Source organism: Pongo abelii, chromosome 7 (assembly GCF_028885655.2).
Source record: "Pongo abelii isolate AG06213 chromosome 7, NHGRI_mPonAbe1-v2.0_pri, whole genome shotgun sequence".
In the NCBI taxonomy this organism is placed as follows: Eukaryota; Metazoa; Chordata; class Mammalia; order Primates; family Hominidae; genus Pongo; species Pongo abelii.
The window spans coordinates 29,461,420-29,529,562 of record NC_071992.2 but is presented as its reverse complement, the minus strand read 5'-3'; the positions used below and the strand labels follow the sequence as shown (position 1 = coordinate 29,529,562).

General features: G+C 46.0%; 1 protein-coding gene, 1 long non-coding RNA gene and 1 other non-coding gene across 4 annotated transcripts in view; 1 reads left to right on the top strand and 2 right to left on the bottom strand.

The window, feature by feature from the left end:
• The window catches only part of LOC134761845 (uncharacterized), a 12,321-nt gene extending 11,919 nt beyond the window's left edge, over positions 1–402 (top strand). Inside the window, exon 4 of the long non-coding RNA XR_010140999.1 lies at positions 1–402. This exon is cut by the window's left edge and continues 277 nt beyond it. This is a non-coding gene — a long non-coding RNA (uncharacterized LOC134761845).
• Positions 403–9,137: 8,735 nt separating this feature from the next.
• LOC112134759 (U6 spliceosomal RNA) lies at positions 9,138–9,241 on the bottom strand. Its single transcript, XR_002916117.1, has one exon. It is a non-coding gene; the product is annotated as a U6 spliceosomal RNA (small nuclear RNA).
• Positions 9,242–16,121: 6,880 nt separating this feature from the next.
• Positions 16,122–54,944, bottom strand: SCARA3 (scavenger receptor class A member 3). Of its 2 annotated transcripts, none has more exons than XM_002818936.6 (6): positions 54,606–54,944; positions 39,052–39,150; positions 37,224–37,343; positions 31,983–32,081; positions 29,327–30,370; positions 16,122–18,123 (listed from the first exon to the last, which is right to left on the bottom strand). In XM_002818936.6, the coding sequence occupies exons 1-6, from the start codon at positions 54,610–54,612 to the stop codon at positions 17,672–17,674; spliced, it is 1,821 nt and encodes a 606-aa protein (XP_002818982.3). In that variant the 5' UTR covers positions 54,613–54,944; the 3' UTR covers positions 16,122–17,671. The 2 variants fall into 2 exon arrangements, with proteins under 2 accessions (XP_002818982.3, XP_024107195.1); XM_024251427.3 differs by having other exon boundaries at positions 16,122–16,848.
• Between the last annotated feature and the right edge of the window lie 13,199 nt (positions 54,945–68,143).

The following is a 68,143-nucleotide window of genomic DNA, read 5'->3' as shown; positions in this document are numbered from 1 at the left end:
TCTAAGGAGGTGCCTTGGGGGCTGCTACAGAGAGCCTCTTTAAACACAGAGCTCCCCAGCCCCTTCTTATAAAACACTGTGAACTATATCATACTTTTAGAAAAGAACAAAAACATACGCATATATGTACAGTTGAAAAATAATTATAAAACCAATACCTGTGTAACTTTCACCCAGGTCAAGAAGTAAAATATTGTCAGAACCATAAAAGCCCCCTGTGTGGCCCTCCCTAATCTACTTTAGATGTTTAAAGTTGCAGCTAAGAGCTCCCTTCCTAAGCAAGTCTGAAAAATGCTGGGTTAAGGGATTCCTTCCTGAATGCCCCTATAGCCATATTCACTATTGAATTTTGTATGTTCCTGTTTTCTCTCCAGGTCTCAGAGGCTCTGAAACCTTGCTCTCTCCCTACCCCTGACCTCTACCTCCCAGGCTCAAGCAATCCTCTCACCTCAGCCTCCCGAGTAGCTGGGACTATAGGCACTTGCCACCATGCCTAGCTAACTTTTTTATTGTTTGTAGAGACAGAATCTCACTATGTTGCCCAGGCTGGTCTTGAACTCCTGCACTCAAGCAATCCTCCTACCTCAGCCTCCCAAAGTACTGGGATTACAGGTGTGAATCACTGCACCTGGCAGTTTTTTTTTTTTTTTTTTTGCCAATATCAAGGACTTCCAGTTTTTTTTCTTTATATTTATCTGTTGCTTTGTATTCACTTTCGCCCTCCTTCCCCATCATAAGTCGTCACTGACCATCTATCATGAATACAACAAATCATTCCCTCCTGAAGATGGAATAATTGTGGAGTACAAACCATACACAGGCCACTAATTACAGGGACAGACTGGTTACAGAATCCTGTTCTGTTTATCATTTTTCATTATACTCGAAATACAGGAGACATTCAATAAATGTTTTTGAATAGTTGAAAGTTTCTTGGAACAGCTCCTACTATTCTGGTCCAGAATGTTCTTCCTCTTGGTTACTAAAGAAGCCGTCAGATTCCTAGTTCTTCCTTGCTTTTCATTTTCTTTTTTGAGGTGGAGTTTCACTCTTGTCGCTCAGGCTAGAGTGCAGTGGTGCGATCTCAGCTCACTGCAACCTCCGCCTCCCGGGTTCAAGCAATTCTCCCACCTCAGCCTCCTGAGTAGCTGGGATTACAGGTGCCTGCCACCACAACCAGCTAATTTTTGTATTTTTAGTAGAAACGGGTTTCACCATGTTAGCCAGGCTGGTCTCGAACTCCTGACCTCAGGAGATCCACCTGCCTGGGCCCCCCAAAGTGCTGGGATTAGAGGCGTTGGCCACTGTGCCTGGCCTGCTTTTTTTTTTTTTTTCTAAGTTAAGCACCCTCTACCCATCTTGGGCCAGACACCAGAGAGTCAGTCCCTCTGTACCTTTTACCATTTAGGTTTCTTTATTGAAATTTATAAGACCTCCAGTTCAGTGTTGAATAAGTGGTAAATGCAGGCAGACTTTTGTCTTGTTCTTGATTCTAAAGACAACGCATTCTCTTCCTGCCTTCCTTCCTCCCGTTTTCTCTCTGCCTTTCTCTCTGTCTTTCTCACTCTCATTTTCTCTCTCTCTCTCCTACCTCTCTTTCTTATTCTCTATTTTTATCATTCCCTCTACCCAGGGTCTTTTATGAATGAATATCCTGCAAGATTGAGGAAGGAGACTGGTTAGAGCAGGGGAAGTGTGGCTGTATTCAGAAACTCTAATATTGGCATCAGACTCTGTGTCTCTACTTTCTGATGGTGGCTTCTTTCTGAGGTAGGGTCTTCTCTCCTATTCAGACAAATGGCCACAACAACTCCAGGCTTTCAATCTTCTAAATTAGCAACCCAGAGAAGACAAAGTACCTCTTTTCTAATACTTCCAGCAAAATTCTGGGAGTGGACACTCTTTGGCTAATTGGTTCAGCCTAGGTAAAATGCCTGTTCCTGCAATCAAGGTGGTATTATCATTGGTCAGGCCTGAGTCACCTGCCCACCTCTGGGGGAAAGTGATTGCTGAGATCAGCCCCATTTGAACCATATGAAGTTATTAAAGGTGTTTATCCAAAATAAAATAGGATTGTTGTTTACAATGGGGCCTGTCGAGGGGTGGATGGGGAGAGGGAGAGCCTCAGGAAGAACAGCTGATGAATGCTGGGCTTAATACTTGGTGATGGGTTGATCTGTTCAGCAAACCACCATGGCACACGTTTACCTATGTAACGAATCTGCACATCTGCACATGTACCCTGAACTTAAAATAAAGTTGAAGATAAACAGAAAATAGGGGTGTTGTTACCTGAAGAAGAGGGTGTGGATACTCACAAACTAACACAACAGCTACCTGCTATAGGCAGCATCTGAGCTGGGTTTGCAGGATGGACAGGATTTAAGCTCAGAGCAATAAAGAACAAGGGAGAAATAAATGGTACATGCAGAAGCCACGGAGGTGCGGTGTGGACGGTTGAACCAGCAGCCTGGCCCCCCAGGAGGCCCCATGATAGTGAACAGAGAAGCCTTGTGTCCTCCTTGTTTCTTACTAAAATACTTGTTTGTAGTATTATTATTTTTTGTCTTTAAAGTTTACATGTATATACATATATATGTATGTATGTATTTTTTGTTTTAAGAGACAGAGTCTCACTCTGTTGCTCAGGCTGGAGTGCAGTGGCACAATTATAGCTCACTGCAGCCTCGACCTCCCAGGCTCAAGCGGTCCTCCCACTTCAGCCTCCTAAGTAGCTGGGACTACTACAGGTGTGTGCCACCACACCTGGCTAATTTTTTCCTTTTTTGTAGAGAAGGGGTCTCCCTATGTTGCCCTGGCTAGTCTCTAACTCCTGGGGTCAAGGAATCCTCCAACCTCAGCCTCTCAAAGTGCTGGGGTTACAAGCATGGGCCACCACGCCCAGCAACAATAATTTCTTAACATAATCTAATAATAAAACCTGCATTCAAATTTCTATGATTTTCTCAAAAAAGCTTTTATTTATAAGTTGGTTTGTTTAATTAAGATCCAAACACAGTCTGCACATTGCATTTGGTTTTGTATCTCTTAAGTCCTCTTTTTTCAATAAACTTTTATTTGAGGATTAATTTTTAGTCTCTTATAATCTTTAACATCCTCTGTACACATTTCCCCCCCCTCCACCTCATGTGTTTATTTGTTGGAGAAACTGGATTTTACTGGGTTTGACTGGGCAGCACCTCCCCAGTCATAAAAATGGTGTTAACACGTTTCTTTCTTTGGAGCTCTTGCCTCTAAACTGAAGATAGGTCTAGAGGCTTGATTACACTTAGGGTGATTTTCTTTTGTTTTCTTTCTTTTTTTGACAAGTCAGCTTCATAGGTGGTGTTGTGTACTTTCCACTGCATCATAACGGGGGCATGTCATGTCTGGTTCTCTTAAATAGAATACTTCCACTGCTTCAGCTTTCTGAAAGATGTGGGCATTTTGGATACATACTATTTATTAGATCTAAAAGTTCCCTTTTATTCCTAGTTTGATAAGACTTTTCAAAAACTGTAAATGGATGCTTAATTTACTAAATGCCCTTTCTGCATCTATTTAGGCATTTTCTTTTCTGCTTTGGGTGACAGGATTTTCTGTTCTCATAAATTAATTTTGAGGATGTGCTCTATTTTTTCAGTTCTCAGGAAGAGTTTGTGTTGGATTGGAATTTTGACTTCTTTGAGTGTTTTGGTAGGATTTGCTTGTAGGTCTTTCTATGTGGGCCTGGTGCTTTCCTTGTGGGAATATTTAAAACCACTGATTCAATTTCTTGAATGGTTTCAGACCTATTCAGGTTGTCTACTTCTTAAGTCAGTTTTGGTGAGTTATGTTTTCCTATGAATTTGTTTGTTTCATCTAACTTTTTAAAATTATTGGCTTCAAATTTTCATAATATTTCCTTTTAATGTCACCTTTTCCATTGCTAATATTCTGTACTTATGCCTTTTTTCATTTTCTTGATCAATATTGCATAGGGTCTGTCGTTGTTACCTGAAGAAGAGGGTGTGGAACTTTTGGCTTTCCTGGTCCTCTCCATTCTAAACTTTCTTTTTTCCATTTCACTGATTTCTACCCTTTATTATTTCCTTTCTACTTTCTTTGTATGTGTTCTGGTACACTTCTTTAAACTTTTTTTTTACATTAATTAAAATTTTTTTTAGAGAAGTGTCTCACTATGTTGCCCAGGCTGGAGTGTAATGACTATTCACAGATGCGATCAGAACTCACTGCAGCCTCAAATTCCTGGGCTCAAGCAGAGCTTCCTGCTTCAGCCTCTTGAGTAGCTGGGACTATACGTGACATTGCATCCAGCCAAACTTCTTAAGTTGAACACTGAATTCATTTAATTCATTTATTTTAGCTTTTCTTCTTTTCCTTTTACTTTTTTTTGACACAGCCTTGCTCTGTTGCCCAGGCTGGAGTGCAGTGGCACAATCATAGCTCACTGTAACCTTGAACTCCTCCCTCAGCCTCCCAAATAGCTGGGACTATAGGTATGTACCACAATGCCTAGCTAATTATTATTATTTTTTGTAGAGATGGGATCTCCCTATGTTACCCAGGCTGGTCTAGAACTCTGGCCTCAAGTGATCCTCCTGCCTTAGCCTTCCAGAGTGCTGGGATTACAGGCGTGGGCCACAGCACCCAGACTTCTGTTTCTACTATAGATGTTCAAGGCTATTAATTTTCTCTCCAATTGCTGCCTCAGCCACATTCCTCTACTTATTTTCATTATAAAATGGTTTGAAAATGTTTTCTATATTTATTTAAACTAATTTTTATTGCTTCTTTTTTGGCTCATGAGCATTTGGAAGTGAATTTCTATTTTTATGACTTTTTTTTAAAGTTGAGTTTTACTTTATATTTAATGAAATGCACAGATCATGTGTGTTGTTTGATATGTTTTACCAAATGTAGATACCTGTCTAAATCACACATTTATTAACATAGAGACCATTTTCATGACAGCAAAAACATGTTTTTTTCTATCAGCTCTTGCTCTTCCCTGCACAACGTGAGGCAAGGACTATTTTTATTTTTAGCATCACAGAGTAGCTTTGCCTTTTATAAAATTTAACATAAATGGAATCATACTATATGATTCTCTTTGTGTCTAGCTTCTTTTCTTCATTACATAGTTTTTGAGTTTTTTTTATGTCATTCCTTATATTTTATTGTCGTTCTCTTTCCTGTTTTTCTTCTTCTTCCTTCTCTTCCTTGTTCTCCTCCTCCTCTTTCTTCATAGTGTCACATTTCATGAAAATACCACGATTTACTTACCCATTCTCTTGTTGATGGATATATGGGCTGTTTCCAGTTTGGGGCAAATATGAGTAAAGTTGGTATGAGTGTTTTTGTACAAGTGTTTTTGTACAAGTGTTTTTGTAGACTATGTTTTTCCTCTTGGGCAAATACCTAGGAGTGGAAATGCTGAGTCATCTGGTAGATGGGTGTTTACCTTCATAAGAAGCCAAGCAGTTTTCCAAAGAGGTTCTACCATTTCATACTCCTACCAGGAAAATCCTAATATTTGACATTTTATGTCTTTTTAAGTTTAATTATTCTACTGAGTAAAATATTATATTCTAGTTGTTTTTAAATTAGTTTTGTGATTTTATAATGTATAGTTTATATACAAAAAAGGCACACATCTTATTGGGCATAATTTGGCAAGTCTTGACAAATGCACACACCTGTATGTGTAACCACCACCCCTAATCAAGATATAGAACATTTTTCTTACCTCAGAAGACTTCCTTACGCTTCTTTACACTCAATTACACCCACTTCTGCCCCAGGTTACAATCTCATTTCTACCACTCTATATTGGTTTTACCTGTTCTAGAATTTTACATAAATGGAATTATACATGATGTACCCTTTTTTTGTATGGCTTCTCTCAGTCAGCACATTTTTTTTGAGATTCATCCATATTTTTGTGTCTAATGTTACTTATTCCTTTTGACTGTGGGTGTGCCGCAACTTGTTTATCCATTGACAAGTTGATCTCCTGATGATCGACATTGGTTTTTTGTGGTTTTTTTTTTTTTTTAAGTTTCTGGCTAATTATAAACAAATCTATGAATATTCTTGTGCAATAATTTTTTGGATCTATGTTTTTATTTCTCTTGGGTAAATTCCTAGGAGTAGAATGGCTAGACTATATGAGAGGTGTTTGTTTAACTTTTTAAGAAACGACCAAACTGTTTTTCAAATTAGTTATCTATCAATACCTGTGAAAAGAAGGGAAGAGGAAAACTAAAGAAAAAAACAAAGTGGTTACATAACTTTACATTCCGTGTAACAGCGTATGAGAGTTTCAGTTGCTTTACATCCTTGCCAACACTTAGTGTGGTTTTCTTAATTTTAACTATTCTATTCTGAGTATAGTGATTTTAATTTGCATTTCCTTGGTCTCTTGATAGTTGTTAATGTTGACCATCTTTACACATGCTACATATTCTTCTGTGAAGTATCTGTTTAAACATTTCACCTGTTTTTGTGGACTATCTTCTTATTACTGAGTTGCAAGAGATATTTACATATTCTATTTATAAATTATTTGTCAAATATTTTCTCCTAATGTGTAACATACCTTATCGTTTACTTAAATAGACCTATTAATAAGCAGATTTTAATTTTGATAAAATCCAGCTTATCAATTTTTTATGGTTAATGCTTTTCTTGTTTTAGCTAAGAAATCTTTGTCGTTCCAAGTTCATGATAGTTTCCTTTGTCTAGAGGCTCTGTAATTTTAACTTTTATATTTAGGTCTTGATCCATCTCAAATTAATTTTTGTGTATATGATGAGGTAAATATCAAGATACATTTTTTCCCATATGGATATCCAATTGTTCCAGCACCATTTTTTAAGAATTTTTTCCCCATTCATTTCTTCTGGTGCATTTGTAAAAATGCAATTGACTATTTATTATTAAATTAATCTCTGACTCTGTTCTATTCCATTTGACTATCTGCCTGTCTTTACATCAATACCACACTGTCTTGATTATATTATCTTTATAGTAACCAGCAGTGTAAGTCCTCCAAATTGGTTCTTTTTTTTTCAAAATATTTTTGTTTTATTTTGCATTACTATTTTATGTCCTTTGCATTTTCATGTACATTTTATCGTCAGCTTCTCAATTTCTACCAGAAAACCAAAAATCAAAACAACACATGCTAGAATTTTGTTTGGGATTACACTGACTTTAGATCAATTTGGATATAGAGATATATCATCCATGAACATGGTATATATCTCCATTTAGTCTGGCTTTTAAAAATTTCTTTCAGCAATGCTTTTTAACTTTATATGTAGAGATTTGTTTACTTTATTTTTTAAGACAGAATCTCAGCCTGTTGCCCAGGCTGGAGTGAAGTGGCATGATTTTGGCTTACTGGAGCCTTGACATTTTGGGCTCAAGCAATCCTCTTGTCTCAGCCTCCAGAGTAGCTGGGGCTACAGGTGCATGCCACCACACCTGGCTATTTTTTTTTTTTCTTTAAGAGATGGAGTCTTGCTATGTTGCCCAGGCAGAATGTAAACTCCTGGCCTCGAGTGAGCCTCCTGCCTCAGCTTTCCAAAATGTTGGGATTATGTGAGTGAGCCACTGCACCCAGTCAATATGTAGAGATATTAAACAAATGTGGTCAAATTTGTTACCAAGTATTTTATGTTCTTTGCTGATTATGTAAGTGATAGTTCTTGAATTTCATTTTTTAAATTTTTTGTAGCTATTATATAGAGATACAATTAACTTTTATATATGGACCTTGTAGGCTTTGATCAAAGTTTATATTTTATTAAAAGTGAGTTTTTTTGTAACTTCCTTAGGAATTTATTTATTTGTAAGTAGAGATTATTTTACTTCTTCTTTTCCAGTTTTTATAAGTTATCTTTACTTTACTTGTCTTATTTCACACGATAGGGCCTCCAGTACAATGTTGGCTGTAAGTGGTGAGAGTCAATACTCTTGCCTTGTTCTTCATTTTGGAGAGAAAGCATTTGGTCTTTCACCTTTAAGTGTGATGTTAGTTAAAGGACTTTCTTAAAAGGATTTTGTCTAAGTTTAAAGTTTCCTTTGATTCCTAGTCTGCTGAGAGTTTTAATTATAAAATGCTAAATTTTAACAATTATTTTTTCTGCAGTTATTGAGATGATAAAATTGTTTTCTCCTTAACTCTGTACATATGACAAACGATAGTGATTGATTTTCAAAATATTAAACTAGCCTAGCATTCTTGTGGTAAGCCCCACTTAGCCATGGTACATTATCTTCTTTATGATGACTAAATTTGATTTGCTGGCTGCTAATTCAATTTGTTAAGAATTTTGCATTTATATTCCTGAGGATTATTTGTCTATGATTTTATTTTCTTGTACCTTACTGGTTTCCTACTCTTTTGAAAGAGTTTGTTTAATGTTGGCATTATTTATTTCTTAAATGTTTGAAATAAATCAGTAATAAAACCAACTGGACTTGGAGTTTTCTTTAGGAAAAGTTTTAAACTATGAATTCAATTTTTAAAATATTAACGGAGATTTTCTTTTTGTGTTAGTTTCTGTGATTTTTATCTTTCAAAGAATTTGCCCATCTCATCTAGGTTATTGAGTTTGGTGGTATAACCTTGTTCAAAATGTTTCTTTGTTATCCTTTACTGTCTGTTGATTCTATAGTGATGTTCCCTTTTTCATTACTAATATTGTTGTTTCTTCCCTTTTTGTCGTGATCAGTTTATCTAGGGGTTTCTTAATTTAGTTATCTTTTCAAAGAAGTAACTTTTGGTCATGTTGGTTTTCCTTTATTTTCTTTTTTCTATTTTATTGATTCTGGCTTTAATATTGTTTTCTACCTTCAATTTATTTTGGGTTTAAATTTCTTTTCTTTTTCTACCTTATTAAAGTGGAAACGTATATCAGTAAGTTTTAAATCTTTATTTTCTTATATACCCATTTAAAGCTCTAAATTTCTTAAGCATTGCTTTATCTGCATCCAACATATTTTGGTATGTTATGTTTGCAATACTATCCAGTTCAAAATATTTTCTAATTTTCTCTCATTTTTTTCCTTTCTGATCTATGGTTATTTAGAGGTTTTTATCTTTAATTGCTAAGAACGTGTGGATTAAAAAAAAGGAAGACTTCCTGAATTTGCATGTCATCCTTGTACAAGGGTCAGGCTAATCTCTGTTTTGTTCCAATATTAGTCTACGTGCTGCTGTAACAAGTACTTGTGGATTTTACGTGTGTCTCTCATTTACTGATTTCTAATTTACTTCCATGTAGAGAGAGTACTGTCTGTGTAATTTAAGTCTTTTTGAAATGCATTGAGACTTACCTTATGGCTCAGCATATGGTCTATTTTGGTTAATATCTGATGTGCCCTTGAAAATAATGTATGTTCTGGAGTTGTTGGTTATTGTGTTCTGTAAATGCCAATAATGTTAAGTTAGTTGACCTAATTCATATCTTCTCAAATCTAATAGATTTTTTTTAGCCTACTTGACCTATCACTTCCTGAGAGAGTAAATTTTTTTGTTGCTGTTGTTGTTGATACAGGTTGCTCTAAAAACTATAATATACATTTTTAATTTATCATAGCCTACCTTGCGTTAATATTTTTGGCTTATGAGAAGTGAATATGATACAAGAATATTCCACTGATCCACTTCCCTTCCATTGTGCTACTGTTAACTGCTCATTTTACTTTTGTATGTCGTAAACCCCACAATGATGATTTTCCCTTTAACAAAACATGTTTTAGAGAAATCAAGAAATAAAAAAGTGTCTTTATTCTCACCACTACACGCCTGGCTAATTTTTTGTATTTTAGTAGAGACTTACTTACTCAGTAAGTAAGTAAGTAAATTGTGGTATTTTCATGAAATGTGACACTATGAAGAAAGAGGAGGAGGAGAACAAGGAAGAGGAGGAAGAAGAAGAAACACAGGAAGGAGGAGAATGAAAATAAAATATAAGCAACAACATGAAGAAAACTCAAAAACAATGTAATGAAGAAAAGAAGCTAGACACAAAGAGAATCATATAGTATGATTCCATTTATGTTGCCCAGGGTGGTCTCGAACTCCTGAGCTCAGGTGATCTGCCCACCTCAGCCTCCCAAAGTGCTGGGATTACAGGCATGAGCCACCACACCTGGCCTACATTGATTTTTGAGTATTAAAACAACTACAAGGTTTATCCTGAGATAAACCCCACTTATATTATCCATCTTAAATATTGCTGCATTTGATTGGCTAAAATTTTGTTTAAAGCTTTTACTTCTATATTTATGAAGGATACCGGTTTATAATTTCCTTTTCTTGTAATGGCTTTATTTTCTTGCAATTTGTATCAGGTTTTGCTATTAGGGCAATGCTAGACTCAGAAGAAGTTTGGAAGTGTTTCCTCCTCTTCTATTTTCTGGAAGACTTTGTGTAGAATTTGTATTATTTGTATTATTTGTTCCTTAAATGTTTGGCAGAATTCATCAGTGAGCCCATTTGGGTGTGGAGTTGTTTTGTGGGAAAGCTTTTAACTATAAAGTTCATTGCTTTCATAGTTATATTAATAGCAATGGAGCTATACTCATTATTTCTTCTTGAGTGAGCTGTGGTAGTTTGTATTCTTTAAGAACTTTGTCCATTTTCATGTAAGTTGTCAACTTTATTGACATAAAGTTGTTCATAATATTCTGTTACTATCCTTTTAATGTCTGTAGGATTTGTGGTGATGGTCTCACTCTTGGTAATCTCTGTCTTCCCTCTTTTATTTCTGATTAGTCTGACTAAAGACTTATTCATTCGTTGATCCCAGTGAATCAGTATTTGGTTTCATGAATTTTTCTCTATATTTTTCTATTTGCATTTTATTTAAATTCTTATCTTTATTGTATCTTTTCTTCTGTTTATTTTGGGTTTAATTTGCCCCTCTTGTATTAAGCTTTAAGGTTAAAGTTTAGGTCATTGATTTGAGAACTTCCTTGTTTTCTAATACAAATGTTTAATGTTATAATTTTCCCTCCATACACTGCTTTAGTGGTATCACACAAATTTCATATGTTATGTTTTCATTTTCATGAAGTTCAAAATGTTTTCTAATTTCACTTGTGATTTTTTTATTTGACTCATGAGCAACCAGAAGTGTGTTATTTCATTTCCAGTTATTTGAAGACAGTAGATATCTTTCTGTGCTTATTTCTAATTAAATGCCATGTGGTCATAGAACATACTTCCTGTGATTTGAATTCTTTTACATTTGTTGAGGCTTGTTTCATGGCTCACATCATGTTCTACCTTGATAAATATTTTATCTGCCCTTGAAAAGAATGATCTTCACCCACAGCTAGTGCAGTGTTTTTCTCATATTATTAGGTCAAATTGGCCCACAGTAATGTTCAAGTCTTCTGTATCCTTACTGATTTTCTGTTTACTTATTCTATCAATTATTGAGAGAGAGATGCTGTTTTTTAGCTTTGTTACTGTAGTCTAGAATAGCTGTTACTCTAGAACTACAGTGGTTTCACTTTTAAGCTATGGATTTTCTGGTGTCTCAACTGAATGCATGGTGTTGTTTAGTAAGGCTGGTCAGACCTCCAAAATTCCCCACCGCTGTATACCCTTCGGCATCTCTAGTCAGCTCACAGATTCCCCACAGATTCGAGCTGATCAGTCACTCAAGGGGAAGTCTGTACAGATATCTGAGCTCCTTCTGTGCACAGCTCCCTCCTGCTCAGTACCCCATCCAATTCCAGCTGCCTTGGCAGCCCCAAACTCCAGTCACCGTTTCTTCTTCCCATGAGACTATGGCTCTGTTTGGGCTCCACTTCTCTGTGAGGTAGTTTGGAAAGTGGCCCTGGACAGGAAGCTAAGGTGAATCTGGAACTAGCCTTTTCTGTAGGTAGTACAGTATGGGGCAGCTAGTTGCAACTCAATAACTATTTGTTGAATCAGTGAAGGAATTCAGTGGGATTCGCACACTGCCTATTAAGGTTTTAAATGTGTCTACGTCTGGAAGAAGGGAAGCCTGTGAAGCTGAAATGATGACAATGATGGATGATGGGGAACAAGCAAGTCCCAAGTTGTAAACTTGGGGAACAGGCTCGTCTGGGAGTTCAGAAGGAGAAGAAACCATCATATTACAAATCTGGGTAAAATCACGTGGATATTCCCTTTCTCCCTTTCCCTATAGGGAGCTGTGTTTTATCAGAAGGCAGAGTGTTGGATGCAACAGAGTTGGGTTTGAGCAGTGGTGTCCAAATATTTTAATCACATCCCCCATTAGTAAAATAAAAATTTAAATCATCTTCCTAATATAGGTAAATTTATTTATTTATAAATTATTTTCATGTACCATAATTGGCTAGTGTCTCAAGGCATAATATGCACTTAAGTTGATGCTTACCATTAAGGATAGTAAACAAATTCATTTTCAAATTATATTCTTGGTCATCCTGGGCTTTATGGCTGGCTTCATATCATATCCGATTATGTGAAAACAAAGTGTGACCTAGAATAGATGAAACACATTGAGATGTTCTAATATTTAATAGTTTGTTCCTCACTTCAGGGGATTTCGTTGGACACCTATGTTGGAGACTTTGGGCTTAGGGAAAAGGCCTCAGGGAAGTCAGGGGGCCTGGCTGAGGTCAGCACCTGGCTTCCTTTGAGAAGCTGCCAACTCTCCCAGCCAGAAGCACACTCCTGCTGCCATCTCCTGAACTGCTCTCACTGGTGGTGTTAGTAATGAGGCAGCTGGAACCGGGAAACCCAGCAGCCCTTAGTGTGAAGCCTTGTCACAGCTTTGTCACTAGCTGGCTCTGGGACCTTGAGCAAGTTGATTCTGTGGAACTCAGCAATCTCAGATGCAAACACGGGTCTCATCTAATTTCCAATCCCACCTTTCTGTAAGAAGTAGCTCAGTATAGCAACTTCTAAAAATCCTGGGTTCGAAACCACTTAACATCTATGTGGCCTTGAGCAAATGAGTTAGCTTTTCTGAGCCTTGTTTTCTGATCTATAAAATGCAAACACACTTTGCTTGTGAAGATTAATTGAGATCATATACATAAATCAAAAAACAATTTTTTCTATATCTCCTACACCTGTGGCTCTCAAGTTTTATATGGGGTGTCAGAATCCCTGGGAAACTGGGTGAAGTACACGTTCCTCCCCCACCTCCCCACACCCTGTCCCGCCTCATTCCTCCCATCCCACCGCATCCCTGATTCTGAATCAGAGTTTCTGGAGGGGAAGCCCACAATCTGCATTTATTTATTTATTCATTTATTTAGAGATGGAGTCTCACTGTGTCACCCAGGGTGGAGTGCAGTGGTACAGTCTCAGCTCACTGCAACCTCCACTTCCCAGGTTCAAGCAATTCTCTTGCCTCAGCTTCCCAAGTAGCTGGGATTACAGGTGCACACCACCCTGCCCAGCTAATTTTTGTATTTTCAGTAGAAACGGGGTTTCACCATGTTGGCCAGGCTGGTCTTGAACTCTTGACCTCAAGTGATCCACCTGCCTTGGCCTCCCAAAGTCCTGGGATTACAGGCATGAGCCATCGCACCCAGCCCGGCAATCTGCATTTTGAGGGACTCCTGCCTGCTTGCACTGCACCAGCCTGTGTATGCCGCCTGCCACACCAAGCACAGAGTCTTGCACTTGGAAGTGTTCAAAATAAAACAAAAGGGCAAGACAGAAGAAGGCAAGCAAAACAAAGGGCCTGTGCTCCTGCAGGTCAAACAATCCCCAGCCAGGCTGCTCAGCACACCACCCACAGGTCAAGGCTTGCCAGCCCAGCCTAGCCCAGCCCTACTGGAAAGTTCACTGTGGTCAGACCATGTTTTTCAGCTCTCTGCTCTCTTCTCCCGTGGCTCTGTTTTGACAGGTGTATCCAGGGCTGGCGCAACAGAAGTTGTCAGCTCAGCCCTGGCTACAGACGAGTTGGAGGGAGGGCAGAAGGCTTGCCCAGCCCCTTGTCCTGCCTGGGTGGAGAGGTGGTGAAGTCACTGGGGTGAAATGAGTGGGCCGGCCTGGGGTTTTTAGAGGCACTCAAAGGACATGAGCCAGGTCTATGGCTTCCAGCAAGCCCCTGCTCTCCTTAGAAGGAGGCCCAGGCAGCCTGGAATGGTGGCTCACGCCTGTAATCCCAGCACTTTGGGAGGCCGAGGCGGGTGGATCATGAGGTCAAGAGATCGAGACCATCCTGGCCAACATGGTGAAACCCCATCTCTACTAAAAATACAAAAATTAGCTGGGCATGGTGGTGCACGCCTGTAGTCCCAGCTACTCAGGAGGCTGAGGCAGGAGAGTCACTTGAACCTGGGAGGCAGAGGTTACAGTGAGCCAAGATCACGCCACTGCACTCCAGCCTGGTGACAGAGCAAGACTCCATCTCAAAAAAAAAAAAAAGAAAGAGGCCCAGGAGTGACTTCAGGGCTTTGCAAGTCTGGTGGGGATTAAAATCACCCCAATGGTGAAGGCTGGGCTTCTAATCTGGGGACTGAAATTCCAACGGCTGTTACCACTCAATGTGCGTTCAGACTTCATCGCCTTGGCCCTGGAAAGTTCCAGAAAATAATTGAGCAGGGCAGGAGAAGGAGCACTTGGTTAGAATTGCAGGACAGAGGAACACAGCGTGTCAGGCTCAATGGAGGCAAGATCAGTCCACTCCCTCTGTTTTCTGATGATGAAACTGAAGGTCAGAGAGGACCAGTGCTAGGCGTAAGTTCCCACAGTGATGAAGGGCCAGCAGGGCAGAAGCACAACCTGCCCCATTTCCATGGCCACCGAGTCACTTCCGTCATGGAGCCCACTCAATCACCCACTCTGAGGTGGGTTTCATCCATTCACAAAATTTATGAATATAGGGATTCTCAGCATTTGCTTCAAGCTTTGCAGTTCTAACTGTCCGTCCCCTTAAACCCCAGGTTCTGCTCTTTGGATTTCAGTAGTACCTAGAGCTGTCCAGATACTCCAAAGGGCCACATTAATACTAAGAGCAGTTTGATGACTTAGGACAGGGAACAGGATTGGGGCGGGAACACTTCCCAAGAAATATGTGGTAGGAGGCTTCCTGAGGACTCTCACCAATAGGAAAGTAGCCTGAGAACTGGATCTACCACTAGCCAGAGACACCAGACTGGAGTTCCAGCCCCAGATGTGCAGCAAACCCCTCAACTGCTCTCAGTCCTTGGTTTGTCCCATGAGAAGTAAAAGACTTGAGCCTCAGACTCCCCCAGGTCCCTCCCAGCTCTCACAGTTCAGGGAGTGTGAAATGAGACATGCAGGGGCTGGTGTGCTGGCTACTCACCTGCAGAGGAGCACGGAGCACACCTACTGTGGCCCAGGAGGCTCTTCACCCATATAATAAGTCCCACCGTGACAACAGCTGATGTTTATGGTGTGTTGAACATTGTCAGGTGCTGTGGACATCTCAGATGTCGGTAGGGAGGAGGGACCTCATGCTACTCACTATAGAGGAAGCGGTGAGGTCCATGTGAGGCAGCCATGTTTGGCCCCATCCTCACTCCCCTGCCCTTTTGCTCACTTCCTCAACTAAGCACCAACCCACCAAAAAAACTCCAAAAAAAAACAAAAAACAGGGCCCCAGGCTTGCACTAGGTCACATTTTGCCAGTGAGTGAGGCTGCTGTGCCGACTCACAGATGATCCGGCTGTCCTCTTCCGTAATCCACAGACCCTGCCAAGCCAGGCCCCTTGGGGCAGGTCTGGCCTGGTCTCTGCCTCCTTTCCTGTTCTATCTCCTTCTCTTGGAGACAAAAGCCAGAAGCAGGAGGTATCACTCACATGTCCAGGCCTGCCCTGTTTTCCAATCTTGTTTTAGCCAAAGAGCTCCAGGGCCAGGCTGCAAGATGCATTGGGCTTACCATTTCCCGCTCTGTTTCTGCTCTCTCCGAGTAATTCCCTCAGACGCTCTTGGTCCCTGGCCGAACTCAGTGTTTCTAAAATGAGGTTAGACCCAACTCCACAGTGAGATTGAATTTCTGGGGGACCCTCGTCTCTGGTTCTCCTTCAGAGGCCCACCTGGAGTGCAGCCCTGAAGGCATCATGCCCCCAAGTCAGGAAGAAAGGACTCAAAGACACCTCACTCCTGGAAATAGGTCTTTACTGACTCAGTAATACTATGCAGAATGGTATTATCATATGTGGACAGAAGAGTTACATGGCCGTGGGGTGTGCAGTGCAAACCAGTTGCACATCCAGGACAGTCAGGAAGGTGCGGAAGGGCTGGTCTCTGGGTCCGTGTTGGGAAGGAGACAACTCTATGCCCTAACCTTGCGGGCGGGGGTGGAGGGTGACTGAATCTGTTTGAACATGAAGGCAAAGCAGCTTTAGAGTGTAGCCAACAGGAGACCTCCACCCTGTGGGGTGATTTCCCAGCGCCACTCTCTGCCAGTGTGTGCAGGAAGTTGGTGGGTGCCAAGGAGTGATGACAGAGGGGGCCTCTGTGGGTGTCCAGGCCCTTCCCACTCCTAGTCCAGCTGGCTGCCCATGCAAAGAGGGCTTGGGCCATTGTGGGTCCTGGTGGGACAAGGTTGGCACGCAGCTGTGATCAGGAGAGCCGTGTGTGGGAGGCGAGAGCTGTCCTGTTGCAAGGGGTTGGCCCCTCTGCAGCCTGATCCTCCCCACCACTCCAGAGGAGCCCCCTTGGGGAATAGGGCAGGCCAGCCTCAGGGAGAGCAAGGGAGGCAGCTGTGCAGAGAGAACCTTCTGGCCTGCCTCTGTCTCCCATCTCCACTCAGGCCCAATGTTCCAGGGCCTGCAGAGTGCCCCCATGCAGATGAAACTCCTGCTTGGATTCCTTCCGGGATGCTCCTGAAGGGCAGAGGCAAAGATGAATTGAGGCATTTTCTGGACACGTGAAGAAATAAATGTTGAACTTCTCAGGGGGCGCTGTGTGCAAGGCCAGAGAATGTCGGCCTCGTGGCCCCACTGTGCTGTGACAGACAGGGACAGCTCCCGGGTATGCTGTTCCCCTGCTTGTGGGGAGGGTCTTGTGGTTGCCAGGTCCACTTTGCTTCTGGAGTTTTGGCAGTAACGCCCCACCCGCAAAGGTTTCCTTGGGGCTTTTCAACCCCAGGGAGCCCTGGGAAACTGCTGGCCAGCATGGGTGCCCAGAAACAGATGTGAGACCTTCCTCCCGAGGTAGCTGCCTCCCTGGCAGGCTCAGTCACAGGAGATGGGGTCGTCCTCTGCCCTCTCCTCCTGCCCAGCCAGGGAAACCCAGTTGGCCCACCTGGCCAGCAGAAAAATCTGTGTGTGTGCATGTGTATATATGTGTTTGTGCGCACGGATATGTGTGCAGTGCATGTGTGTGTGCGTACATGTGTGTGCCTGTGCACATATGTGTGCATGTGCCTGCATGTGTATGTGTGCACATGTGTGCATGCATGTGTATGTGTGCATGTGTGTATGTGTGCATGTGTGTGTGTGCATGTGCACATGTGTGTGTGAGGAGGGGCTGCTTTCCTATGGCACAGTCACTATGGGGGAGCCCAAAGCTGCAGGGTCAGCCCTGGGGAACCCCGTCATTGGAATCAGAGGACCACAGCTGTCTGTATGTGAGGCTTTCTGGGGCCTGGATCTGCTCTGCACCCCTCCGGCATTCTGTGTGACCGTGGCCCTGCCACAGCCCTCCTCAGTAGAAGCTCTGGCTTCCTGGTGGACCAGGAGGCCCGGGGAGACCAGGGGGACCCTGGATCCCTGGTTCACCCTTAGGCCCCATGGCCCCCCGCTGGCCTGGTGACCCTGTCTTCCCTGCAATTCCCGGTTTTCCCTGAGGCCCTGAGGGCCCTGGAGACCCCGGGGGCCCTTCTGGCCCTGGGGGCCCTATGTCCCCTTTTGGGCCTGGCTGTCCTCTCGGCCCTCCAGTTCCAAAGCTGCCCTTTGAACCTTTGAGGCCTGGGAACCCTCGAGGGCCAACAGGGCCCCTTTCTCCCACAGGCCCGGCCTCTCCAGGTTGCCCCTGAGGACCCTGGGGTCCCAGGGGGCCCAAGCTGCCGGGGTCTCCTTTCGGGCCTCTGCCGCCAACAGGCCCTTTCACGCCCATATCTCCTTTGAGTCCTCTTGGTCCTGGAGGGCCGGGGGCACCTGAGGTTGGAGAGAAGATGGGAGAAGTCAGTCTGTCAGGGGCTCCCCACCTGAGGCTCACCCACGAGCAGAGCGGGCACGGCGACAGCCCGAGGGTTGAACAAGTCTGGCGGACACTCATTTCTCACTGCAAGGCTTGCCGACAGCTCCACACACTGAGGTTAGGGACCGAGGGGCTGGCCAGCTTCGAGAAGCTCCACACACACACTGAGGTTAGGGACCAAGGGGCTGGCCAGCTTCGAGAAGGGGCCAAGGTTGTCCAGGATTGCCTGTCCTGCTCTGAGGCCAGTCTGACCTCCTGTACCTTCTCATGCATGGTCTTTGACCACTGTATTCACCCCCACCCCACCCCCGTGACTTCTCAGACATTTGGGAACAGGGTTCAAGTCAGGTGACATGGAGGAGAAAACTAAGAAAGTGGGGCGTGAGAAATAGGTGTGTCCCAGTGTGAGTAAGTGGGCACAGTGACAGCCCAGAGAAAGGTCAGTACCTCCAGGAAGCCCACCCTGATCACCCAGCCTCTTCACTGAGCTCTTAAGGCTACTACGTTGTGAGTCTTTTCATCGACACATAGAAAGAGAAGTCACCGCACAGTGAAAGCAAACACTGGGTGCTATCTGGTGGGCCCTGCTAGACTGTGCAGCCCTAGGAAGATGGCAGGAGCTACGGCTCACATCCCAGCCCTGGACACAGAGCCTGGAATGCAGTTAGGAAAACTCAGTATGTGCTTGAAGAGGGTGATTCACCAAGCAGCCATGGACCCTCCTGTGAGCCTGGCTCTGCATGAGGGCCTGCGGGAGTTGCCAAAATGAAGATATGGCCCTTCCTTAAGGAGCCCTGTCTAGCGCCCAGGACAGGAGTCTGATGACCTCACGTCCTTCTGGCTATGTGGGTCTGAGAGTCTCCACCCCTCATAGCTGTGCCAACCCTGAGGACACAAAGCAGAAAGTAGGCCTTTCGGGGGAAGGGATTCTGCATGCTGGGAGCTGGGAGCCCTCCACTGCCGTATCCAGTTCTGCGGCACAGGCCCCTTCATCCTGGCTGATGCTACCTGAGCCCTCTGCTGTGCCCCTCTCTGTCTTCTTCCCAGGGTGTTTCTAAGTGGAGCAGAGTCAGTGAATACATCCTTTATTATGACCTAAACTGGAAACCACAGCCCAGACAGAGCCAGCCCCACCAGAGCCAATAAAAACCTTCCAGTCGGTTCCCTGCCACCACCTGCCCTTGCCCACCTCCCGCCACGGGGATGTGGCCCTGCATGGCTCACATGGCCTGCCAGCAGCAAGGCTGAGATTCCATTGTTGAGCTAGCCAGGGATGAAGGGTGGCCAGCAGCAGTGGCAGCAGCCTGGCCTCAGAGAAGCCGGGAGGCAGGAGATGCCTTTGGCCTGCAGGAGCCCCTGGCAGCTCAGCAGCCAGAGTGCCATGGGCCCAGGCTGATGCCTACACAGGAGCCACCTCCCCACCCTGGCAGGACCTGCAGGGAACCAGCACAGCCATAGCGTCTGTCTTCATCCTACCTCTGCTCCTGGCGCCTGGGCCAGCTGAGGTTTGGAAAAGCAGAGAGCCATACAGAGGCGGAGAGGCCCCCCGAAGCTGTTGGCAGTGCGGCAATGCTGGCAACACTGTTCCAAAACTCAGATTTCATCCACAAAATTGCGTGCTCACTCAGCTTCCAAGGGCCCTGCAGCTCCATGACCCCTTCTCCTGCCACTCCCTCCTCCCTGTCTGGGTGGGCACTCGCCTCCTCCCTCTGTCCCGACTCCTCCTGGGCTCACTTCTCCCCCAGGGCTGGTCCCCAGCTCCCTGGTACTCCACTCTCTCCACTCTCGCCTTCTGGGTGGACAAGTTCACAATCCCCATCTCCAGCCTTGACTCAGGAAAAGCCTGAGAAGACTCGTTAGGACAAGGACACCCTGCCCTGCTCCTACACACAGCTGGGGCCCCCTCACCTTCTTCTGGAACTCCATTCCTTTCTATGCCACCATCTTTGGTGGACAACCTCTCCTCCCTGGTCTCTAAGAACACAGCAGCCAGCTGTGAGGATTTCTTTCTTTTTCAGAGACAGGGTCTTGCTCTGTTGTGGCTGGAATTCAGTGGCACAATCATAGCTCACTGCAGCCTTGAACTCCTGGGCCCAAATGATCCTCCAACAGGCGCATGCCACCATGCCAGCTGATTTTTTTATTTTTATTTTTTTGGCAGAGATGGGGTTTCACTATGTTGCCCAGGCTGGTCTCGAACTCCTGGGCTCAAGTGATTTTTCTGCCTTGGCCTCCCAAAGTTTTGGGATTGCAGGCATGAGCCATCCCACCTGGCCTGTATCTGTGATTCTAAGGGATTCTATGCCAGCAGCAAAGGAGAAAAAACTCTCCCTCCTCCCCACCAGCCCCCTCCAGCTCCTCTTTCCCGGGAAGCTCTGGGGAGTCTTTCCCTAGGTGTGGAGGCCCAAGCGCCCACATGCTCCTAGTGGATGTTTGTGCAGAAGCCTCAGTCATATCATTCCCTTCATTGCCCAGGAGCCGCAGCCTAGCGTGAGTGGAGGGAGGATGCAGGGAGAAGGGTTCCCTCCCTCTCTATATCCACCCCTAAGCCACAGCTGCCGCTTCTGACCCCATCTCTGAGAACCCAGATCGGGGTGGGAGGTGTCCCAGGCAGCGGCCGGGAGAAGATAGAGTGGACGATGTTATCAGGGGCCTGTCTACATCTTGTGGGCCTCCGCATGGGCTACTGATGGGTGCCTGTGGTGCCGACAGAAGCCTCCCTTGCTGCCCGTGTCACGGCTGGCGGAAGGAGCTGCTCAGTGCTGGCGTGCCATAGTCAGCCCTGCTCACTCTGCCTGCTCCATGCCTTCTTGAATCTCCCACAGGGTGGAGAAGGGAGGGACATGAGAGCAGTGACATTTGCCAACTTCGTCGAGTGTCTGCTATGTCTCAGGCAGGAGGCTGTTGCTCCATTTTACAGATGACAATGCAGGTGCAGCGGGTGGCCACGTGCTCAAGACCACAGTGCTGGCGTCAGGATTCCAATCCAGACCCGAGAGGCTCTAAGACCCAATCTCCTTCCCCCATGCCGCTACCTTGGCTCCTGTGCCACTCCCGGCACTGCCTGGAGGAGGGAGAGGCTGCAATCCTAGGCACTGCCTGGAGGAAGGAGAGGCTGCAATCCTAGGTGCTGCCTGGAGGAGGAAGACCCCAGAGCCTTTTTCTAAAGAGTCCTTTGGGTCCCCACTGAGTGAGAAGAGGACTCAGAAGGCTGCCTTCCTTAGGTGAGCAGGGCCCCACCTGCCCTCCAGGCCAGGCATGAGTCATGCGGGCAAAGGACTGACAGCAGGCGTGACCTGGTCTGGCTAGGGAGGAAGTCAACAACTGTAGTTTAGTAGTTAGTGTGGGGGCAAGGAATGTGGACAGAGGCTGACCAAGGCTCCTGCAGGCCGGGATGCCACTGACCCTGCCAGTAACAAGGCAGGGGTGAGGGGCAGAGGAGAGGAGGGCTAGTGGCTGCTCTGAGCTGAGGGAAGGCACTTCAGGCCACCAAGGAAGATGGGCAACAGTGGCTGAGGTGCGTGGGAAGGAGAGGGACTGGCACACCCTGGAGTCTGGTGGAGGGGGGCGGCCATGATTACTCAGGAAGCCACAGGCTGTAATCAGGCCTTCCAGGCTCATTAGGGTCCAGCCACAGCTGACCTCACGTCTGGGACCATGGAGTGGCTGGCTCTGTGGTCTGAGCTTGGGATAGGGAGGAGGGGTTGGGGTAAGCAGAGTGCACAGTATCTCGGGCATCAGCACTGCCCACCCATGGGAGGGGCAGTGCATGGCCCAGGAGGAGCCCATGGTACATCTTATGGTCAGAGGCAACTGGCCAGCTTACAAGGACAGAAGAAAATAAAACAAAGGGGTGCCTCTGGAGGAACTGGCCTGGTGCCGTGGGAGGCATATTGGCGTGGACATCAGGCACCCAATGTTTGAGACCCAGCTGTCATATTAGCAAAGCGGGTGGCTGGGGCTCAGGCTCCCCTCTGCTCCATCAGAATACTGGCCTGGCTCAGGGACTCTCAAACTTGCTTGTTGCCAACTGAGGGCTATTAAAAACATGCCCATGGGCTTCGACTTCTGCTTACGATGGACTAGTTTATGACAGATTCAACCTCCCACGGAGAACAAACAGAGCTGTTAGAGAAAGACCAAAACGTCTTTCTGGAGGCTTTGGAGGGATACCAAGGGCCAAGATCCCAGAGAAGAGAAGACTCGTTGAAGTCAGCCTGACATCTTTTCCCCTCCAGGCATTTGTGGATTTGTTATTGGTTTGTGCAAAGAGGCTTAGAAACCAACAAAAGGCTGCAGCTATTAGGCTGAGAAGCTGAGTGGAGTTTTCAGCAGCATCACAGGGCTGAGAGAACAAAAACTCGGTCAGGGCCACCAAACCCTCTTCACTGCCACCTCCACAGGTGGCTCCTTGGGCCTGAACAGCAGAATGACATGACAGTCTCTGCTTTTTCGTCCTTCACAGGTAAACTCCTGAACACTTCAGCGTGGAAGTACAATGGAGGGTGGTGCTTATAGAACACATTTGCAGATTGGATCCATTTGTATCTTGCCCATCTTGGGCTTCTACCTTTTGTTCACACTTTCATTTATTTATTCACTGAGCAACAGTTCTTGTACTTTCCAAGAGCCAAGCACTCTGCTGGGTCCTCGATGAGTAACACAAGGAGCCTAGGTCTCCAAGCAATTTAGCATCATAATAATCCCTTATGCAGGGCAACCTTTCATATTTTACAAGAACTTGTTCACACTCATTGTGAACACTGATCCTCACAATTACCCTATGGGATACAGGTAGGAAAGGCATTAATATTTATATTTGCAGATGAAGAAACTGAGTTCAAAGTGTGGCTGGGTGTGATGGCTCATGCCTGTAATCCCAGCACTTTGGGAGGCCAAAGGTGGGAGGATTGCTTGAGCCCAAGAGTTTGAGACCAGTCTGGGCAACAAAGTGAGACCCTGTCTCTACAAAAAAGAAAGAAAGAAAGTAGCCAAAAGCCCCGCCCCAGGTCATTTAGCTAATAAGTTATGATGGTTTTAGTCTACAATCCCCAGATGATAGTCCTAGCATGGACACAGTCTAGCACAGACACTGAAATTACCCTACAGAGTAGGAAGAGATAAATATTTTATGAGAGACACAAACACTATGAAAGTACTACAGTCTTTCTGTTGAGTAAATGGGGGCTTAGAATTAATTAGAGTGGAATAGTTCTCAGAGATCAGCTGGTCTTACCCCTTCATTTACAGATGAATGAAGCAGAGCCCTGGAGGGATGAAGTGATTCTGTCTAAAGATCCAGAGCACATCAGAAGCCAGGCTTCTTGCCTGTGCAGTCTCAGAGTTCCAACCCTTCCACCAGGACTTGGCACCTTCCACGTGGCTCGGGCCACTGCAGTCCCTCCCTTTATTCCAGATAGCCGCTCAGTTCCGGCCAGGTGGAGACCTCATTTCCAGCTCCTGTGTCACAGCCTGTCTGTGCCTGTCTCTGGATGAATGAATGAGTGACCAGGTCCCCAGAGAAAGGGATGTGCACTGTGTCCCTGAATTTTGCTTTCAGATGTGAGAGATTTTACATGTGGTGACTTTAACAACCAGGAGAGAGGCTGGCCAGTAGACACAATTTAAACAAATGTGCAGACGTTGAACCAAGACTCAGGTGTAGCTCAAACAGATGCCCCGTTTTGCTCTCCACGCATGACTAGGACTCCTAGTCATGGAACTCCACACATGAAAACTCCATGCATGACTAGGACAGCAGCAAGTGTAAATTTCCAAGAGTACTATTGGTTATACTTAGAACGATTCCCCTGTCAACACTTTTGGTGCCATTTCCCTCTTCTCCACTCCCTGCCCCACACCCTATAGCTTAGCAGGACCTGAGCAGAAATGTCTTGTTGGCATCTACAAACTCATGTTCTGGGCATCTCCTTTCCTGGGTGGGCACTGGATTGTGTGCATTTCAGAGCATTGGAGAGGGGTCAGGATTTTAAATCAGAGTGACCCTGTGCTTATTCCTTTAAGCTCCCTCCCCCATCCTCATATTACTTTTCTATAAATAGAGTCACCAACATCTGCCTTGTTTACCATGCAAGAGTTGTCGTGAGGCTGAAATAAAACAAATGTGTAAGTGGGCATTGTAATCAGGAAAGCTTTAAATTGCCCTTGTTCTTAGGTTGAACTCAATGAAACCACACACTTGCCAGGGGCTGAACCATAAGAACTATTTACTAATGCCCTTCTCTGGAACATTGTGCCCTAGAGGTCATGCACATACATATTTTAGGTGAAATACTGTGGGAAGATTTCCATTACCATGTCAGGGGACAGGAAATAAATTCGATGAAAATTCGAGAGGCTTCCACCTCAGTGAAATTTCCAGAGGTCAAGTGGAATGGTTATGTGGAGACAGATATCCCTTCTAAGGTGAAGGATTAGTTGTTGCATCAGGCCCCTCCTAAAACCAAAAAGAAGGCACAATGCCTAGTGGGCTGATTTGGACTTTGGAGGTAACATATTCATCATTAGAGTGTGTATTTCTACTCATTTGCCAAGTGACCTGAAAAGCTTCTTGTTTGAGTGGGGCCCAGAACAGGGGAAGGCTCTGCCACAGGTCCAGGCTGCCATGCAAGCTGCTTTGCTGCCTGGGCCATAGGACCCAGCAGATCCAGTGGTGCTTGAGGTGTCAGTGGCAGGTAGGGATGTTGTGTGGAGCCCTTGGCAGGCCCCTGTAGGTGAATCACAGCACAATCCCTTAGGATTTTGAAGCAGCCCTCCCATTCTTCATAGATAACCACTCTCCTTTTGGGAAACAGCTTTTGACCTTCTACTGGGCCTTGGTGGAGACTAAACACTTCACCATGGGCAACCAAGTGACCAGTGGTCTGAGCCACCAATCATGAACTGGGTGGTAGCTGATCCACTAATCCATAAAGTTGGGTGTGCAGAGCAATACTCCATCATCAGATGGAAGTGGTATACATGTGACCTGGCCTGAGCAGGCCCTGAAGGCACACATAAGTTACATAAAGAAGTGGCCCAAATGCCCAGGGGTCCCGCTCCTGCTACCCTATCTTCTCTCTCCCAGCCTGCACCTGTGGCCTCATGGGGAGTTCTATATGATCAGTTGATGGAGGAAGAGAAAATTCAGGCCTGGTTTACAGATGGTTCTGCAGGATATGTAGGTACCACCTGAAAGTGGACAACTGCAGCCCTGCAGCCCCTTCCTGAGACATCCCTAAGGAGAGTGGGAAAGATAAAGCCTCCCAGTGGGTAGATCTTTGGGCTGTGCACCTGATCGTTCATTTTGCTTGGCAGGAGAAATGGTCAGATGTGTGACTATGTACTGATCCGTGGGCTGTGGCCGATTGTTTGGCTGGATGGTCAGGGACGTGGAAGGAACGTGATTGAAAAACTGGTGACAATAAAATTTAGGGAAGAGGTCTGCGGACGGGCCTCTCCAAATAGGCAAAAATACAGAAGATATTTGCATCCTATGTGAATCCTCACCAAAGGGTGACCCCAGCAGGGGAGGACTTAATAATCAGGTGGATAGCATGACCTGTTCTGTAGATATTAGTCAGCCTCTTTCTCCAGCCACCACTGTCATTGCCCAATGGGCTCATGAACAAAGTGTGCATGGTGGCAGGGATGGAGGTTATCCATGGGCTTAGCAACATGGACTTCCACTCACCAAGGGTGACCCAGCTACAGCCACTGCTAATGCCCAATCTGCTGCGGCAGAAACCAACACTGAGTCTCTGACATGGCACCATTCCCCAGGGTAATCTGCCAGCTAGCTGGTGGCAGGTTGATTACACTGGATTATTTCCATCATGGAAAGGGCAACATTTTTACCAGAATAGATGCTTGCCCTGGATATAGATTTGCCTTCCCTGTACACAATGCTTCTTTCAAAACTACGCTCCGTAGACTCACAGAATGCCTTGTCCACAGTCATGCTATTCACACAGCATTGCTCTTGACTGAGGAACTCACTTCACAGCAGACAAAGTATGGCAATGTGGCATGGAATTCACTGGTCTTACCATGTTCCCATCATCCTGAGGCAGCTGGCTTGATAAAACAGTGGAATGGCCTTTTGAAGACTCAGTTACAGCACCAACTAGGTGGCAGTACCTTGCGGGGCTTAGGAGTGGTTCTCCAGGAGGCTGTATATGCTCTGAATCAGCGTCCAACACATAGTGGTGTTTCTTCCAAAGTCAGACTCACAGGTCCAGAAATGAAGGGGAGGTAATGGCAGTGGCACTCTTATTCTTATATTGGTGACCCACTAGAAAATTTTTGCTTCCTGTTCCTATGACCTTATGTTCTGCTGGGATAGAGGTCTAGTTCCAAAGGGAGAAATGCTGCTACCAGGAGACACAACCATGATTCCATTGAACAGGAAGTTAAGACTGCCACCTGGCCACTTTGAGCTCCTTGTGCCTCTGAATCAACAAGCAAAATAGAGAGTTCCTGTGCTGATATGGGTGACTGATCCTGACTGCCAAGGGGAAATTGGACTGCTACTCCACGATGGAAATAAGGAAGAGGATGTCTGGAATATAGAAGATCCCGCGGGGTGTCCCATAGTATTACCATGCCCTGTGATTAAGGTGAATGGAATATTCAACAACCCCACCCAGGTAGAAATACTATAGCCCAGACCCTTCAGGAGGGAAGGTTTAGATCACCCCAGCAGGTAAAGAGCCAGGACCAGATGAGGGGCTTGCTGAAGACAAAGGGAATACAGAATGGGGAGTGGAAGAAGGTGCTGAAGAATACCAGCTACAACCATGTGACCATTGACAGCAACAAGGACTGTCATGGTTATGGTATGTCCTCCTTATATTTTATTGCATTTCTCCATTCAGACATTCTGAATGTAATCAGTCCTCCTTACTTTTTTAATGAATATATCTGTGTGTGTGTATAGCCAACAATTTTGTTTCCTGTCTTCTCTTATTCCCTTATTGTGTAACATAACATGTATCTGCTTTATAGCATAAATATTCTTAACTTTACATCATAGTATTTAAGTTACAGGGTACAAGCGAAAGAATAAAATTCACTTAAGGACTTTAACTCCTCTTCAGGGGAAAGTGTCTGTGTGTTTTTGGTTGTACACAGGAGAGTTGCATCACATTAGGTGGAATTATGACCTTACTGTTGTCTTTATTTGGAGATTTTAAGTATGGTTTAAGGAGATGTGTACAGGTGCCACGTTGACAAGGGGTGGGCTTGTGATGGTTAATTTTATGTGTCACCTTGACTAGATCAGATATTTGGTCAAATATAATTCTGGGGCCTTCTGTGAGGGTGCTTTAGGATAAGATTAACATTTAAATAGGTAGCCTGGGTCAAGCAGATTGCCCTCCCTCGCGTGAGCGGGCTCATCTGATCAGTTGAAGGCCTGAATAGAACAAAGAGCTGAGCCTCCCCCAAGTAAGAGGGAATTCTTCCTGCCTGATGGTCTTCAAACTGGAATATCAGCTCTGCGGATTTTGAACTTGCCAGCCTTTCTAATTACAGGAGCCATTTCCTTATAATATCCCTCTATCCATCTGTCTCTATCATTATCTATCTATCTATCTATCTATCTATCTATCTTCTATCTATATCTGTCTTCTATCTATCTCGTCTCTATCATCTCTGTTTCTATCACCTCTCTCTCTCTCCATTATTGATTCTGTTTCTCTGGATCTATCTATCTATCTATCTATCTATCTATCTATCTATCTATCTATCTGTCTATCTATCATCTATCTCTATATGCTATTGATTGCTTCTCTGGATCTATCTACCTATCATCTATCTATCTATCTATCTATCTATCTATCTATCTATCTATCTCATCTCTATCTCTTTATCTATCTCTGTCCTATCTATCTATCCATTTCTATCATCTATCTCTATACACTATTGATTCTGTTTCTCTGGATCGATCGATCTATCTATCTATCTATCTATCTATCTATCAATCATCCATCTCTATACACTATTGATTCTGTTTCTCTGGATTGATCTATCTATCTATCATCACTCTACACTATTGATTTCGTTTCTCTGGATCTATCTATCTATCTATCATCTATCTATCTATCTATCTATCTATCTATCTATCTATCTATCTATCTATCTCTATATGCTATTGATTGCTTCTCTGGATCTATCTATCTATCTATCTATCTATCTATCTCATCTCTATCTCTTTATCTATCTCTATCCTATCTATCTATCTATCCATTTCTATCATCTCTGTCATCTATCTCTATACACTATTGATTCTGTTTCTCTGGATCAATCAATCAATCATCTATATATCTATCCATCTATTTATACACTATTGATTCTGTTTCTCTGGATCTATCTATCTATCTATCTATCTATCTATCTATCTATCATCTCTATACACTATTGATTCTGTCTCTCTGGGTCTATCTCTCTCTATATATATACACTATTGATTCTATTTCTGTGGATCTCTCTCTCTCCTACACTATTGATTCTGTTTCTCTGGAGAACCCTGATAAATAGGGAAGACATGAGGGGGATGAGAGGAGAAGAGTTTTTCAGAGTGACAGCCTCCAGGGGCAGAGGGTTGGGTGGTTGGGAGCATTAATGAGGGGGTGGGAAGGGAGAAAAAAAGAGGAGACAGTTTTCAAAAGACAAGATCTGCTTATTTCTCTATTAGGACATGGTTAAACAAATCTAAATATAAAAGTCCAGATTTGTATAATACGCAAAGTTAGAAGCCATAATACCTTTACAAAAGAGGTTTGCAAGGATGTTCTTTTCCTTTTTTTTCTTTTCTCTCTCTCTCTTTTTTTTTTTTTTTTTTTTTTTTTGAGACAAGGACTTACTCTGTCTCCCAGGCTGCAGTGCAGTGGTGCAATCATAGCTCACTGTAGCCTTGAAGTCCTGGGCTCAAGTGATCCTTCTGCCTTAGCTTCCCAAGCAGCTAGGAGTATAGGTACACACCATCATGCCTGGCTAATGCAAGGACATTTCTTAAAGCTGCCTATTGCTGTAGGCATTTGCTATAGGATTGTGTTAGCCCACTAGTACTTTGCCTAAAACCAGGTACTTCTGTGTCCAGCAAGATCACCAAGCCTCAGTGGAAGCTTTGTAGCAGCCCTACCTGGACCCAGCTCTTACCTCGTAGGATGGTGACATTGCGAAGGATTTCTCCATGCTGCGTGTCCACCGCCTTCATCTCCTCCACGATCATGGAGAGGTTCCGGACGTTGAGGTCCAGCCGGGCACTGAGCAGGCTGAAGCGCTCCCGGAGCAGGTCTGTGGTGCCCAGCATGATGGAGACAGACTTGTTCAGGTAGTAGAGCTCCTCGGCATGGGTGTGGAAGCCCAGTGTGCAGGAGAGCCGCACGTCATCCAGGTACTTGAGCATGCTGTGCACATGGTTGTCGGTGGCATTGATGTTGGTGAAGATGGTGCCAATTTCAATCTCGTGAGAAGCCATGCGTCCTTCCAGAGACTCAAACCTCTCCACGGTGCGGTTCTGGGCATAGTGGGTGTGGTACTGAAGATCATGCATGTTCTCTTCGTGGTCGTCCAGGAAGGAAGAGATGTTATCCAGCTGCAGCTGCAAGCCCATGACCTGGAGTACCAGGTCGTGCATGCTCTCGGAGTTCTGGCTGATGCGCTGTGAGGAGGCCCCCAGGGTGGCCTGGATGTTCTTGACCGCCTCTCCAGTCTTGGTGGAGGTGGTGCGCAGGCCACTGAAGAGCCGTGTGTAGTTCTGCCAGTCGGTGACAATCTTCTGGAGGGTCAGGGTCTCCTCGTCTGTCTTCCGCTGGATCCCGTGGATCCACTCGGAAGTCTGCCCCACGGTGAAGTTGATCTGGTGCACTGCAGCCTTGACATCGTAGCACTCCTGGGTGAGGTCCTTCAGAGAGAGGTCCAGGCCAGCTGTGGTGGCCTGCCAGCCTCTCACCTGGGCCAGGAAAAGCCCCAGAGACTGGTTAACCTGGTGGATGGAGAAGGAGCAACTGCCCATCTCCTGGGAGATTTGCCTGCTGGTGGTGGAGAGCACCTCCTGGGCCTGCAAGGTCTGGTCCAGCTGCACCTCCTGGGCCAGAAGCAGCTTCTGAATTCCCTCCAGCTCCTCCTGCAGTTTTCGGATCTCTGGCCCCAGCTGCCCAGCTTCATGGCAGAAAGAGCAGTTGTTCAGGGCTTTCGGATCTTTAGGGGAAAGGGACAACAGTTTGAGTTGCTGAAGGGCCAGGGTACGACGCTTCCTCTTTAAATTAAATATTTCAGAGCATAAGAAATTGGTAAGTAGCTTCCCAAACCAGCTTCCTTCCAGAAGTCCTGTTATGAATTCCTTCTTGGAAAAGCCTTGCCACCTCTATGGAATCTCATTTTTACTGACTTTCTTGACTCTGATCTGAAATGTAGCATTTAGGATGTTTTCTCCTTCTCACCACCAAATTCTCAAGAATATATCTTCACAATTTTTCTTAGGGGGCCAGGAACTTCCCATTTAAACTTTATTTAAAAATTTCTCCCAATATTTTTATATCTGTTATCTTATTCAATCCTCTCAAAATAATACATTCAACACAATCAAGAGGAATGAGGTGCAGAGAAGTGGCTTGGCAAATAGCCACATATATTGGTGCCAGACCAGAACCTTCTATTTGCGTCAGAGAAGACCTCTCTAAACCCTTCTATCATTGCTCCTTCTGTCTCATTCTCTCTTAGATTGTTCCAGGTTAAAGCAGGGGATAAAGAACATCAAGAATTGTGGCATGACCTAAGCAAATTAACAGAAGAACAGAAAACCAAAGACCACATGCTCTCACTTATAAGCGGGAGCAAGACTGAACACATGTAAACGCTGGGTGAGGTGGCTCACGCCTGTAATCCCAGCACTTTGGGAGGCAGAGGCGGGCGGATCACAAGGTCAGGAGATCGAGACCATCCTGGCTAACACGGTGAAACCCCATCTCTACTAAAAATACAAAAAATTAGCCGGGCATGCTGGCGGCCGCCTGTAGTCCCAGCTACTTGAGAGGCTGAGGCAGGAGAATGGCATGAACCTGGGAGGTGGAGCCTGCAGTGAGCTGAGATCACACCACTGCACTCCAGCCTGGGTGACAGAGTGAGATTCTGTCTCAAAAAAAAAAAAAAGATTGAATACATGTAGACATAAAGATGGCAACAATAGACTTCAGTGCATACTAGATGGGCGAGGAAGGAGGGGGCTATGGGCTGAAAAACCACCTATTGGGTACCTAGGCTCACCACCTGGGTGACAGGATCATTCCTACCCCCCCAAACCTCAGTGTCACACAATATAACCAAGTAACAAACCTGCACATGTGTCCCTTAATCTATAACAACAAAAGTTAAAATTATGGAAATAGATAAATAGATGGCACATATTAAAAAAAAAAGAAAAAAGAAAAGAATTGTGGCACAGTTTAAGGCAATGACGAGGAAAGGGTTGACCTGGCAGGAGGTTTTGCAAAGTCTTGAAACTCTCATCATTTCAGATGCATGAGGCTATTTTGGGAATGGACGATCTTTGGCTTCCTTCTCTGCCTGTAGACTCTGGCTAGATCTGTGCTCCACCCAGAAACCCCTGCTCCAGTCCTGGGAGTATCCCAGGGTAGCAGCCCTCCTCTAATGGATGGAGATCCGGCTGGGGAGGGAGCAGGAAGCCAGGGATATCCTCTGTGCCTAGAAGGCTGGTGAAGGTTGCTTGGCACTGGGACACCGTGGCGTGGGGAGGGCACCCCTGCCCCACCATGAAGATCACTGCATCACAGTCATCAGCCCATCTACTTACCCAGGCCCTGGAGATTTTTCTGCATTAACACAAGCTTCTTGTCATAAATAGACTGGGTCAAGGAGATGTCTTCGGAGAGAGAGTCCACTTTTCTGAAAACTGTAGGGAAAACAGATGAGAAGCTGGGGCAGGGTCTAAGCTCAAAGAAACAGCAGTCGTTCCTTGAGAAGACATCTTTATCAGCTCCTCTGCAACCAAAACTTTTCACTCTTCTTCTCTCAGGCTTCTTCATGGCAGTTAGGGAAGATACTTCTTATGGCCAGAGTTTGCCACAAGGCCCTTTAGAAACATAATAACTCACCCCACACCCCACATTTTAGAAATAGGACCTGATCATAGAATGGAACAGGGAAAATTCAGAAAAAAATATTTTAAAAAAAATTATTCTTATTCCTACCACCCAAAGGTTGCTGCCATCAATGTCTTCATGTATTTCCTCTAGTCTTGTCTACATTGATAACCATTCTTCAGCTACATAGATATATACAGTGTTCCCCCCTTACCTGCAGAGGATACATTCCAAGACCCCCAGTGGATGCCTGAAACCTCAGGGTATGGAACCCTATATATGCTATGTGTTTTCCTATACATACATACTTAAGATAAAGTTTAATTTATAAATTAGGCCTAGTAAGAGATTAACAACAGCTAATAATAAAATAGAACTATTAGAACAGTATGCTATAATAAAAGTTATGTAAATATGGTCTCTGTGTCTCCGAGAATATCTTATTGTACTATACTCACCCTTCTTCTTGTGCTGACATGAGATGACACCATGCCTACGTGATGAGATGCAGTGAGGTGAATGACATAGGCATCGTGACTTAGTGTTGGGCTACTACTGACCTTGACCGTATGTCAGAAGGGGGATCATCAAGCCATGATGTTGCCGATTGACCTAGGGTAACTGAAACTGCGGATAAGCGGGAACTACTGTACTTTCTTAGGCAAGAAAAGCAAAACCAGGATGTTCTGAACATCTCATCTGTTTTCTTTGATGTTGCTTTATCAGTATCATGTCATGGACATTTTTCCATCTGGGGTTAAATCACTTTAAAATCATTACTTTTAGTATGTGCATGACACTCTATATAAATAATACAGCAATTATGTAAGAATCTCCTATTGTTGAGGACACTTAAAGTACCTCTTCTTCTGAGCTCATAAATAAAACTTGATATATAAATATAAGTAATGCTTAATTCTAGAAATAATCCTTATATATGATGGTTATGTGTATATGATAATTCTTTTGGGATAAATTGCTTAAAGTAGAATTATGGCACCCAGGATATTAACATTTTTGAAGTCCTTGATACAAGCTGCCAAACTGCTGCCCAGAAAAGGTTACACCACTTTATACCCCACGGGCAGCCTTGCACTCTACTAAGGGGGCCATGTTGGCCAGTGGTTACAGCACGTCTTGGCAGCAGCAGGACGCCCGGCTTTTTCCAGCGGGTGCCTGAATGGGCCTGGTAGTGAGGGAGGGCATGGGTTGTTCTGAGGTTCAGCAAGATGCTTCCCACAGATCCTCTTAAGGTCAAGTACAAGGGGAAAGAATTAGCACCACCAAGAGCATTGTGTAATACAACTTCTAGTCCTAGTTTACTTCACATTTGTTAGGTGACTATGGGCAAGTCAGTTACCCTTTCCTGAGCTCAACTCAATCATATGTAAAATGAAAATGTGGAGCTTGATGACTCTAAGGCTCTCATCAGCGCCAAAATTCTATGCTTTCAAATTATTTGGAATCTCCAGGCTCCAGTTAATATTGTACATCTCAAAGCTGTCAGTAGAGTTACTTAATTAGTAACAGCAACACGTTGAGAGAGTTTGGGAATAAGCACATGCTGTTACATGAGATAAGCACTGTACAGTTTATAGTAGTTATGATTCCATTTGAGCCTCCCTACAATTAAGATTTCATGCATAGATGAACAAAGATACAGAGAGGACTGAGTGACTTTGATTCCTATTCCTATGCTTCATTAAGTCTACTTCCAAGCCAACAGCCAAGGCTCATTTCACTCCATATAATTCATTCACCTGTTCATTTCTCTTTTTTTTTTTTTTTTTTTGTGAGACAGTCTTGCTCTGTCACCCAGGCTGGAGTGCAGTGGTGTGATCATGGCTCACTGCAGTCTCAATCTTCTGGGCTCAAGTGATCATCCCACTTCAGCCTCCTAAGTAGCCAGGACTACCGGCATGTGCCACCATGCCCAGTTAATTTTCAATTTTTTTTTAATTGAAATGAGTTGGGGGTCTCACTATGTCGCCCAGGCTGGCCTCGAACTCCTGACCTCAAGTGATCCTTCCACCTTGGCCTCCCAAGGTGCTGGGGTTACAGACATGAGCCACTGCAACTGGCCTTGCTTATTTCTTCATTGTGCATCTCAGGCTTAATAATTATATATTTGCTTTTTAAGCCATTTTTCCTTACTTTTTAGACATGATTTTTCTTCATCCTTATAAAATTATGCTTTATGTAGACAATATGGCAAATAGTACATATATATCACTTATAAATAAATAAGTATATTTTGGGGGTGTGACCCTAACAATTTTTTCTTTTCCAACATTTAATTTAAAAATTTTTCAAACAAAAGAATAGAAGGACTTGTACAGTGAAGACCAATATGCCTATTGCCTAGATTCTATAAGTAGCATTTTTCTGTATTTATTTTATATTCATCCATCTCTTTCACCCATTCATCAATCCATGTAAATTTTTGGATGAATTTTAAATGAATTTTTTACTGATGGGATGCACGGTCAAAAAAGTTTAGAGATCACTGCTCTAGACCAGGGGGGTTGCAAATTACGGCCTGCAGGTGAAATCCAGCCTAATGCCTGATTTATAGGAGTTGCCACCCCTATTCATTTACAGACTGTTTGTGGCTGCTTTTGCTCTGTGATGAGTTTGGTTGTGACAAAGATCGTATGTAACCTGAAAAGCCTAAAATATTTACTATGTAGCCTTTTACAGAAAAAAATGGCCATAATCAGCTCTAGATTATAAGCTCCATGAAGGCAGGGTCTGTGTTTTACTAAGCAGTATGCTGCCCAGTATAGAATATAGTTCTTCGCCCCCAGTATGCTCTTGATTTAAAAAAAAAAATACTTGATTAAAATGAATAGAGTTGGTTTGTAATGTCTGCTGACTGATTTTCCCAACCCTCTGGACTTTGGTCACAGTTCTGGTTGTAAAGCATTGACCAGTCTATCCACAGACTCACACATACACCATACACACACACACACACACACACACACACACACGCACGCTTTACAAACCTATAATCATTCTTTCAACAAATATTATTGGGCACCTGCCATTTAGGCCAAGATGGTGCCAACACTGTTCTAGGGACTTGGGATACCCAAGATGGAGGCAAAAACAAAAAAGGAAACCCAAAATTCTCCCATGGTTCACAAATACGCACTTCTTACCCCGGTTCTTCTGATCCTCTGTCCATTCACTCTGGATCTTGGTGCAAATCCTGTCCCCTTCCCAGGTCTGTACCCTCCCGTGAGGAATGGGGCCAGCCTCCCGCTCCAGCCTGCCAGGCTGACTTATGGACATTATGCATGTGACACAGCGTCTCACATTCTGTCATCCTCTCTGAAACTCTTCGGTGCCTGTGCTCTTCTCTGGGCCTGATCCTGTGGCTCTTGGAGCTTTGATAATGGCCCCAGGTGCCTTGAGTGCTGTGAGCGGAGGCCCTAAAAGGGGTGACCAGATATCTTGACAAGTTCTCTGACAGCAAGTTTGTGGCCTCTGATAGGCAGACCGTGGCTCCTTTCCTCCTCTGGCCTGGGATTTTGGCCACTTTCTGAAAAGCCAAACCTTGCGAATTGATTTAGCAGAGACAGGTGGTGACGGGCTTGGGAAGTTCTGAAATCCTTGCTCCTTAAATCTAGCTGCAGACTGGAATCCCCTGAGGGGATTTATAAATGACTAATGCCTGGGCCGTACCAAGAGATGATGATTTAATTCATCCAGAGTGAGTGGAGGGGGTGTACTCTGGCACTAGTATTTTTAAATGCTTTCTAAGGGATTCCAATATCCCCTGACAAGAGGGAAGACCCATGCCCCTTGATGGTGAAATGTAATTGACACAACTCAGTGTTCCCAGTGCCTGGCACAGAGCAGGCGCTCGGCTTTTGTTGGATTAATTAATGCCTTTGGATTACTGGAAGACGACTTGTGTCTATTCAAATCATTAGTATGCTGGCCTCTTGCCTTCAAGCTAAGAAGGCTGGTTACTGAATATCTCCAGCCAGGGCCAGGAGGAGGGACCTCTCCTTAGGGATGTGCTCAGGCTCAGGGTCTGCATGAGAGCAGGGGGCCCCCCTCGGAGCCTCGACTGCCTCTCCCTACTCCTGGCCTTGTTTCTAAAATCCAGTAGATTGGAACAAACAAACCTACCAGAGCCCAGATTTTCAAAGTTTGAAGCTAAGAGTGGAATGGGATTGCACTCTTAGCACTCTTAGTGGAATGGGATTACAAACATAAAATTTGTTGTAACAAGTTTACCACAGTCTGTCAGCATCTGGAAGGCAGAAGTGACTTGCTTCTGGCTGTGTGCTGTGATCTAGGTCAACTGCTATAAACCCTAATATGTATGAGAAGAACCAAACCTCAGATCCCCGGGTCTCACCTGCAGGACCCCCCCCCCAGATTCCTTGGTCTCAGCAGGTCTGGCTGAGGGAGAGCCAGGAATTTGCATTTTAACAAATACTGGGGGTGAAATTGCTGCAGGTTGGCATCCAGCCTCACTTTTAGAAACACTCACACAGACCACAAAAGGGGGCTTAGAAGTCACTCAATCCAGTGATCTCAATCCTGGGTGAACAACAGAATCATCAGGAGAGTTGAAAGATACTGAATTAATTCCATGATCAGGGTGGGGCCTAGACATCGACATTCTTAAAAGCTCCAAGGTGGCTCTAACGTGGAGCTGAAACTGAGAAGCACTGACCTGGTCGTATCATCTCATTACACCAATGGGAAAGCAGGGGTCCCCAGAGGTGGGTGCCTTCCTCAAGGCCCCAGATCTTGTCAGTTGCCAGTGTCTGCAGTTTGCATTAGGCATAGAGATCCCCTAGCCAGGAAGATGCTGGCTCTGGGCCCTGGGATACAGATGTCAAGTGTTTGTCTTTGCAGGGGAGCTTTTGGTGCTGGATCCCTGACCAGACACCCCCCTGCAGCCCGGGGTGGGCAAGCCCTGGACTCACCCAGAGAGGCCAACACAGCCACGGCCACCAGGAGCAGGGCCAGGAAGAGGTAAAGAATCCGCACCGATGTGTGCAAAGATAGGTTCTTCTGGCAGCGGCTGCAGCGGGGCCCTGGCCGGCCTGTGGGGGACACAAGGAGGACAATGGCTTAGGCCAGGGGCCCAGGTTGGAGCTGAAGGGTCAGTTCCATGTTCCTGCTCTGGCCTGTCTCATCACATTCAAACCAGGCTCAGAAGGGGAGCTGGTCTCGACCCTCATTCTCTACCTGTCCTACCTCCTTTCTCTAGGTGCTGGTGCTTTCTGGAATGCAGGAGACCGAGTCAGGACTTCAAAGAACAGCCCCCAGCACTACCATCATCCTCTCTCCATGGCGTCTTCATTCGGCCCATGGGGAGGGGAAACACCTCCTCCCTCTCCACTGGTCCCACTGATGACCCACAGGATGAGCAGCCAGCCTGAGGCCCCACTGAGTGACCAACTTGTCTGGGCTTGCCCAGGACCTTCTGGGTTTTAGCACTGAAAGTCTCCTGTCACAGGAGCTCCTCAGCTCTTAGCAAATCATCCTGGTTTGCTAAGATTGTCTAGGTTTTAAAACTGAAAGTCTGCCGGGTGCAGTGGCTCATGCCTGTAATCCCAGCACTTTAGGAGGCTGAGGCAGGGGGATCACTTGAGCCCAGGAGTTTGAGGCCAGCCTAGGCAACATAGCAAGATCCCATCTCTATTTTAAAAAAGAAAAAAGAAAATGGAAAGCCCCACACCCTGGGAATCCCCTCAGTCCCTGGCAAACCAGAATGTTGGTTACCAGTCCCCAAACTTTTCAAGGAACCAGAAGTTCTCCTGGAAACCAAACAAATAGTCATGGTCGACCAGTTGAGTTGTTGGCATGGAGAAAAGAGGGAGCCAGATGGCCCTGAATGTGCAGGCAGGTGGCCAACACCCAGTGGGAATGCAATGATGGCCCAGCTGCGAATTCCTAAGGTGAACTCACCTTTAGCCACACATTTTGACTACTAGGACGTTTAAAAATCCTGATGCCCAGATCACACTCCAGGCCAAATAGGAATTTCCAAGGGTTGGTCTCATGCATCCATGGGTGATTGCAATGAAGAGCCAAGATTGAGAACAACTGCTCTAATCGATACCAAAGCCACTGAGAGGCCCCATTCTAAACAGCAGTTCAGGTGGCATGGGACACAATGAAGGGGACAGTTCCAGGCCAGCTAGAAGACAGACCCCAGGGACAGGGCATGTAGCTCTGGGAGATGGCAGAAGTCCCTGATGGGTCTCGGGAGGAGCCCAGGAGACAGGTGGCACTTGTGTCAAGCTTTGATTTCAGGCCAAGCGCAGTGGCTCACTCCTGTAACCCCAGCAATTTGGGAGGCTGAGGCGGGCAGATCACTTGAGGCCAGGAGTTTGAGACCAGCCTGGGCAACATAGCAAGACCCTCGTATCTACAAAAAATAAAAAAATTTATCCAGGCATGGTGGTATGTGCCTACAGTCACAGCTACTTGGGAGGCTGAGGTGGAAGGATCCCTTGAGCCCAGGAATTTGAGGCTGCAGTGATCTGTGGTTGTACCACTCATTCTAGCCTGGACAACACAGCAAAACCATGTCTTTAAGAAAAAAAAATTTAAACTCCTTTGACTTCATTGGTACTGCACGCCCAGGGCCATGAACTCTGCCCTTTCACCATCCAGGAAGCAGTGGGGAAAGGACACCCAGGCTTTTGAAACCACCTAAAGAGACAAATCTCTCACTGGCCTAGGGATGGAGACAGGGATCTCTCAGCCCAGAGTGGAGATCAGGGGCAGCCCCAGAGTCCTTACCTTTCTGGGTGCATGGGAAGGTTGGCATGTCCTCGTCGTCACCCGCCAGGTCCTCTTCTGTAACGCACAAGGCATCTCCATCGCCGCCGGCTGACCTCACTATAATGAAGCCAGTGCCATCAGACCCAAAGCCATCCCAGGCCTCTCCAGCAGCCCCTTTTATTTACCAGTCCCCATATCCCATGCCCACTTCTACCCCTGAGCCAGCTCACTGAGCTCCAGGTGGCCTGATGTAAGCTGCAAAAAGGAAGCGGACATAGGAATCAAGTGGCTGAGGAGCTGGGATGTCCCACCCCTCTGGGTAAGGAGAGCTCCCCATTTCCCACACGCTGGGAAAGACACACGGGCCACCTCAGTGCCTGCTCTCTCTGCAGCTTGCTGAAACCCATGAAGGTGGAGTAAGGAGAAATAAGAGCTGGCCGCTTGCTCTGGCTTAGCGTCCTTCTATTCCCCAACACTTGGTCACCGAGGCAGAATTCCTCTTCTTCAGCGACAAGGCTGAATCTGGCCCCAGCATAGTCCCCACCAAGACTCTGCCTCCAGTATAGCCAGATGAGGCCAGAGGGAGGAGGAGACAGGATGGGCGCAGATCCCTGCCTCACACAATCTCGCCCAGGACCCACCAGGGTGTCAAGGGGCCTTGGGCGGAGCAGGTCTCCTGTCAGAGGTTGATTCGGTGCTTATTCTCTGGGACAATATGGTCCCTAACTAAAACCTAAATGATGTATCCCTCACTCAGAAGATTCCTCTAGTTCCCCAGACACCCTTCACCTCCCACTCCCTGTAAGACCTGGCCTTTTCTTCCCTTTCTCCTTCCTTCTTTCCTTCCCTACTTTCCTCCCTCCTTTCCTTCCCTACTTTCCTCCCTCCTTTCCTTCCCTACTTTCCTCCCTCCTTTCCTTACTTCTTTCCTTCCCTTTCTCCTTTCCTTTCCCTTCCTTCCTTCCTTCCTCCCTTTCCTTCCTTCCCTACTTTCCTCCCTCCTTTCCTTCTCTCTCCCTCCCTCCCTCCTTTCTCTCTTCCTTTTTCTCTCTCCTCCCTCCCCCTCTCTCTTTATCTCTTTCTTTGCTGTTTTGTTGGGTCCTTAAGGATTCCCTGCTTTCTTTTACCTTTAGCTATGCACTTAGCAGTATGTCTGTAGTTTATTTAATGTCTACATTTTATATCCTGAGAATATTTTAAGCTGGTAATGCTAGAAGTAGAAGCTTCAAGTTTTGCTTTTTTTCCTTTTTCTTTTTCTTTTGAGACAAAGTCTCGCTCTGTTGCCCAGGCTGGATTGCAGTGGCGCTATCTCGGCTCACTGCAAGCTCCGCCACCTGGGTTCACGCCATTCTCCTGCCTCAGCCTCCCGAGTAGCTGGGACTACAGGTGCCCGCCACCACGCCTGGCTAATTTTTTGTATTTTTAGTAGAGACGAGGTTTCACCGTGTTAGCCAGGATGGTCTCGATCTCCTGACCGTGATCCGCCCACCTTGGCCTCCCAAAGTGCTGGGATTACAGGCGTGAGCCACTGCGCCCGGCCTCCTTTTTGTTTTTAATGCAACAAAGTGCTGGGTTTTTCCTCAAGGTAATCTTCACAACATCTTATAAACTTTACAGTCCAGAGAATCACATTTATGGACAAAAAGACTGAGGTTCAGGGAAGTGAAGAATGTTGCTTAGCAGCCCACAGAATAGAAGTGGTGAAGCCAAGATGTGAACTCAGAAATTTTTTCTACCATATCTCCAACCACCTTGAGGTAATGAGCAAAGGTTCCACAAAGTGCTAAGAAACCTTGCTTCTGCAACTACAAGGTCAGCGGGTACACAAGAAGAGGGTGGCACATGAATGAGCTGCAGAGCCTCGGGGGCTCCCGACCATGATTGATGGGCATCTTGAGCCGCATCCTAGACCTGTGAGCACCTGAGGCTCAAATGCCATGCCACGGCCATTGTGATCAACATAGGAGCTGAGATGCAGTTGGCAAGGCGCCATTGGTAAGTAAAGGCAGCTCCGAATGGACTCAGTAGGGAGAGGACTGAGGGTGACCCCAAATTAAAGATGCCACCATCATGGCCATGAATGCCTTCTGCTCGGCCTTCACGCATGGCTTAAACGTCACTTCCCCAGCAGTCTTTCTTGAGCTCCCAGATCAGCGTAAGGTGCTGTTGCCCACACCTCACATACTCTGTGCTCTCCCGTGGGAGAATGCTCCTCTCCTGTCCATGCGGCAGCTCTCTTCCCCAGAGCTTCAGTTCCAAGGGCGGGGACTGTCTGTCATGTTCTCTGCTTTATCCAACACCCCTAGCACAGTGGCCGGCACAGAGAAAGGCTCAACAAACACAATTTCAAATAAACCAACGAAGGATTTGGTATTAGGCTTTCCAGCAGTTCTATGTCTGCCTGTGGAGCTCTTTGGGGAGCTTTCAAGGGACCACCCCCAGAGATTGAATTAATTTGGGGCGACAAAGGAGACCTGGGGTTTAGGACTTTGAAAGCACTCTCACATCTGTTATCCCATTTGATCCCTACAACTAGTCTGAGAGACAGAGTGAGAACATTTTCTCCTGATTTGGTAGGTGAGGAAACTAAACTTTGTGTATGTGTGCACATGTGTGTGAGGGTGTGTCCGATGCATGTGTGAGTATACATGCATGCCTGTGTGTGTGTGCCTGTGCTTGCACATGTGTGCACGTACATTTTTGCCCATGAATGTGCATGTGTGTGTACCTGTGTATGTGTGGTGTGAGGTTTTTAATGCCTGGCTCAAGTCATAGAGCTGGGCAGTGGCAAAGCTTCCTGAATCCTGGTTTTCCTCTCCACAATAGGAGATTCCAGGTAGGTTTGCTTTCTGGGGCACTAGTGCGTGTGTTGGGGGGGGCAGGGGTGCGGGCAAGTGCTTTGGAGGGTAAAGCGGGAACAGGAAGCAAGCATGAGAAGTTCCTTTTCATGCATATCCTAAGCAGCATCACTTTCAGCTCTCCTTGGGCAGCTGTCCCATCATCAATCTGCCAACAGTTTACAAGGAAGCCTGGCCTGGGCGGTCACCAGGATTACGATCTCTTTCCCATAAATGAATGCCTGGGGCAAGGCAGGGGAATTCCTTGGTACCTTCTGTTTTTGTCTGACCAAAACCTCACCCTAGTAGCCATGGCCTCTCACCTCCAGAGACCCCAGTCAGAACCACGCTGTGGGCTGTGGGCTGTATTCACCACTGCCCCGGGGCTACCGTGGTGAGGTATTCCTTCCATCCCTTAGAGCAGAGCTGCCTCCTCGGCCGGGTTCCTCATTTCTCCCCATCCTTGATGAGCTCCTCTGCCCTCCCCCGTGACTGGGCCTCCTCCCTGTTCTGGCTCTAGGGCCAATTTCATCACTTCACTGTTTATAGCCTTTGCAGGGAATCTGGGATGACTTAAATCAAGCAAGGCTGACACCAGCCTTCAGCAAACACCCTCTCAAAAAACACAGAGCTTTGTTATAACCAGCTTTCCCAATGGACAGCCCCCCAAATTAGCAACTGTTAGCCAGTGGAAATTGCTAACGAGGCTTTCCAGTACCGCACTGAGTGACCCATGGGAAGGGAAGTGGCGGCTGCCAGCAAGGATCTTGGATCTCTCTAGACTAGGGGGACCACGGGTGTTTGGCCATCTTCCCTCCACTGACATCTCAGCTCCATAACTCACAGCCCTCCCCAATCCCCAAAGAGGTCTTCTCTCTCTAATCCCTTGGATTTCCTGTCTTCCAGTACTAAGCCCCGGATTGTGGGGACCCCTGACTCACCTATGTCTGGAATGCTGTAGTAACTCACCACTGTAGCCTCGTTCGCTTAATGAGAACATAATCCAAAGCATTTGTGAGGCTCTTATAAGCCGAGCCCTTTGTAAGCACAAGCTCATTATGTTCACGTTATACCAAGATTGTTCTGATCAGAGTATGTATGGATGAATAAACAGTCATCAAGAATGAAAAAGCCCTGGTTGAGGCCCCAGAGTAGTGATTGATCAGAGGATGACTGATTAGGCAGGCATCCATAGTCCCTCCTTGAACTAGGCCAAGCGGGGTTAATAGAGATGGGAAAAGAATTTCCTTCCCCTCTCCGTCTTCTATGCCTATTCTCCTGCCATTAAGGGCAAACTGACTTAGTGTTAGGTGCACCAGCTCTCTAAAGGGGTTTCAGGGATAGAGAACCACAGCCTGAGAGGATGGGAAGGGAATTTGAAAATTCACCTCCATCATGTCACAAAGGCTCAGAGAGGTTAAGTGGCCTGGAAGCTGGTTAGTGGCTCCTAAATATCCAAGAATCTGAGGCAGAATCCAAACACGCATTTGAGTGTCTGCAGAGTTGCACATGCCCATCTCAGAAATGCCTCAGAACTGGGACAAGGCCTTTCCATACAAGCCTGATGTCTGTTGACAGGTCACGTTCCTAGCAGTTTGCTACATCCCTGTGGTCAGGAAAGCTACCCTCAGCTGCTTTCAGCACAGGGTTGATCACATAGTGGATGTTCCATAAAGATGTGTTTTCTGGCCCTTGGCGAAGGCCTATGTCTTCAGTTAACTGTTATCCTCTGCTATTTTAATCAGGAGCTCATGTGTATTTAAAAAATGAAGACTGATGACTTAAAATAGGGTTGGAATCTGGTTTATTCTTAGGATTCTCCATGGCTAGGGAGTGTTGGGGACGATGGATGCATTTGGAGTGCAAAGGCTTAAAGCAGCGAAGGCGAAATTTATATACCAAGGGCTGATGTTTGAACTGCAAAGGAATGAGCTTGTGGAGGACTGGGTAGGAGCAAAATGTTGGCTCTGCTTCTCCTCCCCGTCTCAGAACAGAAGAAGGGACATCATATTCTTCTAAAGCTCCAAGGGCTCTTGTTTCGGGGGGGGGGTCGTGTTTTTCCATTGTTGTCCCAGTTAATTGCCTTTCAATACCACCTGTATGTAATATGTCTATAGCTCTCTAAAGTAAGGCACTGGTTCTTGTCTGTGTCATGTATAAGGAAATGTAGGACTCTTGACATGCTGAAAATCGAGGAGTGCCTGAGTGTGAAGCATGCTGGGTGTCTGGAAGGGGTAATGAAATCATCATGTTATGATAGGCTCTAGGTGTCTGGAGAGAGACTCTGTTTATAGGAAGGCAGAAACAGCACTGGTTGCCTTCTGTCTCTCTTCTCTCTCTCTCTCTCCCCTTCCTTTCTTCATTTTGTGGATTCCAGGAGCAAGCTTATTTTGGCAGGAGTGAGTGGGCTTGGAAGAGGACACTGGAGAAGATAAGGTGATGCTGGGACCTAAAAACCCATGGGAAAACTCCTCTCTGGGGACAAACTTGGGACAGCATGGGAATCATGAAAGAACGAACATCTAAGACTCCATGAGTCAGTTTCTGCCTGCCCTGATCCCAAGGCCCCAAGGGACCACAGCTGCTATGAGGGAGGGCCATGGTCCCTGTCATAAAGAAGCCAGCCCCATGGATTTCCTAGTGAAAGGCACAGCCAGGCCCCAATCTTCTTGCAGCGATTACTATCCGAATCACAGGCAAGGTGCTTAGAAAAAACAGTTAAACAGCCTTGGAAGGCCAAGGCTAAGGCTGCAAACCCAAACCAATAAAATAGTGGCAACCACTACAAATTTGAAGGGGCCTCTCTTCCTGTCATACCTTAGGTCACAATATCCATCTCAAACTCCAGAAAGGACAGCCACAAGAGGAGAAATTCCTTTTTTTTTTTTTAAGCCTCTGCTCTCACAGAGCCATGTAGCAAGTTTGACGGAGGGTGCATGTCTTGGCACATTGCTAAGCACGGCCACTGACTCCACTGGGGTTGAGCTTGGTTCAGCTCTCCCTTTGGGGGTAGAAATAGCCTGGACCTGTTAACCAACTGCTAACTCAACTGTGGTCACCGATGCCGGCTTTCTTTTGGTTGACCAAAAATGTGTCCTTGGTTCCCTCTTTTGCCTTTCTGGGACTGCATTCTTCCATCTGAGTCAACAAGGGGGAGAGATTCGAGGAACTGAATAAAAGGTCTTTCTTTGGGCACTTCAAGGAACGTATTTTCATAATTATCTTCTGCAGGGTTCACAGAGTGGGTTTTCAAAACAGCCAATTGGATTGGTAAAAACAAAGATTTCAGAGTCTTCCCTGGAGCCAATGCTATATTTAAAGTGCAGAATAGCTATAGTTTAAGGTTGGAGAACACTATAAGTAAGGTTGCAAAATTGTTTTCATTAGAGCCCTTCCGCCACTACCCCCTCTCCACAGGCTTCCTTTGTGGGTTTGTCTGTAATCGGTTGGGAATCCGCCTGCCCACTCAGGTCTCAAGACGCAGGTCTTTTCCCTTCAGATCCTCCTGCTCAACAAGTTGTCCTTTTCTGCTTCCGTGGCTCTGCCAGTTTCTCTCCTCCAGCACTCGCCCCTTTTTTGGTCCCCATCCTCAAGTTCCTGCATCCCTAAAACCACATCTGCTGCTCTGAGACAGGCTTCCCTCCCGGTTCCTGCCACCTCCACCTGAATCCCTTCGGCTGCCTCCCACTCTGTTCTTGGTAACCACAGAGGTTGTGGGTAAATCCCTGCTTTATCCTAAACCCTCTTTATCCTAAACAACTTTCTTGCCCTCGACTTTTCTAACTGGGACCCTATTCCAGGTGGTGCAATTCTTCATTAGATGAGCATGGCCCACTCTGCACAGACATTCAGCATCCTGGCCTTGCCCGCTAAAGGCTGGTAGCAATCCCTGGTCCTTGTGACAACCCCGAATGGCCACCCATTTCTAAATACCTGCTCACAGGCTGGTGCTGCCTCTAGTTGAGACAAGAACCCAGGCTACTCACTCAATGCAACAGGCACGCTCCCCCCATTACTTACACACTGATCTCTCTGTCCACAGCACCACCCCACCCCCGACTCCCCTGAACTCCATGAATTCAGAGGGATGGGAGGGGTGGGAATCACCGGCTTTCTTTTCTTTTCTTTTTTTTTTTTTTTATAGACAAGGTGTTGCTCTATTGGCCGGGCTGGAGTGCTGTGGTGCGATCATGGCTCAGTGCCGCCTAGACCTCCCGGGTTCAAATGATCCTCCCACCTCAGCCTCCTAAGTAGCTGAGGCTACAGGAGTGTGCCATCACACCCAGCTAATCTTGCTTATTTTTTGTAGAGACAAGATCTCACTATGTTGCCCAGGCTGGTCTCAAATTCCTGGCCTGAAGTGATCCTCCTCCCTGGGTCTCCCAAAGTGCTGGGATTACTGGCATGAGCCACCATGCCTGGCCGGGAATCACCAGTTCTCTTGATCCCTGTTGTCACCTCTGATCCTGCAAACCCTACCCTGTCTCGCATGGGCACACCACTTCCCTCCTCTGAGCTTCATGTTCCTTATGCGTAAATGGTGGGGAGATCGTCCGCTTCAATGAGCTGCTGTGAAAATCCAATGAGACGTATATGAAAAGTACCTGGCACATCGTAAATGCTTAATAAATAGTAGTAGCAGTCACTTTTATTAGGATTATTTTTCTATCCTATTCCAGTTAATGCTGCCATTTATTGCCATCTCCCAACCCCCATCACTCCCAGGACCAATTTCCAACTTACAAGAAATCAATTTTTCAAAACATATCCTATGGGACACTAGTCCCAAATTATTCTTTGTGAAAAAGGATTATTTGATCAAGTAAGTGTGGAAAACATGGCATACTCTATCGCCATCTCAGAGATTCACATTCACGTAGTAAACATTTTGAAAAGTCCTGCAAAAAAAATAATAAGCCCATTTAAATCTGTGTTTAATTCCATGTTTCTCAGACTTATTTGGTCATGGAACTTCCTGCAGATCTTGAAAAATAAGTGTATCTTTTAATTCTGGGACCTATGTTCAGAGGCAGAGGCACTCCGACTTTAGGGAACACTGTTCTGGACAATGACATCACCTGGATTGGATGATTTCTTCTTTCTGTCTCCTGCCATCAACCTGAATGGAGGCAGCTTTTCTGTTGAAACTCAGGGCTCTGGACATGGGATTTACTGTCTCATCTCTACACATCCTGCCTGCCCTCTGGAGCTTAAGGCTTATTGCTGTTCCATCTGCTTGATCTCAAGCCCCTTGCCTTCTTCATCCCCAGTGCACTAAGCCTTTCCTCGCTCTGCTTCCTCCAAGCTCTCATTCGCCCTGACCTCCAAGCCCAGCCCAGTCCCCAGGGTCGGCTTCTGCCCCCTGGAGCCTGCAGTTCTCTCTCCTGGCCACGGTCCCTTCCATCCTCGGCCTGCTTTCTTCGAATTGCACTAGAGAAGCCTGGAGCTGCAGGAGAGTGCCAGAGGGTGGCATGCATTTGGCTTCAGCCAAGTCCTGCCATCTGGATCCTCACTTCCCATTCCTGGGCTCCTCCTCAGGTTGGCCCACCTCATTCCCCAAAGATGAGCTCACCCCTTCCTTTTCTGAAAGGATCAAGACCATGAAGTTCCAGCTTCTTTCTTTATCATCCACTAACTCTGTCCAGATGCCCACACTTCAAACCCAGTCTGGGGGAGGGATGGGGAAAGAGGCCTTCTCGTGCATTCTGAGTAGCCTGGCACCCTCTGTCAATACTGCAAGGGCGAGTGCCCTTTGACTCAGTAATCCTCCTTCCAGGAACTTCAGGTTAAGAGAATAATTACACAACTAGGCCAAGGTGTATGTGTAAAGGTGATCACTGCATGCTATGATAAACCTGACGGAAAATGCAAATAGCTAAAATGCCCATCTCCAGGGGATTGGTTACATAAATGCTCGTAGAGTCTTATTATGGGATGTTATGAAACCATTTTTTAAAAATACTGCAAGCTGGATGCAGTGGCTCACGCCTGTAATCCCAACATTTTGGGAGGCTAAGGCAGGAGGATCACTTGAGCCCAAGAGTTTGAGATCAGCCAGGGGAACAGGGTGAAACCTCATCTCTTCAAAAAATACAAAAATTAGCTGGGCATGGTGGCATGCATCTGTAGTCAGGGTTACTTGGGAGGCTGAGGTAGGACAATTGCTTGAGCTCAAGAGGTTGAGGCTCCAGTGAGCCATGATAGTGCCACTACCCTCCAGCTTGGGCAACAGAGCAAGACTCTGTCTCAAGCAAAGAAACAAACAAACAAAAACAAAAGCAACAACTAAAAACCACCACTAACAACAAAAACGCTAAGTAATTGGGAGGCTGAGGAGGGACGATTGCTTGAGGTCGGGAGCTTGAGAACAGCCTGGGCAACATAGCGAGACTTCATCTCTACAAATAATACAAAAATTAGCTGGGCATGGTGGCACCTGCTTATAGTCCCAGCTACTTGGGAGGCTGGGAGGATCCTTGAGCCCAGGAGGTCAAGGCTGCAGTAACCTACAATGGTACCACTGCACTCCAGCCTGGCCACAGAGTGAGACTGTGTCTCAAAGTAAAATAAAATAAAAATAAAAATAACATGGGTAGTGTAATTTTATCTACATGAAAAAAATCTGTGCAAACATACACAGAATGATTTCTGAAGAATGTTCATCTACATTTTGTCATTTATTATCTCTAAAGGGTAGGACTTCATGTGAGTGAATGTTTTTCCTTTTTGGAATTTTTTGATTTTTTAAAAAATAATAAATGTGTTATAAAAAGGTTAAATGCAGCTGCTAGTAATGCAGAGTCTATGTCTGTAACCATCTTTTCTCCTTCCCTTGCTTCTCGATAAAGAGATTCTTTCTTCTCAAAGCAAGTCTCCCCCAATTCCACCGCTCTGTCCCCAAGTTCCCCCATGCCTCTTCTGTCCCTCCCCCTCCCAATGAGCACAGGCCATCCCTGCCTTGAAATCCTTTGAGCTGGGCCCTGCCTCCCACTCTAAGGACATAGCTCCCCCTTCGCCTTTGCTTCTGATCTACTCAGCCCCTCTGGCCCTTGCAACCTGGCCTTCTCTGATCCATGAATTTTGAGCTAACTCTTTTGATCAGCAGTCAACGTGGTGGGTCATTTCCTCCCCCTTGGAACTTTCTCCTCTCAATTTCCATGACATTACCATCATGGTTCTCTGCCTGTGTCCTTGACTGCTCCTCTTGGCTCCTTTACAAGCTCATTTTCTTCCTCCCACTCTCTAAAAGTAGAGGTTTCTCACCATGGGCTAAGGCCACGAGAGAATATCTCCAGGGGCAAGTGGCAAAGAGGCCTTCTCCTGACAAACCCTCCCAGGGCTCTCCAATGTCAACCAGACACAACCGCATGTCCTTTATGGAGCTCTCAGGTCCTTTCTGGCTAGGGCTCCCTCAACTGCAGGCCATCTCTCTCCCCCACCACCAAACACTCTTCCCCCAGGACCTGCTGTCCAGCTTTTCCCAGCACTCCTTCCTGCCCTCTTCACTGACCCCATCCAAGTCTTCCCCACCCTTCAGCTCCTCCCTGAAGCCTTTCTGAACTGCCCAACTTGAAATGCTCCCTTTCTCTCCCGGGATTCCCATCCAATCTCCGGTTTATGCCGTGCATTTGTTCTTTTGTGGCATCTGCCTGGATAATTCGGTTCTCGTCTCAGGTGTGCACGTCTTGTTTCTGCTGGGAGGGCAGAAAGCACTCAGGCTTGCCTTCCAACTAGTGTGCTTCCTCCCCAAAAGCAGGAACTCCATACATGTTGGCTGACTGAAAAGTGTGGGCTGGGGCAGCATCCCAGAATAATCCATTTTTTAGCTTGGATTCAGGTAAAGGGGAAGGTGTCTCATCTGAACCATGAAGAAGGTGCCTGCAGGTCTCCAGCTGGAGACGTTGAGGACACCGATGGAAATACGACTGTGAAGCCCAGAGAGATGAACTGGTGCTGTCAGATTTGCCAACTCCCACATGTCACATCTTCAAGGCTGGGAGAGACTGTTCAGGGAACGGGTGCCAGCAAGAACCAGGAGCCTGTCTGTGGCTGAAACTGAGGACGCATCTCGAAGAACAGCAGCAAAAGAAAGCCAGGAAAAGAGCCCAACCCACCCCCAAACTCTCTCGCTGGGACCTCCCTTAAGACACTTAACACTGTTAGTCTTTTTTTGAGTGACTTGGGCACAAATCCTACGTGTCCTAGTAAAGAGTAAGCTCCTTGAGAGAAGGGACAGCGTCTGAGCTCTTTGTAGCTTCCTCAGTCCTTAGACATATATAGACGTACAGAGCCGGGCACCTGGCAGTCGCCCCATTGATGTTTGTGGAATATAGGCATCTTTCTGCATGTTTACGGAATGCCTGCGTGAGGTTCTGAGGATACCATGGTACAGTACAGATGTGCACACTGAACAGACGTAGTGGACACCCCCTAAGTGCCAGAAACAGACAGAGACCCCAATGTCATGAAACTTACACTCTGATACCATCCCGTGGGATCATCTGGTCCACTTGGATGAGGGGACTGACCCCAGGGAGCACCAGGGACTTCATCTCAGTGATAAAGCTGGCCTGTGACAGGGCTGGGCCTGACCTTGGGACTCAGTGCTCTACACACACACACACACACACACACACACACACACACAATCACTAAATTTAACATGATCAAACATGGGCAGTGCATGTATGAGAGGCATGCCCAGCTATGCCACCCTGTGCATCAATTCTAACACCCAGAGCAGCTGCCTGTCCTTCACGGAAAACGCCAAGCTATCCATCAACCTAGCCTACTGAGAAACAGAAGTTTTTTTCCTCGCTCTCGAATGAGCCTTGGGACCTGAGTCTTCAGTTATTAGGCTTACCCCCAGCTAGAGGGCAAGGTGACTGTTTTGGCTGGGTGTGGAAGTGGGGCCGATGTTTGAGGGTTTGGAGCTGAACTCCAACATCTGAGCTGCTGGGCTCCCTGCACCCCTCAGTCAGGCTGTCTGGTGGCTCTTTTCACCTTCACCACATCAGCTCCTTTTCTTCTAGCCCTGGCTCCTTCCGGTGCCCCTGGAGAATGAGGTCAGGCTTTCTGGGGCACCCAGCCTGGCTGCTCATGAGTGGAAATCCTCTCCTCTCAGCCAGATGAGCAGTGCAGGGCGGATTCCTCCTGGGATTGCATCGCTGTATTTTCACAGCCCCTCCTCTCCCCACCTCTACTCTTTGCCCACATGAAGTGGGCACTGCTCTCTGATTCTGGAAGGGGGGTTGTTCCTCCCATGCCTGAGGAACAGAGGGCTGCCCCCTGCCCTGGCCACCGCAGCCAAGCACAAGTCTCTCGGGGCAAAGAGGCCACAAGGTGGGCCTGCTTCCAGCCACCTCACCACTGAGTCACTTCCGCTCTCCAAGTGGTGCTCAGGCGCAGAGCTCTTGGGCCTCAGGGACCACCCAGGAGGACAACGGGGCCGAAGAGGGCAGATGATGGGGCCAGGACTAAAGCCCATGTCTCTGACTCTCAAATCAGTCTTCACAGTGCACCAGCCTGTGTCTTGGGCATCTTGGGGGCGGGTCCCTCTCACTGGAGGTGTGGAAACAACCCCACAGGTGGCTGCTAATGGCTTGGACAAGCCAGTGGGAAGCTTAAGGTGGGCCTATCACCAAGGGGCTGGTGGCACCTGAGTGTCCCCTTAGGGCTGCGTGCGAGAGGGGCCAGGTGCCAGCTTGAATCAAAAGAGGCAGAGGCCTGGGAGGCCCTGTCAGCTGGCCGTGGGGCAGGAGGGGCCTCGGGTGGAAATGGCTTGGCTGGCAGAGTGGGCCCTGGCACTCGGCCACCGGTGGGCTGAGCAGCCCGACTAGCGTGTTTTCTTAATCACCTTCCCCATCATCACGCGTTCTCCATACAACATCACATCACATCACGTGTTTGTTTTGAGCAGGGCATGATCCTTTGCCAACAGATGTAATTCGAAGATTGGTGTGGCCTTTGGAGGAGCACGGAAAGGGCTCTCTGGAAGGGGGTGCCTGCCCTACTCTGCCGGGCACTTTACTTTTTCCACTCGAGTGAGAAAAATCCTGGTTCTTTACATCCCACAGATCCCCAAAGCCAATTATTTGCTGTCTGCCCTGCCGTTTCCATCTCAGGTAGAGGCGGCGGCTCTTCCCGGCTGCCAGGGAGGGAAGTGCTGGAGGTCAGCCCCCAGCCCCGCAGCCCCTGCGATGTTATGGGAGATGACTGAGGGGTTTCCGGAGGCTGGAGGAAAAACACACTAGCGCCGCCCTCAGGGCCTCCGTAGACAGGAATCCCGCTCGGCACATGAAGAGGCTGTGGGATCCAAGGGAAAGGAGGAGAGAGGCAGGGCTTGGCTTCCTGTATAGGAACCCACAGCACAAGGAGAGCCTGGAACCCCGCAACGTGGTGTCAGAGGGTCCTCCTCAGGCACCTCTTTTTAAATATTCATTCACATCAGCTCTTTTCTTCTCTATTTCACAGGATTTTGGCCTTGCCTCTTTTTTTAAATAAATTTTATTTTTTTTAGAGACAGTGTCTCACTCTGTTGCCCAGGCTGGAATGCAGTGGTGCAATCATGGCTCATTACACTTCAAACTCCCAGGCTCAAGCGATCCTCCCTCCTCAGGCTCCGGAGTAGCTAGGATTACAGGTATCTGCCACCACGCCCTGCTGGTGCTTGTCTGGAATTGGGGGTGGAGCCACTCTGAGAATGTGAAACATCTTACCACCATCATCAAGGTCCAGGGCAGTGTGGCCCCGTGTAAGATGTGGTCCAAGACCTTTCTGGAGGCTTCCGGTAATGGTCTGCCCTGGGCCAGCTGACTGCGGAGGGTTCAGCTGCAAAGGTGTCTCAGTGAGGAGCAGGACTTGGGGTGAGGCTCCCGTCACTGCCTGCCAGGTGCTCCCTAGGGCTGATTATAACTTGCTTGGCTCATCCCGCACAGCCGAGGACTTGAGGAGGCCAACGGGAAGCACAAAAAGAAGGTGCCAGAGGCAGAGGGAAGGAAGCCACAAAGAGGCAAGGTGGATTCTAGACTAGAATTCAGGAGTCCTGGGATCTAGTCACCCCGACTAACTGTGATTTGTAACAACTCACTTCTGTCCACAGGACCAGCTACATAATCTGTGGGGCCCAGTGTAAAATGAAAGTGTGTGTGTTTGTTTGTTGGTGGGAGGGGATGACTTGTTAAAAAATTGTAAGAATTTCAGGCCTCATGGTGGATCAAGGCTGTAATCCCAGCACTTTAGGAGGCCGAGAAAGTGGGAAGATCGTTTGAGGCCAGGAGTTTTAGACCAACCTCGGCAACAAAATAAGGCCCCATCTCTACCAAAAAAATAAAAAATCCAGGCATGGTGGTGCACATCTGTAGTCCCAGTAGTCCCAGCTACATGAGAGGCTGAAGTGGGAGGATCACTTGAGCCCAGAAGTTTGAGGCTGCAGTGAGCTATGATCATGCCATTGCACTCCAGCCTGGGCAACAGAGTGAGTCCCTGTCTCTAAAATAAAACAAAATAAAATACATTTTTAAAAAGTTCAAGATAGCACCTGCAGAGCATTAAACCAAGTGTGGGACCTTGTAGGATGGCACTGGTTGCAGAAGACATGAAGCCAGCCCTACCTGCTTGGGCCTCACTTTCCCTAACTATGCAATGTGGAGGCTGCATCCAGTCAGAAGTTTGTCGGTGGAGCCCTTTCTTCCAGTGAACCCTTAGGCCGTTCTGTGTATGAGAGACAAACAGAGTTGCTCTGGTTGAAGTAGGCTGAGAGCTCTGGCCCCACCTCTTCCACCTCCATACCTGTCAGTGGCACCTGAGAGTGTGGTTGAGAGCCCTGTAGATGATCTCAAAGGCCCTTTTCAGTTTCTGCTTTCCGTAAGCGGATGAGGTGATGAGGTTCTCACTGCTAGGAACATAAGCATCTGCCAGGGGTGTTACAGGAGGATTACTGAAAGACCCCGGAATGGCGTTAAAAACCTCAAAGGTTCCCTGCCTCATGAGATAACTCCAAAGCCTGCTTCTCCTCTAGCCTCAAAATGACCTTGAAGACCAAGTAGGGGCCTAAAGACACCCAGGCCCTGGAAATGGCCACTTGGGATCATGTCTGGTTCTTATTTCCATCCCAAGAACTGGCTGCAAGGGCCAACCTGGTGCTGGCTCACCACCCTGGGGAGAGCTCAGTCCTGGCCCATGGGGCTTCCCCAGCGCCTTCCTCCCAAGGAGGTCAGAGGGTGGGTCAGGCAGGGTTCAGGGGTTGGGAAGGGCAGGGCCTGGGATGAGGGGCTCTGACACTGCAGGTCTCTTTTGGGGAAGGGCTGGAGGTCCTGGGGGAGAATCCTAGGCCTGGCCCCCGGTTGAAAGGCTAGGTGGGGGCTGCAGGGGCCTCTCTGATGGGTCCCCAGGGTCGAAATTTACACTGCTGGAAAGTTGGGCTGGTGAAGCCTTTCTGCGTCTACTGGTTAAAGGGATCAGAAACTTCTCTGGACTTTAAAATTATTTGTGAGGTTAGAGCAACAGGACTGCAAGGGGGGTGTGTGAGTGTCCCCATCCTCCCTCTCCTCTTTGCTTCCTCCGGTCTTCAGGGATCCGTCCTGTCTCGCAGGATGCCCAAAAAGGCAGGGGAAAAGCCAGAGGCGCTCTGCCCTCCTCTCAGCCTCGCCTGCAGAAAAGGCGCCCCCCAGGCCCTGGGTGGAGCGGGGGTGCAGGCGACCCCCCTCGGAGCTGCCCCCCACCGGCCGCGCTTACCTTTCATGGTCTCTTCCTCTGGGGCCTCAGGAGGGCCCCGCTGCAGGCGGCTGGAGCTGCAGTGGAGCCGGGCGGCCGGCGGGTCCTCCAGGGCGCGGATCGCCGTCCTAGGCGCTGCCCGCGGCCGTGGGGCTCCGGCCGGGACTCATGCTCCGGCGCGCGGGCTGCGGAGGCGGCGGGAGGAGTGGAGGGTCCCGCGGGGTCGCAGCCTGGGGACGCCCCGCCGGGCGCCTAGCGCCGCGCCCCTCCGCCCAGAGCGCGCATCCCGCCGCCGCCCGCGCTTCCCGCTGCGGCCCCGAGAGGTCTGCCGCCGCCCCTCGCCCCGCGCGCCCTTCCTCCCTCCCTCCTTCCCGCCTGCTCCTCTCCCTCTCCCTCCTTCCCTCCCTCGCTCGCAAGCCTCCCTCCCTCCTCGTCACTTCTTGGGCCCCGGCCCAGATCAACTTCCTTGGTATTTTCAAAACTGCCGCGGCCGGCCTCTTTGTGCCGCCGCGGGGGCCCCGCGCTCCGCCCGCCTCGCCCGTGCGCCCCCGCAGCCCCAGAGCCCAGCCTCGAACCCGGGCCCCCGCCGCGTCCTCCCTGCCCGCGCTGCGGCTGCAATAGGGGGCTCACCGGGAGAGCTCCTTGATCTTAGTCGATTTCACTAGCGGGACCGCCAAGTGGCTGGGGCAGGGATGGGGACCCCAGATTTTAGCCCTGCACGTTTTTCTCACCCATCTATGGTGTCGAGGGCCTGGGAGAAGGACGTCCGGGACCGCACATTTTAGTGCTGAAAGTCCCGTGTCCAGGACAGACGTGGAAGATTGGCCACCCTGTGAGCACCCTGGCTCTGCCCCTGCTGAGCTGAGTGACTTCGGGCATCCAGTTCTCATCTCCAAGCCTCCTCTTTCTACATGAGAGAACTGGGCCTGGAGTGCCCCACATTCTGTGATTTTTCATTTTTATTTTTTTGAGGCGCTAGCCATCCAAGCTGGAGTGCAGTGGTGCAATCTCTGCTCACCACAACCTCCGCCTCCTGGGCTCAAATGATTCTCCTGCCTCAGCCTCCCGAGTAGCTGGGATTACAGGCGTGCACCACCCTGCCCGGTGATTTTTTTTGTATTTTTAGTAGAGACTAAAAATGTTGGGGAGGCTGGTCTGGAACTCCTGACCCCAGTGGTCCACCCACCTCAGCCTCCCAAAGTGCTGGGATTATAGGCCTGAGCCACTGCACCTGGCCATCAAATTGTGTGATTTTGTTGGTGGAGGGGCCTCTGGGGTAAACAGTGACACCCAAGGAAAGTGAATGCAGGCAGGGAGTTGAGACTGGTCATCAGCGCTACTCAGGATTCTCACGTGTCATTTTTCATTGATTGAACAAACATTTACCGAGCTCCCAGCTGCCAGCCAGGTCTAGGTCTGCTGTCCACTCTGCCCACCCTGCAAGCTGCCCCTGCAGGAAATCAAGCAGGTGACACGGGTTTTAGAAAAGAGAAAAAAGACTTATTGGCAAGGGCACCAAGAGAGGAGGTAGGAGAACAGCTCTCAAATCCACCTCCCAGAAGATAAGCCTTAAGGATATTTATGGGTTAGGGAAGTAGAGTGGTCTAAGCCGTGGGGAAAGGCAATTGGCAGTGGGGACAAATGAAGAAACAGGTTCATTCCATGCCAGTGTAGTCTGAGCTCGTGGTATTTCATAGGACATATATGCAGAAAATGGCAGCGTTAGCATGATCCAAGGGTGGAGTTTTTTGGCTCTCCAACATTGAAAGGCCACCTCTTGGGGCACTTGCCCAGTTGAAGGGCCAATGGTCTCACCAGTTTGAGATGGACAGGAGCTAGTCCAAGTTCCTAAAAAACAACTGAAGAGATCATTACCATGGTGGCCGATGAATGTTACCTATAAAGTAGCGAATGAAGGTTAAGTTTCAGTGTTCAGTGGTGTAGCCTTCAGCTTCATGGAAAAAAGAAAACAAAAACAAAAACAAAAAAACTCACCAAAAAAACAAAAAGCAAGCAAGCAACCAAAAGCAAAGAGGGCAGCCAGACCATACCAAAACGGTTTCGCTACAAGGGACCAGGCTCTGCCCCAAGCTCCAGAAGTGTGAGGAACATGTCACATGGCCAGTCTGGTTAGGAAAGCCAGTAATTAAACAAGCAGCAGTGCAGAAGTGGGATGAACGTTATGAGAAGAAAAGTGCAGGGAGAAACGGGACCACAAAGTGGCACAGGCCAGCCTGGTCTCTTCTGATGCCACAGTCAGCACCCTCTCCCCATCCCTAAGCCCTATTTAATGCTGAAGTGAAGTAGGTGAAACCCAAGGGGAAGAGAAAGTGTCTCCTAAGCTTGGAGTAGAGAAGAGGACAAGGACAGCCACCCCTGTCTGTAGATCCCATCAGATCAGCAAGGGTGATGCTGTGTTCTCTCTAATCTCCATTTTGCCATGGCAAGTTTACAGTTTGCAAAGTCCCTTCTCTCCATGATCTCAGCAGAACCTCACAACCACCTTGATGGGGGGATCCCAGGGACTGTGCTGCCCATTTTACAGATAAGGAGACTGAGGTTTAGAGAGGACATTTCCTGCCTGGTGACAGTCATGTGCTCCTGTCGCCTGTATCTGGGTTCTGAGTTTGCCGCATGATCTGAGTCTCCCAGAGCTAGGCATGGATCAGGAGAGCTGTTTTGTAAACCCCAGGGAGATAGTCACCTTGGAGGTTACCTGTATGCTAACTTCTTTAATCTTCATGTCTGCTCTATGAAGTAAGCAGCATTATTGCCTTCATTTTTCAGATGAGGAAACTGAGGTGTGGAGAGGGTAAATAATGTGCTTAGCACCACGGAGCTAGTAAGTGGAGACCTTGGAATATGAACCTAGGCAGGCTAAATCCAATGCCTGTGTGCTAAGACATGGTCCGCCACACTGGCTCTCATAGAGGGTGCTCAAATATTTGTTGACAGAAAATACAAAAAGTGTGGGAATGTAAAGTAGTACAGCCACTGTGGAAAACAGTATGGAGGTTCTTCAAAAAACTAAAAATAGACTACTGAATGATCCAGCAACCACTGCTGGGTACATACCCAAAGGAAAGGAAATCAGCATATCCAGGAGACGTCTGCACACTGCCATGTTTATTGCAGCACTATTCAGAATAGCGAAGATATGGAATCCACCTAAGTGTCCATCAGCAGATGAATGGATAAGAAAATGTGGCGTGTATACACAACGGAAAACTATTTGGCCATAAAGAAGAATGTAACCCCGTCATTTGCAACAACATGGATGGAACTGGAGGTCATTATGTTAAGTGAAATTAGCCAGGTACAGAAAGACAAATACTGCATGATTTCACTCACTTAAGGGAGCTACAAAAATGGACCTCATGGAGGTAGAGCATAAAGTAGTGGTTACCAGAGGCTGGGAAGGAAGGTGGGTGGGGAGAGGAAGAGAAGTTGGTTAATGGGTACAGAAATACAGCTAAATAGAAGGAACAAGTATTCGAAACTACAGTAGGGAAACTAGAGTTAACAACAGTTAATTGTGTATTTCAAAAATAGCTGAAAGAGAAAATTTGGAGTTTTCCCAACACAAAGAAAAGATAAATTTTTGAGGTGATGGATGTCCCAGTTACCCTGGTTTGGCCATTACACATTGCATACATGCATCAAAATATCACATGTATCCCTAAAATATATACAACAATGACATATCAAAAAGAAAAAAGAAATAAAATTAGAGCTTATATCATTAAAAAAAAGAAATACCAAAAAACGACCCTCGTTTTTATCCATGCTTTCTTTAGTTGGTGGGAAAAATGGCCTAACCCCTGCCCCTGTGGTGTTAAAGGGTATGGGCATCTTGGACTGTTGCTGTGATAACTCAAATGCATCAGCAAATAGATGCATTTGGGCTCGGGGTGAGCAGAGGTGGTACCTAGCCCTGAAGAGGTACCGAAGATGAATCCCAGTTCCAAAATGACACTGGGGAGAGAAGCCCCACCTTATGAGTGGCAGAAAAGAGCAGAAGAGTTGGACAGTAGAGGTCATAGTTCAGAGCCAAGAAAGGAGAAAGAGAAGGGTAAAGAAGGAGTCAGCCCCTGTCTCAGATAAGAAAAGAGGAGATAGGATTTCCTAGAGGTGATCTCAGGCTTTGGGAGAAGATTTCAGCTGCAATTCAGGCAATTTCTACCAGCAACCAGAGGATTGAACCAGAGTCGTCTGGAGTGACTCCCCCTGAAAGACTGGATTATAGGGCCATTGAGATGTGGTGCAAACTGGGACAGGTGGCACCAGATGAGGTGGGGTGGGGAAGGGGGACCTGCTTAATCTTGTTTTTAACTTGAGCTGAGTCGGGGTGGCTGATGGCTGCACAGAAGCCCTATCGATGTTGAAAGTCAAAGGAAATAGCTAAAGAGGTGAGGCCATGTAGAAAAGAAAGAAGGGAATGACTGATGGCACAAACTTCCCTGTGTTAATGAAGGTAGAAAGTCCACATCAGTGTTCTTGAGCAGTGTCTCATTTGCTCAGAATAATTGGCTCACCCCAGCCTCCTGCTCGAAAGCTGCAGTGGGTTTCCCTTTCTTTTTTCTAATTTAGGCAAAAGCCATCCCTCTTTCTCCTAAAGGTCAGTTCCTCTGCCTGCAGCTCTGATCCTTGACTCTTCTCCAGCAAACAAGTTAAGCAGGATTTCCACTTTTCTTTCCACCTCATTCCTTGCTCTAATTAACTCTCCTTAGAACATAGTATCAGCGCTCAATGCTCAGGGAAATTGATCTCTTCCTCATAGTTGCCAAATATAATACCCTTCTCAAAAATCTGCAACTTCTTCAACCATTTTGTAGCATTTAACACCATTAGGGTTCTCCAAAGAAACAGAACCAATAGGACATATGTATATAGCTATGTATGCATCTCTTTATATATATATCAATATCCATAGACATAGGTGTATAGAGAAAGATTATATAGATAAAGATAGAAATAAATATTTTAAGAAATTGGCTCATGCAATTATGGAGGCTGGCAAGTCCAAAATTTGCAGGGCAGACTGACAGGCTGGAGATCCAGGAAAGAGGTGATGTTGCAGCTCAAGTTTAATGGCAGTCTGGAAGCAGAATTCTCTCTTTCTCAGGGGACCACATCTTTTTTCTCTTAAGACCCTCAACTGATTGGATGAGACCCACCACATTATGGAAGGTAATTCACTTTACTCAGTTTGCTGATGTAAATGTTAATCTCATCTAAAAAATACTTTCATCTTAGAAACATCTAGAATAGTGCTTGACCAAATATCTGGGGAATGTGGCCTAAGTTCACACATAAAATCACCCATCACAAACTCCATTGACAGCTCCTTCTTGACTCTTTTCTGGCTTATTTGATCCTACATACTTCTGGTCCTCCTTCTAAACTTCTTTGACTTTCGCTGTCAGCTTCTCTTTTTGGTATAGTTTTTCTTTCTCTTTCTTTCTTTCTTTCTTTCTTTCTTTCTTTCTTTCTTTCTTTCTTTCTTTCTTTCTTTCTTTCTCTCTCTGTCTCTCTCTTTCTCTCTCTCTCTCTCTCTGTCTCTCTTTCTTTCTTCTTTCCTTCCTTCCTTTCTTTTTTTTTTTTTTTTTGAGACAGAGTCTGGCTCTGTCAGCCAGGCTGGAGAGTGCAGTGGTGCAATCTCAGTTCACTGCAAGCTCCGCCTCCTGGGTTCACGCCTTTCTCCTGCCTCAGCCTCCCGAGTAGCTGGGACTACAGGTGCCCGCCACCACGCCTGGCTAATTTTTTTGTATTTTTAGTAGAGATAGGGTTTCACCTGTTAGCCAGGATGGTCTCGATCTCCTGACCTTGTGATCCCCCAGCGTTGGCCTCCCAAAGTGCTGAGATTACATGCATGAGCCACCATGCTGAGGCTTCTCTTCTTTTCTTTTCTTTTCTTTTCTTTTGAGACAGGGTCTCACACTCTCACTCAGACTGGAGTACAGTGGCACAATCTTGGCTCACTGCAACCTCTGCCTCCCGGGTTCAAGTGATTTACCTGCCTCAGCCTCCCAAGTAGCTGAGACTACAGGCATGCACCACCATGCCCGGCTAATTTTTGTATTTGTAGTAGAGATGGGGTTTCACCATGTTGGCCAAGCTGGTCTAGAACTCCTGACCTCAGGTGATCTGTCTGCCTTGGCCTCCCAAAGTGCTGGGATTACAGGCATAAGCCACCATGCCCGGCTGGTGTATTTTCTAAATACAGGCCTTCCCTACCCTTATGTTAGTCAGTGTAAGTAACAATTGCTGCAATAGCAACCATCCTGACACCCCATTATCTTTAATACAATGAAAGCTTATTCCTCACTCACACTGCAATTCAATATGGGGTAGGCAGTTCTCTTCCAAATGATGACTCAGGAACCCAGGGTTCTTCCATCTTGTAATACCATTATCTGTAACAAACGGCCCCTAAGGTTGCTGCAAAATGGAAGAGAGAATGGAGGATCATGCGTAGGAGAGTTTTACGGGCTGGGCTGGAAGTGGGATACAGCACTTTTACCAACATCCCACTGGCAAGAGCCCACTAAACTGGGCTCAACCTAAAGGCAAGAGGGCTTTAAAATAGAGGCAGCCATATGACCTGGAAGGAGAGAAGAAACACAGATCGGGGGTACCAGCATTCTCCACATAGTTCGCCTTCCTGGTCTCCAAATACCTGTTTGTTCCTTTGTTTTCACACATAAAACACATTCACCCCTCACCATGGAGGGAACTCAAAGTCCCATCTGGTCATTGCATTGAGCTCAAAGTCCGGGTTCTCTGTGTGATCCTTATTCATCAGGTCAGCCTGTAGCTCCCATATAAAATGGGAGGAATATGCATCTGATAATCACAATCAAAATGCCCATTTAGAAAATGGAATAATGAAAGACACAGAGTTGCTACTGGTCTACAGAAATGTTGAGATCCCTCAGATGTTGTAAAGATCTCTAACCCTGGAGTGGGGAAAATTCTTTGTTTAGGCCCTGATGCAGATCGCTGGAAGAATTCTCTTGTCCGTGACACCTTAGACATGTCCTTTGGAAGGTGCTTCCTGGTGTACCACCCTCTTTGTGCACATCTAAAGTGGATGCTGGGGAATGAGACATTCCTGAGGGCTGTTCACTTCTCACAGCCCGCTTCTTTTTGGAGCAAGGTTATTTTTTAGCTCCACGAGTCAGGGTGACACAGGACAGGCAAGCCCCCAAATTGGGGCTTAGCCTGGAAGAGTTGTTGGCTTCACCTAGGAAAGAATCAAGGGAGAGCCGGTGGTGTTAGACAGTAACTTGTATTGAAGTGGCAGTGCACATCGTCAACAGAGAGACTGCTCCTTTGCAGAGGAGGGCTACCCCACAGGCAGTGTGTCCAGATTAGCAGCTCAGAGGCAGTTCAGCAGTCATATTTATACCCACTTTAAATTATATGCAAATCAAGGGGTGGTTTCTACAGACATTTCTAGGAAAAGGATGGTGACTTCTGGGTTGCAGGTTGTTGCATGGAAAGGGTTGGTAATTTCTGGGTGTTGGCGTGAGAGTGGTAAATTGACATGGCATACTGACAGGCATGTCTTATGGAAAGTTCCTTCTGCCATGCCCCTGTTTTAGCTAGTCCTCAATTTGGTCTGGTGTTCAAGCCCCATCTCTGGAGTCAAGTCCCACCTCCTACCTCAAAGGTACAGGTGAAGGTCTGGATGTGTAGGGGTTTGGGGCAATGATAGTCCCTCAACATTTAGCAAAATCTCATCTATTTGCTTTTAGTCCATTCCATGGGCCAGTGACCACACCCAGAGTTTTTTCCTAGCTGTAGTTTCCAAACCTACTGTTTTAATTTGTTTCCTCTCCCCCAGGCCTCTCTCCCTAAGGGCAGTCAGCTACAACAAGGGTTGACTGGAAAAGCCGCATCCTTAATCTAATCATTCCACCTGGCTAGGTCTAAGTGGGCCTTGGCTGCTGGAAAGTTTTGAGATTTACTTCTATTATCTGGGATCTAGAGGCAGTTGGTGTTTTCCTTCCTTTTAGGCTTAAATTTTCTGGACTTTGTTCCAATTCACTTCTCTTTGCAAACCAGTCAATTATTTCACTTTTCTCTTCCTTGTGTTCCTTTGTTAAATACAGGCACTAGCAGAGAACACACACCACTACTTTGCTTCTTTCTAACAGATGCCCCTAGGCATGCTGACTCAGTAGTAGATAGCATGGGGTCTGCTATCCTCAATATCATAGGCCCAGTTTACCAATTATCATAACACCAATTATCATCTTCAGCCTCCTAATGTCAGGATCCTCATCTGCTATGCAATATTTCCATATTTCCATTTTTAGTATGGAAGCATGTCATTTCAAGCCATCAATTTTTAGAGTTGTTAGAGAAAGTAGCACCATACATGGTCATGCCTGGCTCTGACAAATAACTGTGAGATTTTAGTGACAGCACAATAATCATTTACTTCTCATTCATATCAAAATCTATGGCAAGTTGGGTGTCTGTCTTACAAAGGTTGACTCAAGGATTCAGTGTCCTTCCATCTTGCGATGCTGCCATCTTCAATATGTAGCCTACAAGATTTGGTAGAAAGGAGAGAGAGAGAGGAGGAGTGTGCAGTGGAGAAAATCATGGGACAGGCCTGGAGGAGTCACACAATTGCTATCAGGTACGTTTGTTCCATTGACCTTAGCTCAGTCATATGGCTCCAAGTAGAGGTTAAGGGGGCTGGGAAAAAAATCCCTTATCTCTGTTACCATGAAGAAAAGAGAAACAAAGATGTTGGTGAATGCTAACTCATTAATGAACCCCTTTCCAACCCAGACCTCTGCAGAATTTTTACCTTTTCTCCCTAATGAGCTTTCTAATGTTATGAATTGGAGCTTCATGCAGTGTTGCTGCCTTGGTATCTCCCCCAAAAATCAATCCTTTGGAAGTTAAAGAGTAAAATATTTTTGAGAGGACACAGAGGACTAGTCAAGGGAATGTCATAACTGTGTTCCAGCAAAGTTGGCTATAAAGTGAAAACTTCAATTTAGTTCTAACATTGACTTCAATTTACAATAAGAAATAGAATGCCCTGAAAAAAAAAAAAAGTCCTTCAACATACTCAATTGAAGACTTGTCCGGATAAGTGTTAAATTGACTTTTTAAAGGCCATTCTCTGAGCTATGTGATATTTTCACAATTCAAGGGTCTCCTTTCTTTTTTTTACTACCTCCCAGAACTTTCCCTATGATATCTCCCATGTCTATGGATTCTTGCCTCACTGTACATTTACCAATATGGGAATTTTTGAGTATTATAATGGCCAAGAGGTGTATTGCAATACCACTCTTAAACCAGTGGGTGATGCTATATAACATGGCCTCTTGTAGCCTGATAAACCTTCAAAGAGGGCTTAATAGGGTCAAGTTAATACCTATGAACCTTAGGTATTAATTAGGTTCATTAATTAGGTTCATGAATCTTATTTCATGAACTCTGTAAGGATACAGTTCTGAGAAAAGTAGCTTAATTACAAAGGATATTTCAGAGCTTAACCCTTCCAGATTAATATAATAACATCTTAGCAAAGAAAAACTACCTAGGTTCTTCATCTGAATCAATTATAAATTCAGCAAGAAAGTGGCTGACTTCATTCGAGGCTGGATGTAGATGAAAAAAGAAAGAGGCTTGAGGATATGTGGGAAGGGGAAGCTTCTTTTAATTGAATGATCCACTGGACAATGAAAAGGGATCCCTGCAGGAAGTCCTACAATTTTAGGTTACTGCAAATAGGACTGGAAACATCTCTGTCTTCAGGTTTTGAGGAATTAGACATATTAAAATAGAAGGATCAGAGCTGGAGGGATGGGACTGTTTTGGGGAAAGTATTCTCCAAAGCATTTGGTACACAGAAATGTCTCATGGGAGCCCTGCAGCAGATTAGGCTTTTAACATGATAACAAGGGTGCTGATGGACATTTCTATCCATGTTCTGGATGGAGACCCAGAAGTCCAGCTTACCTGTTTGTTTCTCACTCAAAACTGGAAGAACAAAATTCAGAACAATCTTGACAGAGAGCTATAGTGCACTGATAAGATAAAATTCAACAGAGATAAATTAAAACCCCACATTTAGTGTCACATCATTTTCACTAGTAAAGGATGAAGCTTAGTAATTCAGAGAAAAAGATCTTGTTGATATTTGATCATGCATGGCTTTTGTTCATTTATTAAATTAATGTATTTTGATTGTGTAGCCAGGTGCTATGAGCCAGAGATATGTTTCCTATCCACATGGACATTATAGTGTTGATACGAATCAAAAATAAATAGGATCTTAGATTGCACTAATGGAAAAGTTATTTCAGGTAATTTAACAAGCATGTATTAAGCACCCACCGCATGCTAAACTGTGTCTTAAAGAATGGGAGCTGCTATGGTTTGAATATTTGTCCCCTCCAGAATTCACATTGAAACTTAATCGTCAATGTGGCAGTGTTGAGAGGTGGGACTTTTACCAAGTGATTGGGTCATGAGGTCTCTGCTCTCATAAATGGATTAATCCATTCATGGATTAACGGTTTAGTGGGGTAATGGATGAATGAGTTATCATGGGAGTGGGACTGATGGCTTTATAAGAAGAGGAAGAAAGACCTGAGCTGGCACACTCAGCCCCCTCACCATGTGATGCCCTGCACTGCCTTGGGACTCTCCAGAGAGTCCCCACCAGCAAGAAGGCCCTCACCAGATGCAACCCCTCAATCTTGGACTTCTCCTCTTCTATAATTGTAAAAAATAAATTCTCATTCTTTATATATTACCCAGTTTGCTATATTCTATTATAAGCAACAAGAAACAGACTAAGACAGGAGCTGAATGCTGAATGACAGAAAAAGGTGTGAACAATCATCTGATAAACTTCAATATAAAATGCTTAATCAGGATTTCTTTAATTTTTCCACTGCCATGATGATGATGATGGAAAAGAAGTAGCAAACATATCTTTGAAGTCTTTCATTTTATTTTTTAAAACTATATAAGAGTTACATGCCATACCACAATGAAAAAATATGTATTTTAATATTCAATAATAACGGTTTTACTGAATTGAGGTTAGGAGCTGATATTTTAAAATTGTATAAAAATGCATTTACAAATAAAAATAATAGTTTGAATTAACTCTAGACATATGTTATTGTCCTACACAGGAAGAAAGAATAGACATGTGAATTCTTCTAAAACTAATATGTAAATTTAACACAATTATAATTACAATGCCATGTTTTTTCTTTTTTCTTTTAATTATTTTTTTCTTTTTAGAGACAGAGTCGCCCTCTGTTGCCCAGGCTGGAGTGCAGTGGTGCGGTCATAGCTTACTGCAGGCTTAAATTCCTGAGGTCAAGAAATCCTCCTGCCTTAGCTTCTTAACTAGCTAGGACCACAGGCATACATCACCATGCCTGGCTCATTTTTTAATTTATTTTTTGTAGAGATGAGGTTATCACTACGTTGCCCAGGCTGGTCTTGAACTCCTGGCCTCAAGTGATCCTCTTGCCTCAGCCTCCCAGATTGCTGTGATTACAGGCATGAGCCAATGCACCAGGCCTAATGCCATGTTTTTTCAATGGGGCAAAATTAATTTAAAGTTTATATAGAAGAATTAATGTCCAAGAAAAGTCAAGAAAATTTGAAAAGGAAGAGTGAAGAAGGTTACTTTCTCAATATTAAATATTGTTTTTAAGCTATGTAGTTACGGCTGGGAGTGGCGGCTTATGCCTGTAATCCCAGCACTTTGGGAGCTTGAGGAGGGAGGATCTCTTGAGCTAGGAGTTCAAGACCAGCCTGGTAACATACTGACATCCTGTCTCTAAAAATATATATATTTTTAATTAACTGGGCATGATGGTGTGCACCTATAGTCTCAGCTATTTGGGAGGCTGAGATGGGAGGATTGCTTGAGCTAGGGAGGTCAAAGCTGCAGTGAGCCATGATCATGACACTGCACTCCAGCCTGGGTGACAGAGTGAGATCCTGTCTCAAAAATAAGTAAATAAAATAATATTTTTAAAAGCTATGCTATTAAAACAGTGTATTATGCATGAAGAGAGGAATCAGAAGAATAAACTAGAAAGTGCTGATACAGATCCAAGTTTATTTGGGGAAATTTATATGTGAAAAAATGGTATTTCAACTCAGTGTGATTAGGGTGATTTATTCGATATATTGTGTTGACATAATTGGCTATACATCTGGAAGAAAATGAAATTAGATCCTACCTCATCCTTCTCTTACACGCGCATACACACCATCTTACACACATACACCATAAACATATCAGTTCCATTTTGATTACATATTTAATAAGAAATTGACACAATAGAAAGTTAGAAGAAAATTAGAATAGCTATCTGTCTTCTAGCCAGAGGAAGACATTCTTAAACAAGACATGAGATTTAGAAACTATAAAGAAAAAGATAAACAAAAATCACTTGAATAAAAACTTCAAAAAGTCCTTGGTAATCAAAGATTAAAAAAAAATGATAATCTGGTTGGAAAAACACTGACAACACACAAAGGGTCACTTTCTCTATTTAAAGAGCACCTATAAATTGATAGAAAAAGATGAATAACTTGATAAAATGAGCAAACAATATGGATAGACAAGTGATGGGGAAATTTTATTTAAAAATAAATAGTTGAAAACAAAAAATATACAAAGAGATTAAGGTGGTAAAAATGTCATTTTTCACCCACAAGATTGGCAAAAATTCAAAGGATCAACACCAGCCTGATGATCATATGGTAATGGACATTCTCAGAAAGAATGGAAGCCACAGACGCTTTTGGGGAAAGTCATCAGGCAAGATATATGAGCATTAGGAATACATGTTCTCTTTCATCCAGGCATCTCAGTGGGACAATCTACCTCATACAGAGCAATAAAGGCTCTAACAAATTAGAATGCATGCAGAAGGTTGTTTATTGTGGCACTGCTCAGAGTGACAGGAAAAACTTGGACAAGGGGAATGGCTGAAGAAAATATGTTCAGCCTCACCATGGAATATTATATAGCTATTAAAATGTATGAGTTAGATCTATCTGTGCATTAGCTCAGAGAGATGTCCATAATATTTTATTAAGTGGAAAAGAGTGGATAGCAGAGCAATATGTATCATATAATTTTGAATTTATTTTTTGGAAAAGATAAAAAGGCAAAATCCATTTTGTAGATATCAATATCTAGATAGATATATACACACACACATATATACACACATGCACACACATATTCTAAATATAAATACATGTATATGTATGTATATAAATAGACATCCACTTAACTTTAGAAGCCAGAGATTTAGTGAGGAATTGAAAATAAGACAGAGAGAAAGGAAAGGAAGGGAAGAGAAGGGAAGGGAGGAAGGAGGGAAGAAAGGAATGGAGGAAGGGAGAGCCAGAGGGAGGGAGGGAAGGGAAAAGGAACTTTACTCACTAAACATTAACTTTCCCCCCTGAATCTCTGGGTAATACCAGAGCCAGTGGCCTCCTTGTCTCTGTGTACAGTACAACCTCCCCAGAAGTCAGCT

Excerpts from the sequence above, each read along its gene's own strand:
- SCARA3 (XM_002818936.6), bottom strand. Across the intron at positions 37,344-39,051 it reads CTTCCCATGCACCCAGAAAG|GCCGGCCAGGGCCCCGCTGC; the intron begins GTAAGGACTCTG and ends TGTCCCCCACAG. Across the intron at positions 30,371-31,982 it reads GAAAAATCTCCAGGGCCTGG|ATCCGAAAGCCCTGAACAAC; the intron begins GTAAGTAGATGG and ends TTTCCCCTAAAG.